Raw genomic sequence first — 72,089 nt, forward strand, 5'->3', positions numbered from 1 at the left:
CAGACTAGTTCCTCTGAACTATTGTCTGGGGCAAACTTGTTCCATTAACAAGTTTCTGGGGACAAACTAGATCCTCTAACAGCCATTTGCCGTCAAAGGGGGTGGTGACGTGGGGCCGTGAAAAAAACGTTCCGAGTTTACACACAACACTTAACGATAAGACTAATGAACAAACATTCAACAAACATGGTTCAGGCTCCATCAGAAAGGACACCGTGGGCTGGATTCTCCGAAATGGAGGCTGAGTGTTCGCGCCGTCGTGAACGCCGTCGAGGTTCACGACGGCGCGAAACGGCCCCTATCCCGACCGATTCAGGGCCCGATAATGGGCTAGGAGCGGCGCCGCGTCATTTACGCGCGCCAGGCCTTGGCGCCGCGTACGGGCGGCGCCGCATACATGACGCAGCCGGCGCCACATAACTGGCGTCACCCGCGTATGCGTGGTTGCCGTCCTCTCCGAGTCCGCCCCGCAAGAAGATGTCTGACGGATCTTGCGAGGCTGCGGAGGAAAGGAGGTCCTCCTTCAGAGAGGACGGCCCGACGATCGGTGGGCACCGATCGCGGGCCAGACCCCATTTGAGGCCCCCCCCCCCCGGTGCAGGATCCACCCCCCCCCCAGCGTTCCTGCGCTGTTCCCGCCGGCTGCGACCAGGTGTGGACGGCGCCGGGGGGAACCCGCCGTTTTGGGCCGGCCGCTCGGCCCATACGGGCCTGAGAATAGCAGGGGTGCCGGAGAATCGCCATTTTGGGTGTCTCGGGCGATTCTCCGGCCTGCGCCGCGCGGACCTCGACGAGGCCGTTCTCGCCACTTGGGTGAATCCCACGGGAAGGCGTCGGACCGGCGTCACGGGAAAATTTAGTGACCCAGGCAATTCTCCCAACCGGCGCGGGAGGGGAGAATCGCGCCCCGTATCTCTCCATCGGTTCCTTTTTTCTCCATCATCTGGACACCTCACTGCTCAATAGCGAACAGGATCACAAAGGGATTCATTTGGTGGGAGTCAGACTCTAAGGCATCATCTTCTCCCGGCTGCCAAACTCTTGTCTGTAGTAACCGTGCTAAAGCTGCTTGGGGCGAATTGGGGTCCATCTCATCATTCCGGATGAGCCTGAACGAATTGTCTCGGTGCGAGAATCGTGTGTCGAGGTTGGAGCTACTATGCTTCAATCCGTAATCGTCGGGTGGTGGGTCTGGGTCACGGGCTTTGATGTAAGTGATCTCGAATGGGTCAGTAGAATCATGCTCAGATTCACTGGGAGTGGGGCCTGGTGCAAGGGTGTAGTCGTATCGTGATGTGCTGTGGCTGTCGTCATTGTGATCGCTATCACTGTCGCTGCTGGTTGAGGGAATGGAGAGGCGGAGTCGTTCCTCTGGGGGCGGAGTTGAAGTCGTGTCTGAGGGCGGACTGGAGTGGTTGGGAGAGGGTAGGAATACGTCATCGGTGGGCGGGGCGTGATCGTCTGCTGCTGGGAGCAGGATGTGGTGTGCGCGGTTATTCTGTGAGCCATAAGCCTTGAGCTGGTTTATATGAAACCACGCAGACATACCATTGGGATAAGTTATTTTGTATACTGAGGGGCTGACTTTGTCCGAAATGGAGTACGGTCCGTAAAATTTTGGGGAGAGGAATGAACTGGGTGGTAAAGGGAAAGCATAACTTGTTGTCCTACTGTAAACTCAGTGGCATGTACTGTTTTGTCGAAACAGGCCTTGCTCTGTTTCTTCCTGGTTCCAAGTCTCACTGCTGCGGAGAGTTGGGCTGCCTTTATGTTCTGTACTAGTTGTGTGACCGCGTTTTCATGTGTGAGGCCTGTAACTGCGGGGCTGGCCAAATCCAGTCCTAGTAAATACTCAGTGCCTTTCATGGGGCGTCCGGTCATGAGGGTGTGGGGGGTGTAACCTGTGGATGTAGATACCGTGTTTCTTAAAAACATCAAAGCAAATGGGAGTATTGAATCCCAGGTGCTATTATTTTGCTAAACCATTTTCCTGAGGGTGGCTTTCAGTGTCCTATTCATTCATTCTACAATACCACTTGACTGGGGGTGGTATGCGATATGGAACTTTTGTGTAAATCCGAAAATCGTGAGGATGTTTTTCATTACATGTCCGGTGAAATGTCCGTGGGGCAGCACGGTAGCCTTGTGGATAGCACAATTGCTTCACAGCTCCAGGGTCCCAGGTTCGATTCCAGCTTGGGTCACTGTCTGTGCGGAGTCTGCACATCCTCCCCGTGTGTGCGTGGGTTTCCTCCGGGTGCTCCGGTTTCCTCCCACAGTCCAAAGATGTGCAGGTTAGGTGGATTGGCCATGATAAATTGCCCTTAGTGTCCAAAATTGCCCTTAGTGTTGGGTGGGGTTGCTGGGTTATGGGGATAGGGTGGCGGTGTTGACCTTGGGTAGGGTGCTCTTTCCAAGAGCCGGTGCAGACTCGATGGGCCGAATGGCCTCCTTCTGCACTGTAAATTCTATGAAATGGGAGCCTTGGTCAGACTCTATACTGCGTGGGAGGCCCCACCTTGTAAAGATGTGGTGTGTTAATATTTTAGCTGTCGTCTTGGCCGTATTAGTTTTGACGGAAATGCGTCCACCCATTTTGTGAAGGTGTCTATGACCACCAACACATACTTGTAACCATTTCTGCACGGGGGTAGGGGTCCTATATAATCTATCTGGAGATTTGTCCAGGGTCCATTAACGGGGCGGGTATGGCTAAGTTGGGCCCTTTTCGCATATCTGTCCGGATTGTTCTGGGCACAGATTAAACAATTCTCTACGTAGTGTGTGACATCGGTTTTTAAATCAGGCCACCAGCAAAGCGGTCTGAGGTGGGCTAGGGTGGGTTCAATTCCTTGGTGTCCATGATTGTCATGGAACTGACAAATGATCTGGTTTCTGTCCTGGCTGGGAACTATATAAATGCCATCCTTTAAAATCACACCGTCGTGTGTTGTGATTACATTTTTAAACTTGTCGTATGGGGCTGGGAAGGTTCCCTTTAAAACTTCCCTGAGTTTCTCGTCCTCTTTCTGGGCCTTCACTAAATCCTGAATTAGGTCTGTGAGGCCTGAACTGCGTGTACTGGGGTGCTTTCGGGGGGGTTCCAAAAATAACCATGTCTTCGCTAGGGTGTCTGCTTTAAAGTTTCCAAGGGGGGAAGAGAGGTGATGACTGCAAACCTTAATTATGCCGTATTTCCTATCCTCCGCTGTCTCTAAGATATGGCGGAGTAATGGGGCTGCGGGTAGGGGTTTACCGTCCGCGGAAACAAATCCTCTTGTTTCCCAGAGTGGTAGGAACTCTGTCAAACTATTGCAGACATGCAAGCTGTCTGAATAGATGTCTGCTGGGGTCGGGAACGAGTCTGGGTGGTCTACAATATATGCAATTGCTGCCAGCTCTGCTGCCTGCGAGCCTAAGTGGCAACTTCAAGGAAATTTCATCTAGGGTGCGTCCCTGTCCCTGCACGTTCTCTACATAATACCACAACCGGTAATTCTCTTTCCGTTTAAGACTGTGGATGAGCCATCCACATAAATCCTTAGGGGTGCGCACGTGTCTGTGGGCTGGGGTCTCTGGGGTGTACTACCTGTTTTCCTGGGGGGTGTTTTGGGAATAAATGAGCCTGTGTTGTGTTTAGTGGAGATGATCTCACATTCGTGAGGGGTGCCTGCATACTGCAGATTATCGGCAAGGAATGTGTGGGTTTTGGTTCTCTTTACCGTGATGTCACGTCCCTGCAAAAGAAGGATCCAACGGGCTGCATGGATTTGGCTGACTGTGCCATCTTTAAGTCAATAGCTGTGTCAGTGTGTGTTCTGTGAGGATGGTGATGGGATTGAGTCCTGTAATGTAGGCGAAGTATTGTACTGCCCAAAAACTGCGAGCAGATGCCTTTCACAGGCAGAAAATCCTTGCTCAACGGGGTCTAACATGCGTGAGGCAAATGCTAAGGGGCGTAACTGGCCGTGGCGTTCCTGGAGGAGCACGGCCGAAAGGGTTCGGTCGGTGCTTGCTACCTCTATAGCGTACGGGGAATGTGGATCTGGGACCTGTAGTGTGGGGACTGTGCTGAGTGCTCTTTTTAAAGCGTCCACGCCATCTGTATGCTGTGGAAGCCATTCCCAAGGTGCCTGCTTCTTGAGAAGTTCGGAAAGGAGCACTGCTTTAGTGGCAAAACCATCAATATGGTTTCGGCAGTAACCAACTAGTCCTAAAAATGACCGGAGGGCTGAGACATTGTGGGGAAGGGGCAATTTGACGATCGAGTCAATTCTCTTGTGTTCGATCTCGCGTTTACCATGAGTGATCACTGTTCCCAAGTAAATCACTTTTTCTTTCAGAATCTGGGCCTTCTTGGGGTTGACTTTACAACCAATTTCTTTTATGAGTGCTAGGAGCTTGGCGAGAAGCAAAACGTGCTCTCCCTTTGTGTCTGTCTGTAGTAACAAGTCGTCTACATACTGGACCAGACAATCGGGGCGGGAACATTTTGCTAATCCATTTGCCAGCTGTCGGTGGAAAATGGAGGGAGAGTTGTGGAAGTCTTGTGGAAGGCACGTCCACGTGTATTGTTGCCCTTGGAATGTAAAGGCGAATTTGTACTGGCACGCTTTAGCCAATGGAATGGACCAAAAGCCGTTACTAATGTCCAAAACCAAAAAAATTTTGACTGGAGTCCCTGTTTGAGCATGGTCTCGGGACTCGTGGCTATGGTGGGGGCTGCTACTGGGGTTACTTTGTTCAGTTCCTGGTAATCAATGGTCAGTCGCCATGATCCATCCGGTTTCCTGACGGGCCAAATCAGTGCGTTGTTTGTGGAGGCTACTGATCTGAGTACGCCTTGATCCAACAAACTCTCTATCACTTTGGAGATTTCTCCCTCTGCTTCCTGGGGAAATCCGTACTGCTTCTGGGGTTTAGGGTCGGGACCTGTAACGTTCACAAAGCCAGTCAGACTGCCACCATCGTGCTTGTGCTGTGCAAATGCTGCTTTGTGTTCCTGCAGGACTGCCCTAACCTGTTTGTCTGCACTAATGGCTCGAGGGTCGAACCAGAAGTCTCCTACTGAGCTAATCCTATTTACGTAGTCTCCTACTGAGAGCATGGCGGGGGCTCGTGCTGCCTTTGCCATTTTCCATACACACTTGTTCACTGGCTCGAAAGAAAGGTTATGGGAGCTCATGAAGTCGATCCCAAGGATATGTTCTGCTGTCTGGGGCAGATCAACTAAAACTACGGGGTGCTTGGTTGCGATGTTCCCTATCTGTATTGCTATCGGGGCTGTGATGTGTCCCTGTTGTAAATGGCCTGTAAAACCGCTGAGTGAAATGACGTCTGTTGTGGGCCACGTGTCTCGCTGGAACATTGTGGAGGAATTGTGTGTGGTGCGGGACCCTCCTGTGTCCCAAAGAAATTCCACGCGTTGTCCCCGAACTTTGCCTGCTACTACCGGTCTACCGGACTTGTCCCAAAGGGTGTCACAGACCCAAATTGGGGAGCCCGAACACCGTCAGTCGGTGCCGTTCATGTCTGTACTCTCTGAACGGGCGCTAACGCTATGGATCGGCTTTCCCTATTCTTGTTTAGGGTGCCTGTCTGTTGGTTTCTCTGCTGCTTCTGGGGCGCGTTGCACTCTCGTGCAAAGTGTCCTAGCTGTCCACAATTATAACATTCCTGAACTTTGGGCTGGGGTTGGCTGTTCCTGCCCTCATTTACCCAAGCGGGGTTCTGGTGTGCCTTAACTGGGTTCATTTCTACCTGCTCTTCATCGGGTGTTATAAATGCGGTTTTGCCTGCAATTGATTGCTCCCAAGCGCGGGACAATCTCTTCAAACCCCATTTTTCATTGTGGGCCTCATCCGAGGGGTCATAATTTGCGCAAGCTTTTCGTCCTGCTTCTGTGGCGTGGGAGACTAGAATTCGGGTCTATTTGGCCATATTATCTGGGGACAAATGGGCACGGGCTAACTGTCCAAAAACTGCGGTAAAGTGAATCCACAAACATCCAGCAAACGCTGTGGGGTGCTCTGTCTTCTTTTGCGTACACTTATTTAGGCCTTCTACGGTGTCTCCTCTGTTAAAGCCAATCGCATCAAGGATCGCTGTGTGCATCTCTTGGAGTGTGCCTCCTCCTACATTCTGTGGGTCGGGAAGGGCTGCTACGACTGAAGGGTCGAGGCTTAAAACTGTGAGCTTCACTTGCTCCTTTTCGTCCAGGCCGTACATGATTGCCTGTTGTCTGACTTTCGCGAAAAATTGGTGGGGGTCGGATGTGGGAAGGAACGGTGTAATTTTTCCACACGCGTCCCGTAATTGGGTCACAGTTAACGGGGTTGTGTAAAGGAAGTCTGCTTCTCCTTCTCCTGCGGCCCTGAGGTGTGTGGTCACAGGATTCATGGGGGGGGTGTTCTGCCTGTTCAGTTGGGGGTTGGGGCGCTTTCCTTTTCTGGAGTTTTTCCTGCGTACATGTCCCATGTACGTATCTATTGTTCAATTCCTGCCAATCGGGGCCATTTTCTTGATCTAATTGGGGTCCGAATGTAATCTGAAAGCCATTTTGCACGGACAGCAGAGATTGCAATTCTGCAATTTGCTTCCGGCACTTTGCATGGTCGACTGAGCTCTGCCTTTGTTCCGTTGTGGAAGTATGGAGTGCTGGTAGGGCTGCTTTTAAATCATTGCACTGCTTCTGCAATTTCTCAAGTTGCTTTTCTGTTTCTTGTCTTACCAAGACCGCACGTTGCGTGTCCTGGTAGGCCTTATCGTATTGCGTATGAAAGCTGTTCAAATGCGCAAGACAAGACTGATGTGCCCTCTTGGCATCATCCACCTCTCTGTCCCTTGCTGCTAACTGCTCTTTCAAATCTCGATTCTCTTTCTCTACCTCACTCACGTCTACCTCACTACATCTGTCTCTCTCCTCTATCTCTGCGGAGCGTCCTAACGATCTCCTCTGTGCCTCGCAATTGTGCCAAACAGGATACGATTGCCATCGGCTTGCGAGCTTTCCCTAATCTCTTCTTGTGGATCTCTGACAGGTTCTCCCACCAAGTATGTCCTATACTCCTGGGTCCTGTTTCCTCATTATCACAGAATTCACTCCAAAGGGGCCATCCTTTCCCTTTGAGATATTTCCTGATCTCTTCTTCCCAAACGGGACACTGTCCTACTCTACTGCTGGTCGCTGCGACCTCTAATTCCTGGGGGATCATAAGGCGTTCCATTGCCGTCATTGCCATTCTCTCTACTAGGACCTCTAACGAATTTGGAACAGGGGGTGATAAAGCGGTGATGTAAACACGGGTACGGCTTACGCTAATTTCCGGCCTACAAAACTCCCGACAGTTTTTCGCAACAAAATCTCTCAGGTTTACCTTATATCCCTGTTAGTACGCATGCATTAACACACTTCCGAATCTCAGAGGCTTGATCAGTACTGTTTTGACGCTTGTGGTTTTTCTTTCTGTTCCCAATTGGATTCTCAATTCAAATCTTGGGTTCTCTCGGAGTGGTTAGGCCACTTCTAAGTCGAGTCCCGTCAGATGTCGCCAGTAAATGTTGCTAACTTTTGGTTGGTTCTTAATTTGGCTCTATTTAATCACGTTTGCTCAAGAGTCGCCAGGTATCTTTCGACACCGCCACAAGGTTCAGAACCGAATACTGATCAATGACTTGATACACCAGTTAGTAAGTTCAAAAACAATGCTCATTTATTTACCCACAGCCAAATCTACTCATGCATAAACTCTACAAACTAAACTACCACTATTACTAAGGCCTATACTTAGCTTCGGGCGCCCACTCAGTCAGAGAAACAATGGCCATTGCTCGGTTCTGAGGCTGCTGGTTTGAGCTGTTTACAGGGTAGCAACTAGGAGCGTCTATCTCGTAGCGTGCGTTGACTTGGAACTTACTTGGTCTGCTGTAGTTGCTAGGCTGGTCTCTCTCTTGGCTGAGAGCCAAAGCCAAAGGAGGAAGATTCTCCCTTGGGTGATACCTTATACTGCAAAGGGCTTCACGCTCTTTTGGGCGGGTCTTGAACTTGGCCTCACCTAATTGGGTCTTTCCCAATCATCGGTATCGATTTTCCTCCAATAGAGGGGTGGTTCCCTGATCGCTGGGTGTGTCCTGGTGACTGTCAGTCAGCTTTGGCTTAGCTTTTACTGGCGCCGGGGAATCTGTCCCAACATTGTTATCTAAATGTTTCCCTTTTGTCCCCAGAGATGGCTCATTAGTATGTAAATCGTTTGGTAGTTTCTGTCCTGTCTGAGCGTTTAAGGTTCTAATCAACAGACAGAGCTTGCACCTGCTTGTTTCTTCGCATTGTCCAATTTTCCCTGCAGTCTTTGCAAGTGTCCATTTTGTAATCGGGACGAGGCCATCCCAGATGGCTACAAAGGTGGCCAGGGCACGGTTTTGGTATTTGGGTATTCAGGTGTCCCATGACTAGGCCACAATGCAAAAAGGAACCTAGCTAGTTTGGTGGAGACGGTCAAAGGGAATTTGAAGAGGAGGGATACCCTGCCTCTGTCTCTGGCAGAAAGGGTACAAACCGTGATAATAAATGTTTTGCCGAGGTTTTTGTTTACTTTTCAAAGTGCCTAAAGCGATCGATCCAGATCGCGCCGCTGGGGCCAGCGGGATTGGCACCAATTTTTGTGCCAAAAATTATTTTTTGCTATTTTCTTGGAAGATTCCGCCAAATGAGTCTACGAGTCCATTGATTTGGAATTTTGGGTAAGTCCACAAACATTAAGAAGTTAGAATTCCATAAAGGATTCGTCTTGGCATGAGCATTCAAGAGGGGTGTCTTGGTGGCACAGTGGTTAGCATTGCTGCCTCACAGGCCAGGATCCCACCTTCAATTCCAGTCTTGGGTGGCCGGCTGTGTGGTGTTTGCACATTCTCCCCGTGTCTGCATGAGTTTCTTCTGGATGCTCTTGTTTCCTCCCTCAGTCCAAGATGTGCAGGTTAAGTGGATTGGCCATGCTAAATTGCCCCCCAGTGTCCAAAGATGTGCAAGTTAGGTAGGGTTACGGGGATACGGCGACGGAATGGGCCTAGGTCGGGTGCTCTTCTAGAGGTTGAGTGCAGACTCGATGGGCCGAATGACCTCCTTTTATGCTGTAAGGATTCTATGGGCACCCGTCCATGGTCATTCAATTAGGAACTTAACTTTTCGGAGACTTGATCACAATCTGAAACAATGCAGAAATTACAAAATTCACCAGACCCTTGCCTGTACCCGTGGCATCATTTAATGTCCAGCTTTTTAAAAGAAAAGGCAGTTCTAGAAAATTCTACACTGAATACAGTCCATGTTTAGGTGTCCTTTACTGGGCATGACATATCATTTGCCTGCTAATTCATGTTTAATTTGCATAAGTGATCGGGGCCCACCGATCTGCGGGCAGGCATGTGCTGTGGGGGCACTTCTTCCTTCAGCGCTGGCCCATGTAGGGCTCTGCCATGGCCGGCGTGGAGAAGGCACCCCCCTGCGCATGCGCCAGAATACGCCATCTGGTCTCATATGCGCGGAAGCACACCGACGGTTCTGCGCATGCGCTAACTCGTGCAGTTCCTTCGGCGTCAGCTGGAGCGGCGCCAACCCCTCTGGTGCCGGCCTAGCCCCTGTAAGTGCGGAGAATTCCGCTACTTCCGGTCGGCCAGATGCCGGAGTGGTTCGCGCCGTTTTTGACACCGGCGTCGGGCCACTGCGCCGATTCGGGAGAATCCCGCCTTAGGTGGATTGGCCATGCTAAATTGCCCCTTAGTGTTCAAAGATGTGTAGGTTAGGTGGATTGACCGTGTTAAATTACTCCTTGTCCAAAGATGTGCAGGTATGGTGGATTGGCCATGCTAAATTGCTCCTTAGTGTGTCCAAAGGTTAGGTGGGTTTACAGGGATAGGGCGGGGGGCCTAGGTAGGGTGCTCTTTCCAAGGGTCAGTACAGACCTGATGAGGCGAATGGCCTCCTTCTGCACTGTAGGGATTCTATGATTCCATTTCTTGAAGTTAAAAAAGTTCAATTTTTATAGGAATTTCTTCTTTGGGGATCATTGAGTAAATTTGGTTATTTTAATCGACGGTTCCCCTGCAGGGATCGTAACAATACCGTGAAACTCTTTATCAAACAGAAGAGGAAGAATCATCCCCTTCCATCCCCTCTTTCTGCAAGATTCACAAAAATAATCCTGCAAGCTTTTGAAAGAGCTAGTCCACCCCTGTTCCTGTCATGTGACTTTCTCAGCCATCTAACCATCTCCTGGTTTTGTTCTTCACAGACTTCAAGTCATTTTACTGATACATCTCCTGTATCATTCCTCCCTCACCATTCCATTCTAATTCTATTTAAACGCTTATCTGGTTTTCTTTTCTCAGTCCTGATGAAGTGTTATAGCCAAACCTCTAAACTTGCTTGTCCTTTTCAGAGATACTGCCTGACTTGATGCATGTTTTCAGAATTTTCTATTGCTGTTTCATCTTTTTTAATTCAACAGCAAAGTTCTAGACATTTTACTATAACGTTAACCAGTGCTCTAAAAAAAACTTTTACAAAAATGCTCTTCTGAAATAATGACACCAGATTCACAGAACAAACACAATACATAAAGCAACTGTAAGAAATTTAAAACAATTAAATCTAGGTTACTATTTTACATTATATGTCGTTGTCAGAATCCTTTGAACCTTGTACAGTTTGTTGTGCAACAACCACAATATACTCTACACATGAATATATAGTAGCTTGATGTAATACTACACTGACACACCGTGCTACAGTGGAAGGGGTGCAGGTCCTCCCCAGTGATTCTTCATGCAACAAGTTCCTTGTTATTCTTGCGTGCCAACTAGTGGCTAATTTACCGCAGTACCAAAGAGACCAAGCAGCACAGTATTTCAGTCAGAAAGGAAACAGAAAGCAAAAAGAAAATAAATTGCACAAAGTCTGCAAATTAGGAAAGTTCTTAGAAAGTTGAATGAAAAAGTACAGAACCACAGATCAACTTTCTAGTTGTCAAAGCACTGCCTAAACTCAAGAGAATAACTCTATCATTGCCTCTTACTTCAAAAATGTTATCACTGCGGTACAAATTCCTCAATCATTATTTGTAGACATTGGTGATCACATGTGAAGATTTCCTCTGGCAGCTATTTATTGCAAAATCATAACCACATTCAAAAAGAATGAATTTCCAACATCAGTAATATCAAACAGAAGAAATCTCTGCAAAAACATTTAAAATACAATCAGAGGAATTTTTACTTCATTGTGTTCCAAGTATTCAAAGGTTTCTGAAGTACCTGTTTCAGGTCATGCATGACATTCTCCTGATTTTTATTCGCCATCATTAGCTTTTTGTTCAATCTTGTTGCTTCCTCTACTGTGAAAAATACACAAAATATCTTCTAAAAATTATTTTTGATAAAACGTGTCACAAGGCAATCTAAAAAAGAATCCCCACTTTTTAAATATAATTTTGTGCCAAACTTTCATCTGCAAATATATGTTCATTACATTTGTTCATTTTACATTTAAAGGCTTAATAAATTAATATTTTTTCACAACTATCAAAATTGCATCCAAATATAATGCTTTTTGATTATACTAACCCATTCTTCAACCTGATTTTAATATAAGTAACAGCATCCCGTAACAGCCTCCCCGAACAGGCGCCGGAATGTGGCGACTAGGGGCTTTTCACAGTAACTTCATTTGAAGTCTACTTGTGACAATAAGCGATTTTCATTTCATTTTCATTTCAACATCACCTGCACAAAATTCAGGAAGTGTTCTCAGGCACCTGTGTTCATAACTGCACAATCCCTTCTTCTTGAGTTCGCTGGTCCTTGATGATTATTTGCTGAAGTACAAGCAGCAGAGTTTTGGATGAACTCATGTTTGAAGCGTGGAAGATTGAAGGTTAGCCAGGATAGCAATAGGCAAGTATAGAGGAAACAAAAGCATGGATGAGAGTATCAGCAAAAGATGTGCTGAAGAAGGGGTATTAGTGAATTATGTCCTGACTGCCTCAGCATGAACTGCTGAGAGCATATCCTTAGAGGAATGAAGAAACTATTGGCAGAACTTGCGAGTAACAAGATGATCAAAATGATTATTGATGCTGTAGCTTTCTTCCTGTAATATTGAGTCAATTATGAATTTCTCACAATGGCCCAGAACTTCCAATTTCCACAGGGTAATTCCTGAAGTATCCAAGACCTCCCACAAGTCCTCACGCTACATGCAAGGACGGCACCAGAATTGTCCAGGAAGTTCAAACGTCTGATGGGCAAGTACCCATATATCTACATATGCACCAGGAACCATCTGATACTCTCGATTTAAATCGGAATTAAAACTACTTCTAACTCCTGGGTGACTACAGTACTGACACCACCTCCACCACCACCGACTCCCCCACTGGATCCCGCAACCACCCCCCCCCCCCCCCCCCCCACTCACCTTTACTATCTTTTCCCTCAGCTACCATCCAGACTAACCCTCACCCACATTCACTCCCCGACTGCTATTCCAACTCCCAACTACGCCGACTACTGCCCCATCCCTGGCTTACCACCCAACCCCTCCCCCGGCTGACCAGCCAACCCTTGACCCATCCATCCTACACCCTCAGCCAATGCAACTCATTCCCCCCACCCCAGCAATCTCAACCCCCGCATCCTACCAACTCATCTTACAGTCACCTTCCTGTTGGCTTCTCAAACTGGCTGGGACCTTTTAAGTTACCTGCTTTATGGCAGCTAGTGCGATAAAAAGGGGGCACTGCTGCCCTACACTGAAGGCCTCGAGAACCCATTGCGCTGCACATTTTTCACTGGGCTCAAGTCTGAAGGTCATGCGCAAAATGTGCAGCTCTCGACAGCGGAAAGTAAAAAGGAGGCGTAGCAATCCGATGTTATGTATCAGAGAATACATCCCTGCTGGTGAAATGTCACGTGATGTGTAATGACGTTAGTAAAGTGTTTGTTCAGGCTTTACAGTTCGCCATCTTAGATTGTATGAACAATACATTTTTAAAAACCTCTCATCGTGTTTGAACGAATCCAGAATGAGGGCACCTCCATATCTTTTCTCTTTGCGGTGTAGCCATCTGGGATGGCCACTTACGACAAGAAACATGGACGTTCGCAAAGCCTAAAGGGAAATGTGGACAATGTAAGATTTAGGCAGGCACAGAGCCTGCATGTATATTCGTGAGCAGAGAATCCAGACAGCATCGAAACCCCCAACCGATTAGCATTTTAATGGGCCATCTCCGTAAGACAAAGGATTGACACTCAGGTAACTGATCCAAGTCCAGTCACTTCGGCGCCACTCCCTGTACTCAGGAAGCATAAACAGCAAGGTCAATGACCGCTTAGGACGCGCCCAGCCATCAAGGCACCCGCCCCTTTATTGGCTCACATCGAAGGCAGTGGTCGAGAACTGCCCAATTAATTGGGTCCAAACTTAAGGACCGCCCAAGAGAGCGCGAAACTCCCCAAGGATAAAGAGGGACACTGCCATGTGTTCGATCTCTATTGGACCTGGCGCTCCGGCAACGTCCATCTCCAACTGCAGCACCACGACCAGAAGCAAGTCCAAGCCCACTACCAGATGGATGAGCCCAGCTGAACAGCAGTTACTGCTCCAGACCCGGCGGATCCAGATTCGAACAAAGGCCACTGTTCCTCTGACCTAAGCCGGGTGCCTGAAGTTAAGTACAGGTTGTCATAGCTGTTAGGTGTAGTTTAGCTCACAATGTTTATGTTGCATGTATAAATTAATCTTGTGTGTTAATAAAGTATTATTGAACTTGAACTAACTAACTGGTTGTTGGATCTTTGATCGATATCCGGTTGAATATCCTGTACAATCCTAGTTCATTCCTCTCCCCCAAATTTGCAGGACCCTACTCAATTTCTGATAAAGTAAGCCCCTCAGTTTATAAGATTACATATCCAAATGGAAAGTCAGGATGGTTTCATATAAACCAACTTCAGGTTTATGGAACTCAGTGCAGCCACTCACACCACATCTCACTGGCAATAGCAGACAACTACGACCCGCCCACTGGCAACCTAATCCAACCCTCCCCCAGCCAGGACAGCACATCCACGGACACGACTTTGACTCTGCCCCCAGAGATGAGTTTCAACCTCACAATTGATTCGGCCGCTAGCGATAGCGATAGCGAAAGCACGACGGATGTACTTGAAATCCCCGACCAATGGCAAAACAGACCAAGCCCCAGTCACTACAACCCCAGTGATACCGACCACGATATGTTTGGCCCCTCAGAGACCATTTATTTGCCATTACCAGAACCTGACCCACCGCCCGACGATAGCGATCCCCCGCTTGCCGCTACCGCCCTACAGGATAAGAAACAATGGCATCGCGACAATTCTTATCAACTGATGAGAAACAACGCATTTTGAAAGGTCTAATGCAGGTAGGGAATATAGAGTGAATGGTAGAACCCTCAAGAGTATTGAAAGTCAGAGAAATCTAGGTATACAGGTCCACAGGTCACTGAAAGGGGCAACACAGATGGAGAAGGTAGTCAAGAAAGCATACGGCATTCTTGCCTTCATTGGCTGGGGCATTGAGTATAAGAATTGGCAAGTCATGTTGCAGCTGTATAGGACCATAGTTAGGCCACACTTGGAGTATAGTGTCCAGTTCTGGTCGCCACACTACCAGAAGGATGTGGAGGCTTTAGAGAGGGTGCAGAAGAGATTTACCAGGATGTTGCCTGGTATGGAGGGCATTAGCTATGAGGAGCAGTTGAATTAACTCGGTTTGTTTTCACTGGAACGACGGAGGTTGAGGGGTGACCTGATAGAGGTCTACAAAATTATGAGGGGCATAGACAGAGTGGATAGTCAGAGGCTTTTTCCCAGGGTAGAGGGGTCAATTACTATGGGGCATAGGTTTAAGATGCAAGGGGCAAGATTTAGAGGAGATGAACGAGGCAGGTTTTTTACACAGAGGGTAGTGGGTGCCTGGAATTCGCTGCCGGAGGAGGTGGTGGAAGCAGGGACGATAGGGACATTTAAGGGGCATCTTGACTAATACATGAATATGATGGGAATAGAGGGATACGGACCCAGGAAGTGTAGAAGATTTTAGTTTAGACGGGCAGCATGGTCGGCGCAAGCTTGGAGGGCCGAAGGGCCTGTTCCTGTGCTGTACTTTTCTTTGTTCTTTGTTCTTCGATTAAATGGATCCCCCATCGGCCCACGCCGCCATGGCACAGACACTCCAGTCACGAGTTTGGCAACCGGGAGATGGTGATGGCTCAGAGTCTGACTGCCACCATGCTAACCCCTTTACGACCCTTTTCGGAATGGAACCCTGAGGTGTCCAGATGAAGAGAGAAAGGAACCAATTGAGATTCACGGTGTCCTATTCCCTGATGGAGCCTGCCCGCTTTCTTTCTTTAGTTTGTTTTTTTAATGTTGAATATTTGTGTCTTGTACCACTTATTGTGTCGATCTCACCAAATTTCTTGATGCAGTCATAACTACTCTCTTGACGCCACAATGGTAGTTAAAGGTACAAGTTTGTCGGAAGTCCATAGATATTCTATTTCTTTCCATTCTTGTAAGGTCACCAGGCAGTGGACTAACGGCACTGATCCCTGCCCTGCCTGAGGACCCCCAATGCATTTGGTCAGCCAAGCGCGGGTAGTGGAGAAACGGTGAGGTTCACGACGGCGCGAAACGGCCCCTATCCCGACTGATTCAGGGCCCGATAATGGGCTAGGAGCGGGGAGGTGTCATTTACACGCGCCAGGCCTTGTCGCCGCGTAAAGGCGGCACCGCATAAATGACGCGGCCGGCGCCGCATAACTGGAATCACACGCGCATGCGCGGGTTGGTCGGCGCCAACCCGCGCATGCGTGGTTGCCGTCCTCTCCGAGTCCGCCCCGCAAGAAGATACAGACGGATCTTGCGGGGCTGCGGAAGAAAGGAGGTCCTCCTTCAGAGAGGACGGCCCGACGATCGGTGGGCACCGATCGCGGGCCAGACCCCATTTGAGGTACCCCCCCGGTGCAGGATACCCCCCCCCACCCCCAGCGTTCCCGTGCTGTTCCCGACGGCAGCGACCAGGTGTGGACGGCACCGGGGGGGAACCCGCCGTTTTGGCCTGGTTGCTCGGCCCATCCGGGCCCGAGAATAGCAGGGGTGCCGGAGAATCACCATTTTGAGTGTCTCGGGCGATTCTCCGGCCTGCGCCGCGTGGAACTCGACGGGGCCGTTCCCGCCGCTTGGGAGAATCACGGGAGGGCGTCGGACCGGCGTCGCGGGAAAATTTGGCGGCCCAGGCAATTCTCCCAACCGGCGCGGGAGTGGAGAATCGCGCCCAATGTCTCCCAAATGGTTGGTTTAAAAAAAAATGAGGGAGTCACATATGGTGACGATTCTAAATGGGAAATTGATGTTAAGGAAAAACAGTGAGACAAACGAGATATTAAACAACAAGATAATAACAGATATTATGGTTGTACCCCCAGGAATATACGAATATACCAGGAGACAGAGGAAGACAAAGACAAAATTAAGACGGACCTAATGACCTGCATCATGATCGTCATTGGATCACTACAATTGCGCACGTTATCAGCCCCTATATCCTTCACCACACAGGCCCTAAACATGACCACCCAACACGATACCCCTAACCCAGACACTACATCACACATAGAAACAGCCACTGATACCCCGACATGGTGCGAAAACATCATAAAATGGTATTTCCTTTCTTACACGGTAGAAGCCCTATTGATTACAGCAATACTCTGCAGTGTCGTCTAGACACTCAGACTTCGGAAATGGCGAAGGAGGGTCACCCGCCCCCCCCCAGTACACACTCAGAGCCCCTTTTCTCGGACTTTAACAGACCCCACACTCTTTTTGAACCCTTTTTCTCCCTAATAAATTCCGCGGTTTTAATAAAATTACTTTCTCTGTAAATGGCTTAAGTTTTAAGTAGAAATGTGATGCTGCTATTGTTTATTTTGTACTGTAATATAAGTTCCTTTGGTTATTAGCTAGCAGCGTAAGTGTAGTTTAGGTAAGGACAGATAGAGGTTCCCCTTTTGTGTAAAGAAATGTCTGATTGAATGTTATAGTGCCCCCTTAGAATTTTATAGATGTGTGTTGTATAAAAAAAAACTTAGGTAAATGTTCCAATCCATAGGACAGAGTAGGATGGAACCTGTCCTTGATTAAGGGTATCCGGCACACCAGAGAACAGAAGAAGATTCAGTAGTGTGATCCATCATGCTTCGCGTTTAGGATCAAGGAGGACGGACTATAGCTATCGGAAATGGCCACTTACGACAAGAAACATGGACGGTCGCAAAGCCTAGAGGGAAATGTGGACAATGTAAGATTCAGGCAGGCACAGAGCCTGCATGTATATTCGTGAGCAGAGAATCCAGACAGCATCAAAACCGCCAACCGATTAGCATTTTAATGGCCCATCTCTGTAAGACAAAGGATTGATACTCAGGTAACCGATACAAGTCCCGACATTTCGGCGCCACTCCCTGTACTCAGGAAGCATAAACAGCAAGGTCAATGACCGCTTAGGACCAGCCCCTTTATTGGCTCACATCGAAGGCAGTATTCAAGAACTGCTCAATTAATTGGGTCCAAACCTAAGGACCGCCCAAAAGCACGCGAAACCCCCAAGGATAAAGAGAAACGCTGCCATGTGTTCGATTCTCTTTTGGACCTGGCGCTCTGGCAACGTCCATCTCCAACTGCAGCACCACGACCAGAAGCAAGTCCAAGCCCACTACCAGATGGATGAGCCCAGCTGAACAGCAGTTACTGCTCCAGACCCTGCGGATCCAGATTTGAACAAAGGCCACTGTTCCTCTGACCTAAGCCGGGTGCCTGAAGCTAAGTACAGGTTGTCATAGTTGTTAGGTGTAGTTTAGCTTGTAGTGTTTATGTTGCATGTATCAGTTAATCTTGTGTGTAAATAAAGTATTATTGAACTTGGACTAACTAACTGGTTGTTGAGTCTTTGATCAATATCCGGTTGAACCTTGTGGTTGTATCATTTGATACCTGGCGACTCTGAAAGCAATATAATATCGATATCTAGAAAAAGAAGATGGGCAACCTTATTGACTGGCATATTTATAGCGAGTAAAAAAAGACAACAGCGGCTAACAAAGAGATTTAACAAAAGAGAAAACTGGAGACAAGAACTGAGGAAGGAAAACAAATTTCTGAAGAAGAAATTAGTCAACAAAAATAGTGGTGACGTCGTCAAGAGCGCAAGATGATTCTTAGGACCGGACTCACACACACAGACACACAAACAGAGTGGGCGAAGCCAGCCGCTGATGCCAAGAGTTTTTTTTTTTTAAACGGTTTTCGACTACATCTGTGAGTAAAGAACGACAGCTCAGGAAACTTGCTTGTCGTTGAAGGACTACTGGGACCACGCGTGTGGCGAAGCTGAAAGGGTATAGGCCACTACTCAGGGAAAAGTCAAACCACAGTCAGGCAAAAGGGAAAAAAGATCTGACTTGCTTGGTGGATAAGGGGATCGTTTGTGCCATACCTTCCAAAAGAATATAAAGGGAGGAAGTTGGTTGAAGTACAGACCCTAGGAGCCGGGATCCGGAATGGTGGGAAAAATGGGCGGCATGGATGCATTTGATGAAGACCGTAAGACTTGGAACTCATGAGGAAAGATTCCAATTATATCTGGTAGCGAATCAAACACCTATAAGTTGGAACATTTCTCAGTTTGGGAGGGTGTAAATCCTTTATGCTTCCCAGATCAGCATACCCCTCACACCCTTCTGACAGAGCGTGGAGGCGGGTTGTAACATTGTGCACAGGTGTTTAATTCAAAAACATACATGCAGGTTTGTGCCCCAGCCCCTGCACGCATGCCAACTTAACTGGTGTCTATCTTTCTATCCTTACAGGCACTAATGCCATGCCTAGATGGATCTCCAGGCGATAAATAAGGAGGAGGCGGCCTGCTGTGATTCCCGCCTCGTGACCTGGGTCCCCTTTGGCGGCCGTAATCTGGGGTAGCCAGGCCTGGATGTGCCCAGCTGTCCCAGGTGGCATGGTGCCACCCTGTTCTGCCCACTGAGCCAGGGACGGGACGGGGACGGGGGGCTGTCCGAGGTGCTCCGGCATTCTCCCATCCCGTGGGTGTCATCATCACGGGCCCCATCACCCCCTCCTCCCTTAGAGTGCCCAGTATCTTCTAGGCTACTCCATGGGATGGAGGTATGAGCAAACTAACCAAAGGCTCCCCGCCACCTGATGCTGCCAGTCCTGGAGGCCCGCTACCATCTCGACTAGGGTCTGCATGCATGTGACCATGGAGTATAGGATGTGGACCACCTCTGTCTGGGGCTGCGCCACATCACGTTGTGACTGTTCCATCATCTTTTGGGTCTGTGCCACATCAGCCAGTGACTGCGCCATCTCTTTCTGGGATTGGGTCACCTCCCGCTGTGACTGGGCCACTCACAGGAGCGTCGCTGTCATGTCCAGCTGGCTTTGGCAGATAGCTGCCTGTGAGAGAGTAGCCCTGTCTTGGGACTCAGCTACCGCCTGCACAGATTGCCCCAGGCCTTGGACATATTGATCCACGGCCGAAACGCTCACCCCAAAGGCCTCCACCGCGAACGCTGCCTGTGCGGTGTTGGCCTGGGTGCCATGCATGGTCGGCACCACCTCATGCTCCTGCACGCGGTTGGACTCCTCCAACTTCACCTACAGGTGCTGGATGTTCGCCAACAACCTCTCATGTAGTCCCTGGCTCTGTGACTGCATCTCTACAATCGATTGGAGAGTCAGTTCCAGAAGCCCGAAATCCATCTGGACGGCAGTTAGTCCCTAGGGTCGGCCTGCTCTCCAATCGTTCATTCCTTCACCTGTTGTACAAGAGCATGTGGCTGGTGAGTACCAGATAGGGCCCCAGGAGCCTCTTCACTAAGATGCTGAACCGAGGTGAGTGTCTCTGGGATGGTGGAGGGTGTTGGATTCAGCTGTGACGGGAAATCAGTGTCATCCCCGGACTCGATGGCTCCCATACGTGTCGGTGTCATCCTTGTCGCTGGTCGACACCATGGGTTCTGGCCGTGGCTGGTGGACCAGAAAGGCCAACCCCATCACCAGCAGATCCTGCAAGACACAAGACAAGACGCTTGATTGCATCGCGGACCGGGGTGGGGGTGGGGGTGAGACAAGTGCAATGGGAAACTGTAAATCAGCGGGGTCTCACATTCTCGCCCGATGCCGACCTCGACCCCAGCGACTGCACTTTCTTTTTTAAAAAATATATTTATTAAAGTTTTTTAACACAATTTTTCTCCCTTACAAACAATAAACCCCCCCCCCCCCACAACAAAAAAAAAGAGAAATCACGCAGAGCAAGATATATGCATGGCAAAATGATATATTTACACAGCTTTGTACACTGGCCCTCACCCGTACGTGCCAGTTTCCCCAACCCTTCATGTTATCTCTTGCTCATCCACCCTCCCAGGCAGTCCCCCCTCTCCCACCCGCCCCCCCCCCCACTCCCAGGACGCCACCCGCCCCCTACCCCCCCAAGGTTGCTGCTGCTGACCGACCTTCCTCTAACGCTCCGCGAGATAGTCTAAGAACGGTTGCCACCGCCTGTAAAACCCCTGCGCAGACCCTCTCAAGGCGAACTTAATCCTCTCCAACTTTATGAACACAGCCATATCATTTATCCAGGCCTCCAGGCTGAGGGGCTTCGCCTCCTTCCACATTAGCAAGATCCTTCGCCGGGCTACTGGGGGCGCAAAGGCCAGAATGCCGGCCTCTTTCGCCTCCTGCACTCCCGGTTCGTCCACTACTCCAAATATTGCTAGCCCCAGCTTGGCTTGACCCGGACTTTCAAACCTGAGATATTGCTCCTGCCACTCCTCTCCAGAACCCCTCCAGTGCCAGGCATGACCAAAACATATGGACATGGTTTGCCGGGCTCCCTGAGCACCTTCCTCATCTGTCCTCTACCCCAAAGAACCTACTCAACCTCGCCCCCGTCAAGTGCGCTCTGTGGACCACCTTAAATTGTATCAGGCTGAGCCTGGCACACGAGGAGGAGGAATTAACCCTACCGAGGGCATCAGCCCACAGACCTTCCTCGATCTCCTCCCCCAGCTCCTCCTCCCATTTACCCTTCAACTCTTCTACCAGCGCTTCCCCCTCTTCTTTCAACTCCTGGTGTATTTCCGACACCTTGCCCTCCCCGACCCATGCACCCGAGATCACCCTATCTTGAACTTCTTGTGCCGGGAGCAACGGGAATTCCCTCGCCTATCGCCTCACAAAAGCCCTCACCTGCACATATCTAAAGGCATTTCCCGGGGGTAACCCGAACTTCTCCTCCAGTGCCCCTAGGCTCGCAAACGTCCCGTCGATGAACAGGTCCCCCATTCTTCCAATCCCCGCCCGATGCCAGCTCTGGAACCCCCCCGTCTATCTTCCCCGGGACAAACCGGTGGTTACCCCTGATCGGGGACCACACCGATGCTCCCATTGCACCCCGGTGCCGTCTCCACTGGCCCCAGATCCTTAGCGTGCAGCCACCACCGGGCCCGTGGTATACTTTGTCGGCGAGAGCGGCAGCGGTGCCGTCACCAACGCCCCCAGGCTCGTTCCTTTACAGGACGCCATCTCCATCCTCTTCCATGCCGCCCCCTCTCCCTCCATAACCCACTTGCGGATCATCGCCACATTTGCTGCCCAGTAGTAGCTCCCCAGGTTTGGCAGCGCCAACCCTCCTCGGTCCCTACTGCGTTCCAGGAACCCTCTCCTTACTCTCGGGGTCTTATTCGCCCACACAAACCCCATAATACTCCTGCCTACTCTCTTAAAAAAGGCCTTGGTGATCACAATGGGAAGGCACTGAAACACAAACAGAAACCTCGGAAGGACCACCATTTTGACCGACTGCACTCTACCCGCCAGCGAGAGCGGTAACATGTCCCATCTTTTGAAATCCTCCTCCATTTCCTCCACCAACCTCGTCAGATTCAGTTTATGTAGGGTCCCCCAACTCCTGGCTATCTGGATCCCCAGATACCGAAAGCTCCCCTCCGCCCTCCTCAGCGGTAGGTCCCCTATCCCTCTTTCTTGGTCCCCCGCCTGTAATACAAAGAGCTCACTCTTCCCTACATTGAGCTTATAGCCCGAAAACTCCCCAAACTCCCTTAGAGTCTGCATGACCTCCACCATCCCCTCCATTGCATCCGCCACGTACAGCAACAGGTCATCCGCATATAGTGACACCCGATGCTCTTCTCCCCCTCGGACCACGCCCTTCCATTTATTAGACTCCCTCAATGACATGGCCAATGGTTCGATCGCCAATGCAAACAACAGGGGGGGACAGGGGGTACCCCTGCCTCGTCCCTCGGTACAGTCGAAAGTACTCCGACCTCCGCCGGTTCGTCACTACACTTGCCATCGGGGCTCTGTAAAGGAGCTTAACCCAATTGATAAACCCTACCCCGAACCCAAACCTGCGCAGCACCTCCCAGAGGTACTCCCACTCTACTTGGTCAAAGGCCTTCTCCGCGTCCATAGCTGCCACTATCTCCGCCTCTCCCTCCTCCGATGGCATCATTATCACGTTTAAGAGCCGCCGCACATTGGTGTTTAGTTGCCTGCCCTTTACAAATCCCGTCTGGTCCTCGTGGATTACCCCCGGGACACAGTCCTCGATCCTCGTGGCCAGCACTTTTGCCAGCAACTTTGCATCCACATTGAGGAGCGAGATCGGCCTGTACGATCCACATTGCAGTGGGTCCTTGTCCCGCTTTAGGATCAAAGAAATTGTCGCTTCCGACATTGTCGGGGGCAGGGTCCCTCCCTCTCTTGCCTCATTAAAGGTCCTCACCAGTAGCGAGGCCAACAGGTCTGCGTACTTCCTGTAGAACTCCACCGGGAATCCGTCTGGTCCCGGGGCCTTCCCCGCCTGCATGCTCCCCAAACCCTTGCTCAGCTCCTCCAACCCAATTGGTGCCCCCAAACCAGCCACCTCTTGCTCCTCCACCCTCGGGAATCTCAGCTGATCTAGGAATCGTCTCATCCCCTCTTCCCCCGCTGGGGGCTGGGATCTGTACAGCTCTTCATAAAAGGCCTTAAATACCTTGTTTATTTTTGTCGCACTCTGAACCGTGGCTCCCCTTCCATCTTTGACTCCCCCTATTTCCCTCGCTGCCATCCTCTTACGGAGCTGGTGTGCCAGCATCCGACTGGCCTTTTCCCCATACTCGTAGGTCGCCCCCTGCGCTTTCCTCCACTGTGCCTCCGCCTTCCCTGTGGTCAACGGGTCAAACTCCGTCTGGAGCCATCGTCTTTCCCCAAGTAATCTTTCCTCCGGGGCCTCTGCGTATCTCCTGTCCACTCTCAAAATCTCCCCCACTAACCTCTCCCTTTCCATACCCTCTGTCATCTCCCTATGAGCCCTAATGGAAATTAGCTCTCCCCTGATCACCGCCTTCAACGCCTCCCATACCACCCCCACCCGCACCTCCCCGTTGTCGTTGGCCTCCAAGTACCTTTCGATACACCCCCTCACCTTCCCACACACCACCTCGTCCGCCAGCAGTCCCACATCCAGCCGCCACAACGGGCGTTGGTCCCTCTCCTCTCCCAGCTCCAGTTCCACCCAGTGTGGGGCATGGTCCGAAATGGCTATAGCCGAATACTCCGTCCCCTCCACCCTCGGGATGAGCGCCCTACCCAGAACAAAGAAATCTATCCAGGAGTAGGCTTTGTGTGCATGGGAGAAGAAAGAAAATTCCCTGGCCTGCAGCCTTGCAAACCGCCATGGGTCCACTCCCCCCATCTGATCCATAAACCCCCTAAGTACCTTGGCCGCCGCCGGCCTCTTTCCAGTCCTTGATTTGGAGCGGTCTAGTGCTGGATCCAACATTGTATTGAAGTCCCCTCCCATTATCAGGCCTCCTAACACCAGGTCCGGAATGCGCCCCAACATGCGCTTCATGAATCCTGCATCATCCCAGTTCGGGGCGTATACGTTTACCAACACCACCCACATCCCTTGCAGCCTACCGCTCACCATTACATATCGCCCTCCATTGTCCGCTACAATAGTCTTGGCCTCAAATGACACCCGCTTTCCCACCAATATTGCCACCCATCTATTCTTCGCGTCCAGTCCCGAGTGGAATACCTGTCCTACCCATCCCTTTCTTAGCCTGACCTGGTCCGCCACCTTCAGGTGTGTCTCTTGGAGCATGGCCATGTCCGCCTTCAGTCCCTTTAAGTGCGCAAACACTCGAGCCCTCTTCACCGGCCCATTCAGGCCCCTCACATTCCACGTTATCAGCCGGATTGGAGGGGCTCTCACCCCCCCCCCCCCCCCCCCCCCCCCCCCAACGCCCCGCCGACTAGCCATCTCCTTTTCTGGGCCAGTCCCGTGTCCACGCCTCCCTCACCCTCCAGTCCCACAGAGGGGGGATCCCCGTCCCGACCACCTCTTCTGTGTCCCATTCCCTTTCGGCCAGTGCAGCAGCAACCCTTTTTCCTCCCCCTTCCTCCCCTCCCCTCTCCCCCGCTAGACCCCTGTCTAGCTTTTTTGCTCCCCCCATGTCACTCTCGTAAGTCAGCTGACGCCTGCTGACCCCGGCTTCCCCCTCTGTCCCATTGACCTCCCCGCGTGGGAGTCTCCCAATCCATATGCATTCCTTCATTCCCCTTCCCGCCTTTCTTCCCGCGCGCGGGAAAACACCCCGCTCTTTCCAAAGCCCGCTCCGCCCCCTCTGGCGCAGCTCCTGTCGCGGCCTTGTCTCTCTCCCCAGCCCATGTAACATTTCCTGTGCGTGATTGACCCCCTATATACAACAACCATCACACATCAAACCTCAAACATCCCCCCTACCCTCACAAACCCTCAGTTAGAGTCCAACTTTTCGGCTTGTACAAAGGTCCACGCCTCTTCAGGCGTTTCGAAGTAATAGTGTTGGCCCTTGTATGTGACCCACAATCGCGCTGGCTGCAGCATTCCGAATTTCACTTCTTTCCGGTACAACGCCGCTTTGGCCCGGTTGAAACCCGCTCTCCGCTTTGCAACCTCCGTGCTCCATTCCGGGTATATTCGGATCTCTGCATTGTCCCACTTACTGCTCCGCTCCTTCTTGGCCCATCTCAGGACCCACTCTCTCTCCGTGAACCGGTGGAACCTCACCACCATCGCCCTTGGCGGCTCATTTGCCTGGGGCTTCTTCGCCAGCACCCGATGTGCCCCGTCCAACTCCAGCGGCCTCGAAGGGGCCTTCGTGCCCATCATCGCCTCGAGCATCGTGCTCGCGTATGCCCCGGCATCAGCCCCCTCCACTCCCTCAGGGAGACCCAGGATTCGCAGATTCTTTCTCCTCGACTTGTTCTCCAGGTCTTCGAGTCTTCCCGCCCACCTCTTGTGTAGCGCCTCGTTCTGCTCCACTCTCACTGCCAGGCCCACGAGCTCGTCCTCGTTCTGACTGACACTTTTCTGTACCTTAGCTTCGTGGACCTTCTGGGTGATCCCGAGTCCTTCAATTGCCGAAAGCATAGGCGCCAACATCTCCTTGCGCATCTCCTCGCGCTGCTCCTCGAAGCAGCGCTTGATGAACTCCTGCAGCTCCCCTTTGTCCTTGGCTGCCGCCATTTTGTTTTCTTTCCCTCGCTTCTCCCGTTGCTCCAGTGCCGCTCCTTTGGCCGTTACACTTCTGGTCCGTTTAAAAAGTCTATGGAAACTCCTGAAAAAGGTCTGAGAGTCAGTTCCAGACGGGAGCTGCCGAATGCGCGACCTACCCCTCCATGGCCGCCACCGGAAGCCTCGTCCCTGCTTCTTCAAAGGCCCTGGTAGATCCTTTCACGTTTGTTCCCTCTGCTGCTAGAATTCACCTTTGATAAGAGTCAAGTCAGATTGCAGCTTTAAGCTTGCCCTTCCCCCGCCTGCATGCTGGAAGAGGCCCTTGTCTAAACTCCAGCCAAAGCCAAATCCTTTACTGTTTCTGCCGGATCTGGCAGCCAAAAGACATAACATTCCTGAGGGACACTGTCAGGGGAATGCTGCAGTCTTCTTGCCACACCGGGAAATGTCAAACAAATGCCGTGGGGGGCCCTGTAAAAGAGCCCAAAAGTCCGTTCCAAGCGGGAGCTCCCGAATATGCGACCTAGCTCTGCATCGCCGCACCCGAAAGTCTCCTCCGACTGCACTTTCTTTGCGCCTGCCGACCACGTCCAGTGCCTCTGCTCTGCTGTGGTGAGGGGCCGCAGCTCCAGCAGTCCACCTCCAGTCTTCTCCCGCTCCCAGCCTTCTTCTGGGGCTGGCATTGGTTCCAGGGGCACAGTGCTGCCTACTCAGCCCTGTGGAGGTTGTGCAGTTTTTTGCGGCACTACTGGCTGGCCTGGCCAGTGTTACACACGACACTGACCACTTCTGCCACCTGCGCCCAGGTCCAGCAAACGGCGGTGGCTAGCAGCTGCCTTCCCACCCCGGGGTACAGGGTCACCTGCCTCTCCTCGATGATGTCAAGCAGGGTCTCCAGTTCCACATCGGTGAATCTCAGGTCCGCGCGTCTTGCTGCCATCTTGTTGGCTGGGATGAGTGTGCATAGAATGTGAAGTGTGTATTTGCACTGCAGCGTGTCAGCCTCTGAGTGCCAATCCCGCACCTGGTGAATCCCGCCCTGTTTGTCATTGGAATCTATTGTATGCTGAGTCGCGCCATGCTAGCCCTTTAACGGTCATTGAATCGATCCAGGTGCCATGCCAGCTTTGCTGTAGAACTCCACGAATCCTGCCAAGCGACAACACTTTCTCTCAGGAACAGAGAATCCAGCTTTTATGTTTTGCAGAAGGAGTTAAATATAGCTCTCGGGGCTAATGGGATCAAAAGATATGGGCGGAAAAAAGGAACAGTTACGGAGTTGAATGATCAGTGGAAATTTCACCCTCGCGTGCTCAGGATGGATTGAATTTCCTTTACTCATTCCTAACTTTTACATTCTAACTGATCTCAAAATGTATCACAATATTTGTACTGTATTAATTGAGCTACATAAAAAAATACTCCATGTAAGTTCACAGGTTTTACTCACCATTCTGTCCTAATTTCTCATGCGCCTGTTTGACTAAGCCACACTGGCGACTAATAGCTGCAAAGCGTTTCTCTACTTCGCTCAGTTGACTGAGCTGGTTATCCTTAGCTACAGTCTGCAACTGAACCTTTTGCTCCTGCAAAACAAAGGTGATAAAAATATAAAGACCTTTTTTAAATCACTATTAAAAATAACACCAAAATTCCATCAAGCAAAGTGTCATTCGGCTGGGATTGGGTGAGGTTTTGGATATTTTTGCATGAAATTACATGTCTTTGTGACAGGCTGCATATGGGGTTGGAGATGAGTTCATGGATTAGAGTTCCAGGAGCAATAAGGTAATGATGTGGCAATGTTTTGACAGAAACGCACGAGTGGTTACTGCACTGGAGTCCACTTGTTCCTTCAAGTTCTTGCCAGCTATCTGCAGCAGGCAAGCTCGTAGTCTTATAGTTGAAGTAGATGCTTTATTGTGTGAGTTTGTTCTCTCTCCAGCGCTTATACTATGTTACATCTGAGCTGCCTGTCTGTGTCCTGCTCACCAGCTGCCGTTCCTGTGGAGAGTGCCTCTGACTTCCCGTCTGTCTGTATTTATACATCTCCCGTGCTCCCTCTAGTGATTACTTAGTTCTAGTGCATTTACATTGACCCCTTGTATATATACACAGATATGCAGATCACTACAGGTAGCACAGTTGTTAGCACTGTTGCTTCACAGCGCCAGGGACCCGGTTTCGATTCCTGGCTTGGATCACTGTCTGTGAGGAGTCTGCATGTTCTCCCCGTGTCTGCATGGGTTCACTCCGGGTGCTCTGGTTTCCTCCCACAAGTCCATAAGACCAGAAGACATAGGAGCGGAAGGCCATTCGGCCCATCGAGTCCACTCCACCATTCAATCATGGCTGATTTCAACTCCATTTACCCGCTCTCTCTCCATAGCCCTTAATTCCTCAAGAAATCAAGAATTTATCAACTTCTGTCTTAAAGACACTCAACGTGCCGGCCTCCACCACCCTCTGTGGCAATGAATTCCACAGACCCACCACTCTCTGGCTGAAGAAATTTCTCCTCATCTCTGTTCTAAAGTGACTCCCTTTTATTCTAAGGCTGTGCCCCCGGGTCCTAGTCTCCCCTGCTAATGGAAACAACTTCCCTACATCCACCCTATCTAAGCCATTCATTATCTTGTAAGTTTCTATTAGATCTCCCCTCCTAAACTCCAATGAATATAATCCCAGGATCCTCAGACGTTCATCGTATGTTAGGCCTACCATTCCTGGGATCATCCGTGTGAATCTCCGCTGGACCCGCTCCAGTGCCAGTATGTCCTTCCTGAGGTGTGGGGCCCAAAATTGCTCACAGTATTCTAAATGGGGCCTAACTAATGCTTTATAAAGCTTCAGAAGTACATCCCTGCTTTTATATTCCAAGCCTCTTGAGATGAATGACAACATTGCATTTGCTTTCTTAATTACGGACTCAACCTGCAAGTTTACCTTTAGAGATTCCTGGACTAGGTCTCCCAAGTCCCTTTGCACTTCAGCATTATGAATTTTGTCACCGTTTAGAAAATAGTCCACGCCTCTAATTCTTTTTTCCAACGTGCAAGACCTCGCACTTGCCCACGTTGAATTTCATCAGCCATTTCTTGGACCACTCTCCTAAACTGTTTAAATCTTTCTGCAGCCTCCCCACCTACTCCATACTACCTGCCCCTCCACCTATCTTTGTATCATCGGCAAACTTAGCCAGAATGCCCCCAGTCCCATCATCTAGATCGTTAATATATAAAGAGAACAGCTGTGGCCCCAACACTGAACCCCGCGGGACACCACTCGTCACCGGTTGCCATTCCGAAAAAGAACCTTTTATCCCAACTCTCTGCCTTCTGCCTGACAGCCAATCGTCAATCCATGCTAGTACCTTGCCTCGAATACCATGGGCCCTTATTTTACTCAGCAGTCTCCCGTGAGGCACCTTATCAAAGGCCTTTTGGAAGTCAAGATAGATAACATCCATTGGTTCTCCTTGGTCTAACCTATTTGTTATCTCTTCAAAGAACTCTAACAGGTTTGTCAGGCACGACCTCCTCTTACGAAATCCATGCTGACTTGTCCTAATCTGACCCTGCACTTCCAAGAATTTAGAAATCTCATCCTTAACAATGGATTCTAGAATCTTGCCAACAACCGAGGTTAGGCTAATTGGCCTATAATTTTCCATCTTTTTCCTTGTTCCCTTCTTGAACAGGGGGGTTACAACAGCGATTTTCCAATCCTCTGGGACTTTCCCTGAAAGGACTGTCCTGAAAGATGCATTGTTAGGTGATTTGGACATTCTCAATTCTCCCTTAGTGTACCCAAACAGGCGCTGTAGTGTGGCGACCAGGGGATTTTCATAGCAACTTCATTGCAGTGTTAACGTAAGCCTACTGGTGACACTAATAATAAAGATTATTATTATTAACAGTTGATAATTATGAGGTGAGGTGCAAAGGCAGCTAAAAAGAATGGTTTCAGTTTTGTCTACATCAAGCAAGAGGAAATGTTGGTTCTTTCAAAAGTTAATGTTGGACAAGCGCTTGTAGGACGAGATAAAAACCTGGGAATCAAGGGGAAGTGGAATATGAGGAGGAGGTGGCGTAGCGGTATTGGCACTGGACTATAAACTCAGAGAACCTTGCTCTTTGTTTTCATCCCTCAGATGAGCCGTCCACAAGAGCCAGCCAAGAGGCCTACGACCATCCCTTGACAGCCAAGTCATCAAGGGGTGCATGGGCGGCACAATATATCTTAGCACCGAGCACCAGTACAATTACTGGCATGTCGGTGACCCTGACCATGTTAGATAGGTTGACAGGGCACATCAGTGAGGGCACATCACCCTCGCTGGGGCAGATGGTGAAGGCAGGGAGTGCCCAGTGCGTTAGCAATCGAACGACTGCTGGAAACAAGGGTCATGCGGAGTCCGAGGAACATGATAACTCTCTGGAGTCATCTATAAGGCGACAAATGCTGGCTGCCCAGCAGAATGCATGAGAAGATCTGGCGGAGATCCCTGGGGGTTTGCATAGTATGGTCTCTGTCATGAAGGAGCCCTGGCAGAGCATGAGCTCTGGGTGCACAGCCTCATTCATTGAAAAATTGGAGACTCATGGAGAGGCTGAAGGAGGAACATGGGTGGACGTTCTGTCTCTGTTAAATTTTGTCACATGTTTTTGTTTGCCGATTGGGATGCGGTGTTATGGGGGTGGTTGAAGCCCCCTCTTTTTTGTATTTTTGTATTGAAGTTAAATTGCTGCTTTTTTCAGAGGGGGGGCCGTTCAGTGCGGGGGTACAATGTTTAATTGTCTTGCACTCAGTTTGTTATGCTCTGTACAGTGCATGAGGGTTTGTAGTGTGTCGAGGTGGGATGGCGGGGCAGTTCGAGAATGTTTTGTATGGGGGCCAATTTGGGGTGATGTTTCTTGCATTGGGTTGGGTGTGGGGTACTGGGGAAGGGCTGGAGAGAGGGGGGATGGGTAGAGGGGGTGATGAAGGTGGGTCTTTGGGTTAGGGCCTTCAGGTGGGAGTCGACACACTAGCAAGAAATGCTAGTGAACGGAAGTGAAGTTGGGGGTGGCTGCGATGATTAGTCTATGGGGGGAGCGGGGGGGGCTGATATATAGGATGAGTTTGGGCTTGGATGGGGGGGGGGGCAACTTGATTGGCCCGAGGGGGAGGGCAGAACCCAAAGGTGATGATGGTGGACTCCAGGGGGCAGGGGAGGCAGAAGCCTCCGATGAGTAGCATTGTGGATAGCACAATTGCTTCACAGCTCCAGGGTCCCAGGTTCGATTCTGGCTTGGGTCACTGTCTGTGCGGAGTCTGCACATCCTCCCCGTGTGTGCGTGGGTTTCCTCCGGGTGCTCTGGTTTCCTCCCACAGTCCAAAGATGTGCAGGTTAGGTGAACTGGCCATGATAAATTGCCCTTAGTGTCCAAAATTGCCCTTAGTGTTGGGTGGGGTTACTGGGTTATGGGGATAGGGTGGAGGTGTTAACCTTGGGTAGGGTGCTCTTTCCAAGAGCCGGTGCAGACTCGATGGGTCGAATGGCCTCCTCCTGCACTGTAAATTCTATGATAATCTATGAGTCATGATGGGATGTACAGGCAATGGTGGGAGAAAGGGCTAGTGTGGATCAGGGACATGCTTGTGATGGGCATGTTTGCTGGGCTTGGGGAGTTGCTGGAGAAGCTCGAACTACCACAAGGGAGAGAGTTCAGACACTGGCAGGTGCGGGAGTTTGCGCGCAAGGAGCTGCCCTCATTCTCTCAGGTACAGGAATGTACCCTTTTTGAGAAAATATTGCTCCCGGATGAAGGGGGGATAATAGGATTGGGACGTATATGCGTGATTGGGAGAGAGGGGCACGACCATAGTGAAAAGGATCAAGGGGAAATGGGAAGAAGAGTTGGGAAGGGAGCTAGGATGGAGAATTTGGTGCTAAGTAACACACTGAGTGAACGCAACCTCCTCCTATGCAAAGATGAGTCTTCGGAGGTAATGGACAGATGCAAGAGGTGTGGGAGTGAACCCATGTTCAAATGTTCCAGGGGTGTGTGGAATTGGAGAACTTTTGGGAGGTAGTGTTTAGGAACCTATAGAGGATTTGTAGGGTTTGAGATGAAGCCAGACCATTATGGTGGCTGTCATGTCAAGGTAATTTGATCGCGGCCTGAACACCCTGGCAGCAGAGAACTGGCGTCTTCTGCAGGAATGGTTTGCTTGCTCTCTCTGCTGGGCCCTGCTCATCCTGTGCCTGCAACTCTGTCCGAAGAGGATGCCTACGACCACCAGGCCTCCTCACTCTTTGTTTCCTCTCCTCCTCAGAGGCGGTAGTGCTGCCTGCCGAGTAGACAATAGCCATCTGCAGGGTTGGCTAACAGGGTTCGCCTGTGCATAAGAGTTAACAGAGGGATCAAATTCCCATTGCCAGAGGACAGGAATGTCCTGAGCTCCATACTCTGATGTACCCACAGAAAACCCTCTGTCAACACTCGAGAACACCACCTGATCTCACCCCGAAAAACACCTTGGGCGGGATTCTCTGACCCCCCGCGGGCCGGTGAATCGCCGGGGGGGGTGGCGTGAATCCTGCCCCGCCGCTGGTTGCCGAATTCCCCGGCGCCGGTTTTTTGGCAGGGGCTGGAATCGCATCGCGCCGGTCGGGGGCCGTTGGCTGCGGCCCCCCCGGCGATTCTCCAATCCTCGATGGGCCGAGCAGCCGCCCGTTTTCGGCCTGTCCCACCAGCGTAAATTACACAAGGTTTGTACCAGCGGGACGTGGCGCTGCGGGCGGCCTGCGGAATCCTCGGGGGGATCTGACCACAGGGGGGCCCCCACGGTGGCCTGGCCCGCGATCGGGACCCACCGATTTGGGGGCGGGCCTGTGTCATGAGGGCACTCTTTCCCTCTGCCCCGCCGCTGTAAAGCTCCGCCATGGCCGGCGTGGAGAAGAAACCACCTGCGCATGCGCAGGAATCACGGCAGCGGTTCTGGGAACACGCTGGCGCTCCTGCGCATGCGGCAACTCGCGCCGGCCGGCGGAGGCCCTTCGGTGCCGGTTGGCGTGGCGCCAATCACTCCAGCGCCAGCCTAGCCCCCGAAGGTGCGGAGGATTCCGCACCTTCCGGGCGGCCCGACGCCGGACTGGTTCACGCCCGCCCGCCGGATACCGGAGAATCCCACCCCTAATTCCTCAACTATGGTCTTTTATCCCACCCTTGCATGCAAAAAGAACAAATTTGGTTAGTCTGCCTGCCCGTGTTGCCTGTGCGACAAGCTTACATTTGCACAGGCAATTCTGGAACTGCTTTCCGAACAGCACTATGGGTGTTCCTACACCACATAAACTACAGCGGTTCAAGAAAGCAGCTCATCACTACTCTTCAAGGGCAATTAGGGACGGGCAATAAATGCTGGGCTCACCACTGACACCCACATCCCGTAAAGTAATTTTTAAAAAAATAATAAATAACACTGGGCATCATCATACATGTGGAAGCTGTCTCATACATTCATTCATCACGAATTTCAGTACAGTGTCTGCTTTTGCACCTGTCTTTCCAATATGACAAATAGGCCACCTTTTTTCAATTCTTTCATGAGGTGTAAGAATTTTCTCCTTATCCTTAACTGCCCTCTAGAAGGTGCCTTCGCACCACTGCAATCCAACTGTTGTAGGTACATCTACAAGTCCAACGTGTTCAAATAATGCTTTGAACATGATGGAATATCTCTAGGCATTTCATAGGACAATTATAATATAAAATATGATACTGAATCACGGATTAGACAATAGCCACCTGCAGGTTGGCTAACTGATACTGGATGATGACCAAAAGCTTGCTCAAAAAGGTAGGTTTTTAGCAGCATTTTAAAGGTGGAAAAAGAGGCAGAGAATTTAAGAAGGGAACTCCAAACTCAGGGCCCTAGGCAACTGAAAGCACACCACCAACGGTGCAGTAATAAATGGAGATTCTCAAAAGGCCGGAATTGGAGAACAGCCGAGGGTTTCAGAACTGAAGGAGTTCACAGAGATATGGAGGGGGGAAAGATCATGCAGAGATTTGAAACAAGAATAAGCATTTGAAAATCAGGGGGCAGGATTCTCCGTCGGCAGGATCCTCCATTTCGCCGGCTGCGAACTCACGCCCGCGGATTTCCTGACGGTGTGGTGGTGCCCACAGTGGGAAGCCCCATTGGTCAGCTGCCGGGACGGAAAATCCCGCTGCCGGCGGGGGCGCGCCGCAGCAGAAAATGGGTGCGGTGGAATGGAGAATCCCGGCTAGGGTGTTGTTTAACCAGGAGCTAGTGTAGGTCAGCAAAGACAGGATTAACGGGTGACCAGGGCTTGGTAAGAGTTAGGACACTGGCAGCAAAGTTTGCCACCAAGTTTCATGAAGGGTACATTGGAGAATACAAATAAGCATACAATATTGTGTTTATGCTGGTACTCACAAATGTTCTTTACATTTTAGACTTCCGTCTGTTCAACATACTAAAGGTATTCTTTACAAGGAAAAAAAGCATTTAGATTATTTATATGTGTAGAACATTAAATGATCTGTTGTTTTATAAGTGAAGATCTTTCATGTGAGAAAAAGAGGTGACTCTTTAAAGAATATAAAGAAATATGCAGGACACAAGTAAACAATTTAGAGAGAATCTTCTCAACAAAGAAAGGGGCATAACTTAGAAACAGTTAAAAATTGCTTTGGCAATTCCAGGCTGTTGATGAGGGAAATGAGAATGCGTGCAACACCCAGTAAGGGTTTAACTATTATTCCACCTCTGTTAATCTAAGATAATATAAATGAAATATTATAATGGTGTGGGTTAATTCTCAACAGTTGTAGCATAAAGATTGGTAAGAGCTTTATCAGAAACTACTGCCTAAAATAAATCAAATATCGGATATTGAAACAAAGATCTCCGGCAATGTTTGAGGTTCCAGTTTTACTACTGCTGGCCCATCTCTTTATGTTTTCTGAATTCAACTCAGCAACCTACCCATTTGGCCTGACAATGGACTGAATAACAATGTGGGTTCTTACCAGTTCATTTAGTTTCTTTTCTAGACTGTACTTGGAAACCTATGGAAAGGGGATATATATACATTGTAAGTAACTTCTGAGATAAAAACAGGAGTCTGAAACATAAAAGAATGATTGTTTGAGTCCTCCCCCACAAAATCATTTCAAAAACTCACGGAATAAGAGCATTATAATTTTCTTCTTACTTTTCGCAATATCATTTAAGAAAGCTGTAAATAGCATGGCCAACAAATTACGGTCAAAATAGCAATTCATAAACAACATTCACCTTCCAGGGTTGCCCATCTCCTATCTGATGAGAGTTATTTAATATGTCTGCTATAGCATTTAACACATTCCTTCTCAATATACTGCGATAACTAGCTTGAATAAAGGGCTACAACTAAAAGGGTCATTTGGATTTATTGCACTCCCTATGTTCCTAATTTTATTTTTTATAAAGCATCATTGTAAATAGATATTCTAGATATTAGTATTTATAATTTTTAGCTTTCTACTATCTGACACAAAGTGGTTTTAATGGAATCTTCAGCGGATTTGCAATTGTGTTACACAGAATATTTCAGTATAAAATGCCTCATAAAGCTTGTCCTTAACCGGCTTATTTTCTAAATTGAATTGCAATGTTTAGCTCACTGCAACATATCATAAAATACAGTTTATATTTACAGCTGCAGTATTGCATTTTTATTTTCCACAATCTGATCTAATTAAAATTCTTGTATAAAAAGAGTAGTTTGTTACTTGTGTCACCTTCTGCTTGTTTTAATCATCTAGTTAATCTAGGGTGAGCTTTCAAAACCAACAAAATACTTTCTCATGCCTGACCTTTTATGCTCTAACTATAAGGATTTGTTTGGCTTGTTCAATCTGTGGCATAGCATAGATGATGTATAGGATTTGCCATGCTCTACTGCACATGACACATACGTACTGTAGAGCAATCAAAAGAACTCTTGGCCTTCTCTAAGTGAGATAATGGAATTTTTTACATTAAATGATATTGAGACCTATATAGATAACACACTATGATATTTGCCTGCACTTACGAGGTCAGCAGTACCCAGTCCAAGAGCTATTGTAGATGTTCCAGTCATTGACTTCATTTTGGATGCTGCTCTTTTGAAAATCAGCTGTCGAATTACCCCGGTAAATTTACAGAAGCCCTTTTCCTACACTTAATGTACTTGAAATAACTAGTATTTTATTCAGGATGAATCTATTCGTATGAAAAATACTGTAAATAAATATGTCTAGGACTCTTATGATATGTTATCATTAATATATGATTAATTTCCTTATTAATATGAATCCCATTAATGTAGTAGTAATGGCCATTATATTCTGTTTGTGTCAGTCAGAATTAACAAGATTTTTTATTCCATTTTTTAATACATGTATGAAATAAAATGGCATAATTATGAACCTGTTTATATACATATATGCCCAAGGATTTAAAAACTAGCTTCTATGATATGTTGTAGTTAATCCTTAATCTTTCCAAACTGAACTCAATCTGTTTATATGGTTAAAAAGTCATAGTTGCTTTTGCAGCAATGTGGGACAGTTAAAAGTTTACAATGTATTATACACTCTTTTACTGCCAATCTGTTACATAATTGTGCACCTTAATCCCACACGTTGGATATGCACAACTTTATCACATTTTCATAATGACTAAGTACTATAATCCTATGGTTTCCTATGGAGCTTTCTTAATTGTAAATTAGAGTTCTGGAGTGGCAAATCACCAGTAGTTGATCAAATATGCAAAAATAGCTTAATGGATTAAAAATTAGCAGCAATTTCAGTTTATGCCATATAAAGTTTAACAGGATTTCCTTCAAATATTACAAAGCTTTTGAAATTTCTTGAAAAAAATTCCAAACAATAATCTTTGCAACCACTCCTATTTCATTTCACAAACTATACTAATTAATTTCACAATCATTGTTACAGAGTTAATTTAACTATTGAAATTATGAATGTGTACATCCTTATTTAACATTTTACTCACCACATTACTACTTTGTTTTTAAGATTTTAATCATGGATCTATTTTGATCCATTACCTGTAGTATTTTCAATTCTTCCTTAAGTCCATTAATTTCTCTTTCTTTTGACTCTGCAGTGAGTTGGAACTTTCCCTACAAAGAACAGCGTACATTATCACAACCACCCAGCCAATGTTCAGACTTCTAAATACAGAGATCAGGATATTAAGTGTTTACAAAATAAAAGGAACTATTTCTTGTTCAGGATTTTAAAATAAACCTATTTTAAAACTGAATGATTGTTGCTCTAAAGTACAGTACACTTCTATAAATACTATATTCAGGAATGTAATTGAAAGCCAATTACAGAAGAAGGTGCTTTACATGCGTTTTTCATTACTAATGCACCATCAATTATGTGGAAGACGTTAGTATACCGGTATTATAAAGAGAATCTAATCTTCTTGCTGTAAGATGGTAAATCAGGATGCTCTATTTCCATTAAAGTTTGTTTTGATAGTTTTGGTAAAATTACTGACAGCAGCAACTTCACCCAAGTTCCCCTATGAGATCAATGTAAGGATAATTAATTGCCTGAAACCAGTTACATTTAGAGAAATCACAGAACTGAAATGATTACAACAGTAATGGAAACAACAAGACATAATAACCATTTAAAATACAAGTTTTACAGTAATGTGCCAAATGTTCTTCCATATAGAATTTACTATGTGGTTTAACATTCCTAATGTTAAGCAATACCTTCTCCTCTTCCACTGCATTAACTCTTGTCTGAAACTATAAGGAAACAAATCCAGTTAATATCAATGCTCATTAAAATGAATATGAAACAAGCCCACATCATAACCCTTTTCCACATGACGGCGTTTTACTCTTGCAGTTCTTGGGTCACATGTGACAGAATAGCTTTGACTCCTCAAATTTAAAATAAGGAGTTTTATTTATTATGTTTATTATAAGGAGTTTTTTTTTTAAATTGGTACAAATCTGTACAATAGCTTAGGAAATAGACACTTGATAGGTATGGTCTGTTGTGTGATCAATTATATTTTTATAGTGTGCGGTGAAGGATCTACACAAGAAAGAAGATGCAGTTCTATCAAAATTTTAATAAATTATCCAGAAGCTTAATTGAAAAAATATTGCATTTAAGTAAAATCTCACAACACACAAAACCCTATGCTGTTCTAGCACAAAATAAATGGTGTAGTGATGGCTAGGTACTTTACATGTGAATATGAATTGAATACATTTACGTACAGTATATACATATCATTATTGGACATTTTAAGTATTTTTAATCTTGATACGTAGGAAATGGATTTGAATCTGAAATAATGTATTTACGTTTAATGGATTTACAATAAATTATCTGTGAAAGTGCTTTATACATGCGAGTAACAAAGAATTGTTCCATCTTACACAAACAATGGAGGAATTGCTGATGTTCTACAGTATCAGTCGATGGCAAAAAGGATACAATAAATACAAATAATTAAAATCCGATATTCCAGATGCTTGATCATTACCAGCAACATAAAGTAAGTTAAACCTTGCAGTCTTGCATCTTTAGATTTTAGTGACCATCTGTTTGTAAAGTCTCATTGTCAAACAAAATATTTTTCTTAAATCGATCATAAAATATAGGTACCTGCTTTTTTAGGACAGCCATAGCTTCCTCATGCTGACTGGATAGCGCATTGCACTGATGCTGCAATGACTCCTGCTTTGCAAATAAACATCAGTGAACCACACTACATACTGTGAATTACAGGTTAAGCAATGAAGCAAACAGCCACTTCAGTTATACACATGTTAAGCATAGATCACAATATTTGGACACAACTGTCAGACATATTTATGAAGATTTATCAATTAAATTATTATTTTTATTCTTTCACAGGATGTGGGCATCACTGGCTAGGTTAGCATTTGTTGCCTATCCCTAATTGCCCTTGAGAAAGTGGTGCTGAGCTATATTTCAACAATATGTTTACATTTTAAAATGTAACCTGTAAAATAGGATTATATCAAAGAGATCCAAACTTAATGAATACTAAAAGCCAATCACCAGTTGTCTCAAACTGCTTTACAGCCAATGAAGGACTTCTGAAATGTAGTTAATGTTGTAATGTAGGAGACAAGGCAGCCAACTTAGCTCAGCAAGCTCCCACAAGAAGCAATGTGACAACAACCAGATAATGTGTTTTTGTTGATTGAGATATAAATATTGGCCCGACGCAATGGATAACCCCCGTATTCATTTTGGTTTAATGTTTCACCCAAAAGATAGCACCTCTGACAGTGCAACACTCCCTCAGTACTGCACTGAGTGTCGGCCTTGATTTCTGAGCTCAAATCCTAGAGTGTGACTTGAACCCAGAACCTTTTGATTCAGACGTGAGCATATACTACCAACTAACCATGGCTGACACCACAAAACACAATTAAAATATAACTCATAAAGCAGAGCTTTTATTATGCCCTCAAGTACACAAGAATTTGAATGCAAATTGTGAAGACAATTAATATTTTTTAAGGAAGTGGTAGTCTGGTAGCAGAGCAGGCCACTGAAAACCACACTTTGCAGTGGTCAAAGATGGATTTGTACTTGTAATTACCCACATGATGAGTGAGCTGCCAATCATGGTCTAGCCGTAGGAGTAAAGGCAGTCAAGAGCAGCTAGCATGAGAATAGAAAATCCAAAAGTAAGATGGCTAAAATGGTTAAATTAAATGGATAAGTATACATCCTTTTTGAAAAACAAACTTGCAAGTACAAGGTTGATAAGATTACATGCCGCTTGCCACATATTGGAGCTGCCTCTCATGGCCAAATGGTTTTTATTAAGTACAATGTCCCTCTTGCCCACCACAACTTTCCAGAGTAGATGGAAATCAAATGAATCAAGAAATGTTCAGAACACTTTATATATATATATAAGGGGCATCTTGACAAGTACATGAATAGGATGGGAATAGAGGGATATGAACCCAGGAAGTGTAGAAGATTGTAGTTTAGTCGGGCAGCATGGTCGGCACGGGCTTGGAGGGCCGAAGGGCCTGTTCTTGTGCTGTACTTTTCTTTGTTTGTTCTTTGTATGTAAAATAGGTCAGTGCCATTTTGTGCAGTTTGTTTTATTCATTTCAAAAATTTATGTACATAATTCTCTAACATCAAGCCACTCACCATTCTGACTTGGAAATATGTCACTGTTCCTTCACTGTCGCTGGACCAAAACCGTGGGACTCTCTCCCTGAAGGCACTGTGGGTATGTCTACACCAGGACTGCACCTGTTCAAAAAGGAAGCTCACCACCTTCTCAAGGGCACTTGGGAATGAGTAATAAATGCTGGCCTAGCCAGTGAAACCAAAATCCCATGAATTAATAAAAGTATCAACTAACTCTTTGAAATTTGCTAATAGGTCTAAAGATAATTCTTAGTTGATAATTTCTTGCTGATGTTATAATTATCATCCACTTTAAACCATCATCCGATGGTTGAGCGTATTCGTCTGTTCAGTACTTATTTTGAATATTTTCAATTTGGTTATTTACCAATCAGTTTACGGAAATCCTTTCCATTCCAATTTTGCAACCAATCGCATTCCAGAAAAAACTAATTTCAGCACACAGTTACCATAATAGTTGCTTACCCAGCCCACAAATAGAGCTTCTAGCTCGGTTTTAGCATCTCCCACTACCCCTCCCAGACATCATAAGGTCCTTAAGATCCTTAAGGTCTTGAAACATACTAAACTCCAGGTACAACCTCTATCTCATGCCCCAAGAACCCCAAACAGCCAACAAAGACTCATTTTTAAAAGCTCTAAGATTAATGTGCATATGCAGGAAGGAGGGTGTAAGAGAATGAGAGAGGGGAAGTTACCCTATTAACTAAAGAGAAAGGAAGAAAACCTCAATAACGGCGGGTGGAAGCCATGGAGGAGAAAGGGTTGGGGGGGGGGGGGGGGGGGAGATCCAGGGGCAGAGGGAGGTTGTGAGAATTCAATCAACATATCTGATTGATCTGAAATATATTATTAAACAACATATTCTAGGACTCTTTAGTGACAAGACAAGAGATTCACTAATTCTGCGTAAAAATGAAATTGTAAGATTATTTAATTCTGTACCCAGTGATCTAGCTAAAGACAAGTGTAGCTCACTCCATAAGTATCAAGTGTATTAAGATAAGACAATTCGTGCTTAACCTGCAATCATCGGTTTGGGAAACCGAGCCAATATTGTAATGTAACTCAATTGCTCTCAATGTCAATTAAGTAAAACTGTATACAGAATAGATGGTTGAATTTTAAGGAAGATTAAAGAGTAATAGTTTAATACGGTACTGTACTACTGTTTTAATCCAACTTATAGGATGTTTAAAAACTGTACACCGGACAGCCTAGCATTCACAATGGTAGACCTGGGCCCCCTGGAGTCTAAAGCCCTCCAGTTAAGATTTCCTTTGAGACAAATTTATCAATGACTGAGTATAGGCAGCAAATATCCAGAAAATGATTCTACTTTGCTTTGCATTCGTGTGACATAGCTCCAAGCAAACTAGCTAAACAACATTAATATAAATCATGATTTCTGAACAAACAGTAGCATAAATACATGGGTTCAGTTAGCAAAACAAAAAAGGAAGATAAGCAGAAAATAAGCAATTGTTATATTGTAAATTTCCTTTATCAGGGACTCTTATGTTATCAACATTGCTATGTCATATATTATTTATCGCATCACTAATAATGCCCAAATAAGAAGTTCCCCTCCCTTTAGGGAAGGTATGTTTTTGTATGGGTCCTAATACAAAGTCATATTTTCTGAATATAAATACAATACCTTTTGCCACTCAAGTTCTTGCTTTTCCACTACAAAATTACTGATCTGTTCTTCATACCGACTTTCCACAACCTAAAGCATAGAGCATGGTATTTTTCAGTAAATCTATATAAGGAAGTATTTTAATCAAGCTCAAACTTCAATTACGCCAACAGTGGTTTGTTTGATCTGCTGTTTGAACTAACAAAATAATTCTATAATCTGAACCAACTGCAATAATGTCTTCTGTGCTATGCAGCTTTTTATGGTGCTAATAAAATATAAAGTTTGTATCACTGGTACTATAAAGAAAACAATTTTTACTGAAAGCTACATCACACAAAACTGTAATTATTCCTCCTCCGCTTCCCCAAGGTGGAAAAATAAAGCAAATTACCTCATGCACCTTCTGATTTTTTATTTAGAGGTAGGAGTACAATCTTGTGCAGTGTTATTTATACAATGTCATTAGAGAGTGCTGCTACCATAACAGTGGAAATTACACACAAGATAAAGCACTTAAGTATTTCAATGTGCAGAATAAAAAAAATTATGCACCAAAGAAAGGTCACGTCTCCTTGTTGAAGTTTTATAGAGATAACTCAACAGCAACCTTTCACTTCTTCTTTCTGCAGCTCCATATGGCACAACAGAAGAACAAATAAAAATTCATCATTCTACGTGACAGATGATCTGTTGCCTACATACTTTGTGAAAAATGTGAATTCACACTGCTTACTGAACAATTTTTCTCCAAATTCAGTGAATAAAAAACACTTCATTCTTAATCTGACTGATCTTGTTTATGCAGAAAAATAGACTTCTACACACCAGATCAGCACCAGTACAATACTGTGGGAGATCTGCACAGTTGCAGGTGCCACTCCTTGAATGAAGTTACGTCCACTGGCTTGAGTTAATGTTGAAACACCCCATGGAATCATTTGAAGAACAAGAGCAAGTTCTTCTCTTATGTGGGAAATATTCTTCTTCAATCAAGACCACAGAAACAGATTAACTGGATATTCATCTCATTGCTTTTTTTGGAACTTGCTATATTTACCCACACTTTTGGACTTCCTGAGATACATGATGCAAGTTGCTTCCTCTATTCACACAAAAGAAAATGGGGTCCCTTTTGTAACTTCTAGATTTGTCCATAAAGTGATAGTACTGAATTGATATTGCCACTACAGAAAAGCAACCTAACCGCAAGTGTGTCCAACAAATATTTTTGTTAATTGGTTGTGGCGCACAAAGACTCCGTGAGACGAATAGAGTGAAGTCGATGAGGCTTTATTAAGCGTGTCTGTTCCCCAGCAGCCCGATAGTAAACTGGCCTGCGGGGGAAGGCACCGGCTTCTTATACTTCGCCTTCAGGGCGGAGTATGAGGTCAACGGCCAACCAGGACCCGGGATCTGTCAGCCAATGACATTAGGGCTTCCAGTCCCACATGACCCCCAATACATACTACCACATTCACCCCTTGTCAAAAATGAACCCGGCGGGGTGATGCTTCGTATGGTGGTAAGGGTTTACAGGGCTGGTCCTGGGAGGATAGAACAGTTACATGGTAGTACAGTATTGGACAGTATCATCCTGTTACAACTATTTACAGAGGATATAGGAAAAACAAAATGTTCATTGGACAGTCCATCTTTGTTTTACATCGACGCCACGAGTCGGTCGGGCGGTCTGGTCGTCCGTGTCGATCGCCTCGGCCCCGGTGGTGGTGGTGGTGCTTGTACCAGCGTTGTCGCCTCCGGGAGCCGCACGGTTTCAGCTGTCGGTGCAAAGGGGAGGGGGACTGATCCTCCTGGGAAGGGGGCGGTCGCGGGGTGCGGCGGTGGCAGGAAGGGGGGCGGTTGGGTTGATGGTGTCGGGGGGGTGTGCGTGGTGCCAGCGGGCGCCAGATCCCGCAGGGAGACCGTGTCCTGTCGGCCGTCGGGGTACTCCACGTAGGCGTACTGGGGGTTTGCGTGGAGGAGGTGAACCCTTTCGACCAACGGGTCCGCCTTATGTGCCCGCACGTGCTTTCGGAGCAGGATGGGTCCTGGGGCCACCAGCCAGGTCGGCAGCGACGTTCCAGAGGAGGACCTTCTAGGGAAGACAAGGAGACGCTCGTGAGGCGTTTGATTAGTGCTCGTACATAATAACGACCGGATGGAATGGAGAGCGTCCGGGAGGACCTCCTGCCACCGTGAAACTGGGAGATCCCTGGACCGTAGGGCCAGTGGGACGGCCTTCCAGACCGTGCCGTTCTCCCTTTCTACTTGCCCGTTCCCCCGGGGGTTGTAGCTGGTCGTCCTGCTTGAAGCTATTCCCTTGCTGAGCAGGAACTGGTGCAGCTCGTCACTCATGAAAGAGGACCCCCTGTCGCTGTGGACGTATGCGGGGTAACCGAACAGCGTGAAGATGCTGTTCAGGGCTTTAATGACTGTGGCCACGGTCATGTCGGAGCAGGGAATGGCAAAAGGGAAGCGGGAGTATTCGTCCACTACATTAAGGAAATACGCGTTGCGGTCGGTGGAGGGGAGGGGCCCTTTGAAATCGAGACTGAGGCGTTCAAAGGGGCGGGAAGCCTTAATCAGTTGCGCTCCATCTGGCCTGAAAAAATGCGGTTTGCTTTCTGCGCAGATGTGGCAGTCTCTTGTGACTGTACGGACCTCCTCTAAGGAGTATGGGAGATTGCGGGACTTGATGAAGTGGTAAAACCGAGTGACCCCCGGGTGGCAGAGGTCCTCGTGGAGGGCTTGGAGGCGGTCAATTTGTGCGTTGGCACATGTCCCGCAGGATAGGACATCGGACGGCTCGTTCAGCTTTCCGGGCCAGTACAAGATCTCATAGTTGAAGGTGGAGAGTTCGATCCTCCACCGCAAGATCTTGTCGTTCTTGATCTTGCCCCGCTGTGCATTATCGAACATGAAGGCTACCGACCGTTGGTCAGTGAGGAGAGTGAATCTCCTGCCGGCTAGGTAATGCCTCCAATGTCGCACAGCTTCCACTATGGCTTGGGCTTCCTTTTCCACTGAGGAGTGGCGGATTTCTGAGGCGTGGAGGGTTCGGGAGAAGGCGGCCACGGGTCTGCCCGCTTGGTTAAGGGTAGCCGCTAGAGCTACGTCAGAGGCGTCACTCTCGACCTGGAAGGGGAGGGACTCGTCGATGGCGCGCATCGTGACCTTTGCGATGTCAGCTTTGATGCGGCTGAAAGCCTGGCAAGCCTCTGTCGACAGCGGGAAAGTCGTGGTCTGTATTAGGGGGCGGGCCTTGTCTGCGTACTGGGGGACCCACTGGGCGTAGTATGAAAAGAACCCCAGGCAGCGTTTCAGGGCTTTTGGGCAGTGCGGGAGGGGAAATTCCATGAGTGCGCGCATACGTTCGGGGTCGGGGCCTATTATCCCATTGCGCACTATGTAGCCCAGAATGGCTAGCCGATCGGTGCTAAAAACGCACTTGTCCTCGTTGTACGTGAGGTTCAAGGCTTTGGCAGTCTGGAGGAATTTTTGGAGGTTGGCGTCGTGGTCCTGCTGATCGTGGCCGCAGATGGTTACATTGTCGAGGTACGGGAACGTGGCCCGTAACCCATGTTGATCAACCATTCAGTCCATTTCCCGTTGGAAGACCGAGACGCCGTTTGTGACGCCAAAAGGGACCCGTAGGAAATGGTATAACCGCCCGTCTGCCTCGAAGGCTGTGTACTTGCGGTCACTTGGGCGGATGGGGAGCTGATGGTAGGCGGACTTGAGGTCCACGGTGGAGAAGACTTTATACTGGGCAATCCGATTGACCATGTCGGATATGCGGGGGAGAGGGTACGCGTCTAGTTGTGTGTACCTGTTGATGGTCTGGCTATAGTCAATGACCATCCTTTGTTTCTCCCCTGTCTTCACTACTACCACCTGCGCTCTCCAGGGACTATTGCTGGCCTGGATTATGCCCTCCTTTAGTAGCCGCTGGACTTCGGAGCGAATGAAGGTCCGGTCCTGGGCGCTGTACCGTCTGCTCCTAGTGGCGACGGGTTTGCAATCCGGGGTGAGGTTCGCAAACAAGGACGGGGGTTGCACCTTGAGGGTGGCGAGGCCGCAGATAGTGAGTGGGGGTATGGGGCCGCCGAATTTAAACGTAAGGCTCTGTAGGTTACATTGAAAATCTAAGCCCAGCAAGGTGGGGGCACAGAGTTGGGGAAGGACGTTAAGTTTGTAGTTTTTGAATTCCCTCCCCTGTACCGTTAGGGTAACTATGCAGAATCCCTGGATCTGTACGGAGTGGGATCCTGCAGCTTGGCAAATCTTTTGTGCGCTGGGGAAGGTAGTTAAGGAACAGCGTCTTACCGTGTCGGGATGTATAAAACTTTCCGTGCTCCCGGAGTCGACTAGGCATGGCGTCTCGTGGCCGTTAATTAGGACCGTGTCGTCGTCGTCTGGAGAGTCCGGGGCCGAGCCTGATCGAGTGTAACCGAAGCGAGCCGTGGTTGTAGTAGTGGGGTGGGGTCCGTTGTTGCCGTCCAAGATGGCGTCGGGGATGGACAAAATGGCCACCCCCATACATCGCCCGTGGCTGAGGGGTCACAAGATGGCGTCGGGGGTGGACAAAATGGCCGCCCCCATGCATCGTACAGGTCGGGGGCGGTCCAAGATGGCGGCGCCCCTCCTCCCCTCGTGGTGGTCGGGACCCAAAATGGCGGCGTCTGCGGGTCGCACATGGTGTGCTGGGGGGTCTGGGGGGCGCTAGGAACGCGCGGAGTTCCTGCATTGCGAGCGCCCGGGCCGCGGGCGCTAGTACCGCGCGGAGTTCCTTGACTGCGAGCGCTAGGACCGCGCGGAGCTCCCTCGCCGGGGACAGCGGTGGTCGGGGCCCAGGCCGGCGGGTCAGTACCGCGAGCGCTGGGACCGCGCGAAGCTCCCTCGCCGGGGACAGCGGTGATCGGGGTCCAGGTAAGTTGCGCCGGCGGGTCAGGCGTGGGGCGCGGGACGGGGGTGAGGGCCCAGGTCGGCGGCGCCGGCGGGTCAGTCGTGGGGCCGCGAGCGCTGGGACCGCGCGGAGCTCCCTCGGCGGGGACAGCGGTGGTCGGGGCCCAGGCCGGCAGGTCAGGCGTGGGGCGCGGGACAGGGGTGAGGGCCCAGGTCGGCGGCGCCGGCGGGTCAGTCGTGGGGCCGCAAGCGCTGGGACCGCGCGGACCTCCCTCGCCGGGGACAGCGGTGGTCGGGGTCAAGGTAGGTGGCGCCGGCGGGTCAGGCGTGGGGCGCGGGACGGGGGTGAGGGTGGCGTTCGGGATGCGAAAAACCCCCTCCTCTCCGTGGAGAGTGTTGGCCGGCACCCAAATCGGGAGCGCCGGCGGCGGGTCGTACATGGACTGCGGGGAGGGGGGTTGGGGAGCGTAGGCGGCGTGCATGGCTCCCAGTTCTCCCGGGACCTCGGTGGTCGGGACCCAAAATGGCGGCGCCTGCGGGTCGCACATGGCGTGCTGGGGGGGTTGGGACGCATAGGCTGCCTGTAGGGCTCCCTGTTCTCCCGGGACGGCGGCGACCACGCGGGATCGGCACACCACCGCATAGTGGCCCTTTTTCCCGCAGCTTTTGCAGATGGCTGCGCGGACCGGACAGCGTTGTCGGGGGTGCTTCGCCTGGCCGCAGAAATAACAGCGGGCGCCCCCGGTGCGACTCGGCGTTTGGACTGCGCAAGCCTGTGGGGTGTCCGGGGGGGGGGGGGGGGGGGTAGGGGGTTTGCCGCGGCGGGTACGTACGGGGCCCAATGGCCTCCCGCGCGGTCGGGGCCGTAGGCGCGGGTATTACGCGCGGCTACGTCCAGCGAGGCTGCCAGGGCCCGTGCCTCTGAGAGTCCTAGCGACTCTTTTTCTAGAAGTCTTTGGCGGATTTGGGAGGATTGCATACCTGCCACAAAAGCATCGCGCATTAACATGTCCGTATGTTCGTTTGCATTCACCGACGGGCAGCTGCAGGCTCTTCCCAAAATCAGCAGCGCGGCGTAGAACTCGTCCATCGATTCTCCGGGAGTTTGCCGTCTTGTCGCGAGCTGGTAGCGAGCGTAGATTTGGTTAACTGGGCGAACGTAGAGACTTCTCAGTGCTGTGAACGCCGTCTGGAAATCGTGGGTCTCTTCAATGAGGGTGAAAATCTCCGTGCTCACCCTCGAGTGCAGGACCTGCAGTTTTTGTTCGTCTGAGACTCGGCCTGTGGTCGATGTGATGTAGGCCTCAAAGCAAGTCTGCCAGTGTTTGAAGGCTGCTGCCGCATTCACTGCGTGGGGGCTCATCCTCAGGCATTCTGGAATGATCCTGAGCTCCATAGTCCTTTTTAGGCACGCTTAATAAATTGTGGCGCACAAAGACTCCGTGAGACGAATAGAGTGAAGTCGATGAGGCTTTATTAAGCGTGTCTGTTCCCCAGCAGCCCGATAGTAAACTGGCCTGCGGGGGAAGGCACCGGCTTCTTATACTTCGCCTTCAGGGCGGAGTATGAGGTCAACGGCCAACCAGGACCCGGGATCTGTCAGCCAATGACATTAGGGCTTCCAGTCCCACATGACCCCCAATACATACTACCACATTGGTGTCCTGTCACTAGACCTTATAAGTACTTAGGAGATGATCTTTCAAAGATTCTGTAATATCATAGAGATGTACATGACCTGCAAGAGGATCTCTGACTGCTGTTGCAATGTATTTCTGGTTGAATCAATCGTGTAGTAGAGCCGAGAGGGGCTTGTGTTATAGAGCTGGGGGGCCAGTTTAGCTCAGTTGGCTAGACAGCTGGTTTATGATGCAGAGCGAGGTCAGCAGCCTCGGGTTCAATTCTTGTACCGGCTGAAATTATTCATGAATGTCCCGCCATCTCAACCTTACCCTTCGTCTGAGGTGTGGTGATCCTCAGGTTAAATCACGACCAGTCAGCACCCCCCCCCTCAAAGGGGAAAGCAGCCTATGGTCATCTGGGACTATGGCGACTTTACCTTTTTACCAAAAGCCAAATGCATGAAACACTAATGGGTGGAATCTTGTGCCTTCCCCCATGACACTTTTAGTGGAGAAGGGATATTTAATCAGGTTGGAGGATGGCAGGTGGGGACGCTGCCCCGTTCCAGCCACCACTACAATTAAGTCCGTCGTAGCAAGGCCCAGGGCCAAAATTCCATCTGTGCCACCAACAATGTCCTTAAGTGGGCAATTAATCCTTACTTAAGGGCTCTTCCCACTGCTGCAGGATTTAACCCAGCAGCGAGCTGGGGGCTCACCATGCAGGAAACACTACAAGCAAACCTCATCAACTCCACACAATTCCGTCCATTGTCTTTAGGATTGAAACTAACCTCCCCATCCTTTATTTTCAACCATCTAATGCCACTGAAAAGAACAGCCCACTTTAGCATATAACTTTGACACATTGGATATTCAAATATTTGAGACTCATTTGCAAATTGAAACTTGGTCCTTAAAAGTATATAATTATATAGCCGTCAGATTAGCAGCTTCCATCCATCTTCAGCAATGGACAAGACAGACCACAAAATCGCTCCTAACTTAATTTTTTAGCCAAGTCAGTGCTAAAGCAGCAAAAGGACCAACAGAGAGGAAAGGAAACGTCAGTAAAGGAACAACTGCATACTGCCCTTTCACGGTACTGAGTAGCTGGTTATGTTGCTGCAGTTGCATAGAGTCTTGATGACACCGCACCTGAAGTTGTGTGCGCAGGTTTGGTCTCCTTACCTAAGGAAGGTCTTGTCATAGAGGGAGTTCAATGAATGTTGACCAGACTGATTCCTGGAATGGTGGGCTTACTCTCTGAGGAGATTGGGCCTGTATTCTCTCGAGTTTAAGAATGAGAGGTGACCTCACAGACATACAAAATTCTTACAGGGTTCAATAGAATAGATGGAGGAAGGATGCTTTTCCTCGGGGCTCTGGAACCTGGGCACATAGTCTTAGAATAAGTGATAGGCTACTTAGCACCGAGATGAAGAGGAAGTTCTTCATTCATTTGGGCAGCACGATAGCACAAGTGGATAGCACTGTGGCTTCACAGCGCCAGGGTACCAGGTTCGATTCCCCGCTGGGTCACTGTCTGTGCGGAGTCTGCACATTCTCCCCTTGTCTGCATGGGTTTCCTCCGGGTGCTCGGTCCAAAGACGTGCAGGTTAGGTGGATTGGCCATGATAAATTGCCCTTAGTGACCAAAAAGGTTAGATGGGGTTATTGGGATAGGGTGGAAGTGAGGGCTTAAGTGGGTCGGTGCACTCGATGGGCCGAATGGCCTCCTTCTGCACTGTGTGTTCTATGTTCAGGAGGTGGTGAATCTTTGGAATTTCCTGCCCCAGAGGGCTGTGGAGGCTCAATCATTGAGCATGTTCAAGAAAAAATGGATAGATTATTAGTTATTAAAGATAACAAAGGATGTAGGAATTGTGCAGGAAAATGGCATTTGAGATTGAATATCAGCTATGATCTAGTTGAATGGCAGAGTAGGCTCAAGGGGCCGACTGGCCTACTCCTGCTCCTAGTTCCTTGCATAGATCGGCCAAGCCCCTAATCATTTTCTTTTTTAGGCTTTAGTTCAGCTACAGTCCTAAACTAAATCATGTCATTAAATCTTCAAGCACTTTAACTCCATTTAAGGCTGGCTCCTCCCATCTGGCATTGCATTAGGTGTCCTGCTACATTGCCCCAAACTGCAGCAGTTGAATCAGGAGAATTGTCAGGTCATTGCTTCCATGACCACCAATGCCTTGATTTTAAAATTCTCATCCTTGTGTCCTCTGTATCCTTGCCCCACATTATCTCTGCGAATTCTTCCATCCCTACAACTACCTGGGAACTCTGTGTTCCTCCAACTCTTGTGCATCCCCCACTTCTTCAACCTAATTCATGGCCATATTTTCAGTCACCTTATGCCCTAAGCTCAGAATTCCTTCCCAACACTTTCTCCATCTTTAAGATGCCACTTAAAATCTATCCCATTGTCCAAGGGTTTGATCACTTGACATAATGGGCCCGATTAATTTGTGGCGGGTTTTTCAGGGAGTTTCCCGCCGGCTATATCGGCAAGTTCCCCACCATTATTCAATGACACTTGGAATTTTGAATGGTGCCCCAATCTCTAAGTGAGCTTGTGGGTCTTCCACACCTTCCACCCGTGGACAATGTCACCCCCCACACATATGGACACTACCTCACACCCGCCAAGTGAGGACACCCCACTATAGGGTCCCTGAGGGTCACCCCTCTTCAGGCCCCCACAACCCTTCGTGCAGCACCACCTTCCTTCTGGGAACCCCACCATCACCTTCCCAACCTTTCACAGCCCCCTACTTACCTGCCCTGCACTCCACCACCCTTCAAGCTCCCCTCCATGCTCATTTCATGGGCATGGCCCCCCTTGTCCCATGACCCTTTACAGTGCACCCCTGGCACTTAGGCAGGGTGGTTGCTGGATCCCACGCAGGTAGGTCGTAAGTAGGTTTACGACCTACTTCCACGAGCATCATTCGGTCCCGCCCATTTGGGGCAGGGTTCCGACTCTGACGTCTCGCGGGACTTCGGAGAATCCCGGGAGGCAGAGAGCCTGTCAGGAGGCTCGCTTGAGGTTTCTCCCGGTATTTTCCGGCCACATTGAGCTCAAACGAGAGCCCAACATGGCCAGAGATTCACACCTATTGTTCCTTCTTTGACTTGGTGTCAGCTTTTGGTGGATTATATGCTCTTTAAAAGGTCTAGACAAATGCAAATTGTTCTTGGTGATAGAAATTCCAGGGAAATTTTGTCACAAAGAAAAGTCCAGTGTGAGAGATCAGTGAAACATCCTTGGGGCCTACAAGGAAAACAAGTGTACAAGATTACAAGCAGAATATCATGAAACTTACCCCGGCATTGTGAATACTGTACCAGAATACAAGTAAACCTATATGTAAAGTAAATCAGGGTTGAGTTTATCCTCCTCACTCTGCAGAATGATTAAATGAGACCCATGGAGCACAAATACCTATAAGCATCAGTCTGTGAATGCCTCTGACTACATGAAAGTATGAAGGCGCTTCATGCTAACAGCAGACCATACAACAATGGATAGTTTACTATGCTGTTCTAACTCCTTCGAACAGTCAGCACATTTTTATTTGTTGCAAGAAGATATTTTCGAAGCAGAATATTTTGATTGGAGAGATTTCGGGACAGACTGTAGCTGGCTTAGGTCAAGAAAGTGTTTTCTTAAAACACTGCTGTTAGGTGTTTTACTATTTTCCTCAAGTTTATAATCTACCTCCTTAAAAATAGCAATCTTCCCTTTCTCATGACTCTAAGCCAAATAGTTTTCATACTTCACAGCCTTCTCTGCTTTGATACGTTGATTGGGATATCACAGAATGCCCCAGCAAAAAAGGTGAAACAAAGGGTAAGCTTAAGAAGATTTCTTGGCAACACAACATCAGTTGTAAAAACATGATCGTTTTACAAAAAATATATAAATCATATTGATAACAGCATCTTTTAAGATGCTTTTTCTATATTTTATGGGGAAGAAAGTTGACAAAATCCTATAAAACCGCTTTAATTTATGCTGGTCTCTTTTGTGTATGATATTATAACTGATCTTTAACTCACGATGAACAATTTTTTCTCTGTATTTTATAAGGTCAACCATTCAAGTCCAAGTAAAACTTTCTTGATGTTGTTCAGCAAAAATAAAGCTTCACAGAACATTCTGATAATAGTGCTCAAGATGCCAGTTGGAGGCCAGGTAATAGGAAAAGTCTGTACTTCATTAAGTTTGGCATTTAAAGAACTCTTCATACAACATGAAATCATTTATAGGAGTAGAATTGACTTATGTGGAATTGGCCAGGCTTTTGCAGTACCTCTTGTGTTTTATCACGAGACAGAAATTAAATAATTTGCTGACATTTTGAGCATTAAGCCCATTCCTCACTGAGAATTTACCTCTTCTCAAAGCATGTGCTAGACACTGAGATTAATTACTAAATGCAACCTATTTGTTGAAACTAGCTCCGCATCAGAAACAGGAATGGATAGGACTGGTGGTCTATGCTAAATAAACCACAGGCTGATACCACATATGCATTGGTATGATTGAGGCTGGAAAGTAAATCAATTTATCTCTCAAAAAGCCATATAAGGAAGAAAACATTTTATGAGCAGAAAACTGTGATTCAAGGGACGGTAAGTCCAAGAGGAGTTTGAATAGCAGACTATTCAAGACAGAATCTTACCAAGAAATGGCAACGGGCGCGATTCTCTGGCCTCGTTGTGCTCTCGGTCTCTCAAAACGAGGCTGGTGAATAGCGGGACAGGCCAAAACCGAGAACCACATCAGGCGGCAGTTTGCGATGCAACCGGCTCGCTCCTGTAGATGAAATCGGGATCCCGCGCTAGCATGGCGAGAAACCAATTATCACCACTTAAGCCCTATTTCCATACAATTAACAGGAGCCACCCCTTATCCAACGGCCTCCCGAGAATCATCGGCCACCCACCAAGTGGTCACACTGGTGCCGATTAGTACTCCTTTTGAAAAACATGAACCTGCGGAAGGGCTTCTGTGGGGAGCCGACCAGGTGAGTAGCCATCTTTCCTCACAGGCAAAGAGCCCAAGGGCGCTGGGCTTGCTACCCCAGTACTCAACGGCGGGTGAGGTCCCTCGACTGGGGGGGGGCAACCACACGCGGCACCACCATGCCAACTCCTGGATCATGTGTATCTGTTCCAGGGGCAATCCTTGTCCCTGCCCGTTTGCCCCATCGCTCACCCATAACCCACACCTACTGTCGAGGCCTCTGGCTGTGCGGCTGAAGGCTATTTCTAATAGGGAATTGGCAATCATGCTTAAGTGAGCATTTCACACAACCCAAGTGGATTCACGTGGGTGGGCGAGCCATGTAGCATGTGGGAGTCATTGCCAAGCATCCCATTCAAATTGTGATGGAAACTTGGATACAGGAATAGACGGTTCTAGAGCCAATTTTGCAGATGACACAAAAATAGGTGGGACAGTAAGTTGCAATGAGTTACAGTAAGTTGCAATGAAGAAAAAAGAACCTCACAAATGGATATAGATAGGTTAGGAGAGTGGGCCAGAAAGTGGCAGATGGAGTATAACGTGGATAAGTGTGAGGTCATGCAATTTGGTCGAGAAAATGGAACGGTAACTTATTATCTAAATGGGGATAGACTTTGGCGTGCTCCGATATAGAAGGTTCTGGGTGTCCTCTAGCATGAGTCACAGAAAACGACATGCAGGTGCAGCAGATAATAAGCAAAGCAAATGGGATGCTGGCATTTATAGCAAAAGGAATTGAGTATAAAGGAAAGGGAGTGTTGTTGCAACAATACAAGGCTTTGGTAAGACCGCACCTGGAGTATTGTGCAAAGTTGTGGTCCCCTTATTTGAGGAAAGATGTAGTGACATTGGAGGCAGTTCAGAGGGGGTTCACTCGATTAATTCCAGAGATGAGGGGTTTGTCGTATGAGGAGAGATTGAACAGTTTAGAAGAATGAGGGGCGATCTCATTAAGGTATACAGGATGCTAAAAGGTATGGATAAAGTAGACGAGGAGCTGATGCTTCCTCTTGTAGGGCATTCTAAAATGAGAGGTCATAATTTTAGAATAAGAGGTAGCAAATTCAAAACAGATTTGAGGAAAAACTACTTCTCCCAAAGAGTTGTGAATCTGTGGAACTTGCTACCCCAGAAGGCGGTGGTTGCAAGGACAGTGAGTAAATTTAAGGAAGAGTTCAAGCACCGGCTGCCCCTGCATCATCTGCTCTGTCAGACCTGGCAGCTCCCCAATGTCTGCACCATCGTGTCGACGCCCTTAGCGATGCTCCTCAGTGAATGGACCAGGCTCGGCAACTTCAGCAGCCTGAAATCTTTGTTGGTCCGCGACCAAATTGTCTTTGGTGTAGCTAATGATAAGCTCTGGGAAAGGTTATTGCAGGAAGAAGATTTGGTGCTGAAACAGTCTGTAAAGATTTGGGAGGCAAGCGAGATAGCTACACAGAGAACGGGCACACTCTGCTCGAAAAATGTTGGCACAAACTTGGAAGAAGAAACCAGCGGCATCAGTGGCGCACATCATGAAGGAATGAGGTCTCAGTGTGGGCAGCCATTTTAAGCAGCCAACAGGAGCCGCCATCTTGCCCCACGGCAATGTCCGGTCTTTGGAAAAGTCTGCTCCAGGTGCGGCCATGTTGGACATTTTGTAAAACAATGTTTTGCGCGTTCTACAATGGATCATGCAAGATCAGTGCATGCAGTTGATGAGATAAATACCGAAAAACAGTTCTTAATCGATCTCATCGCGGCGAAGGACCAGAAGGGTCCGAACAAGAATGGTGAAAACAAAATCTTAATGAAGACTTCCGGGTGCGGCTATGCAGAGCTAGGTCGCATATTCGGCAGCTCCTGCTTGGAACGGACTTTTGGGCTCTTTTACAGGGGCCCAACGGCATTTGTTTGACATTTCCCGGTGTGGGAAGAAGGCTGCAATATTCCCCCGACAGTGTCCCCCAGGAAGGGTATGTCTCTTGGTTGCCAGACACACGCAGAAACAGTAAAAGATTTGGCTGCAACTGCAGGATAAACAGGGCCTCTTCCAGCATGCAGGCGGGGGAAGGGCAAGCTTAAGCTGCAAGCTGACCTGAGGGCCTGTATCAAAAGTGAATTCTAGCAGCAGAGGGAACAACTGTGAAAAGACCTCATCAAGGCCACTGAAGGGACTTCCGGTTGCGGTGATGCCTAGCTAGCCGCACGCTTCGGCGGCTCCAGCTCCGACGGACCTTCGGGCTCTTTTAAGAGCCCCAACGGGGAATTTTTCGACGACGCAACCCGGTGTGGGGCGTGTGAGAAGGGAGTCCCCCCCAAACGAAGGAGGAAAAAACCGGCGGCGGCGGCTGCAGCGCGAGGAATCGTCGACCAAAGGGTCAGAAAGAGAGAAGTACAAGATGGCGGCGGAGAAAGCGCAGGCGACATGGGGGCCTGAGCATGAAATTGTGAGACGGTGCGTGGAGCTGCTGAAGAGGGAGGTGCTGACCCCGTTGCTACAGGCAATTGAGGGGCTCAAGGAGACATTAAAGACCCAGGAGACAGAGCTCCGCGTGGTGGAGCAGAAGGTGACAGATATTGAGGACGAGATCTGGGCCTGGCGGTTAAGACACAGACGCACGAGGCACTTCATAAAAAGTGTACTGAAAGGATCGAAGCCCTAGAAAATGGAGCGCGAAGGAAGAACCTTCGGATACTGGGTCTCCCTGAGGGTGTGGAAGGAATGGACTGTGGAGCGTACGCAAGTACGATGCTGAGCTCACTGATGGGTGCTGAGGCCCCTACGGGCCCCTTGGAGGTGGAGTGGGCAAATCGGATTCCGGCGAGAAGACCAAAAGCGGGAGAACCACCCAGGGCGATAATCGTGCGATTTTACCGCCTTAAGGATAGAGAAGAGGTCCTGAGATGGGCTAAAAAGGTGCGGAGTAGCAGATGGGAGAATGCAGTGGTACGGGTATACCAGGATTGGAGTGCGGAGGTGGCGAGAAGGAGGGCGAGCTTCAACCGAGCCAAAGAGGTGTTGCATAAAAGGAAGGTGAAGTTCGGGATGCTGCAGCCGGCAAGACTATGGGTCACGTATCAGGAGAGACACCATTATTTCGAGACGGCGGAGGAAGCATGGACCTTCATCAAAGAAAAGAAATTGGATCGGAACTGAGGGACTGATGCTGCAGGAAATGTTATTGTTAATGTTACGGTGGAAGTTAATTGAGAAGTAAACAGGGAAGGGGGGAGACATTGGGGAAATGTGGGCGCCGGTGAGGGGGGAAAGACGGGACATAGTTGGAGAATGGGGAAGGGGAGGGGGAGGGGAAAGGGAGCTGCGCCATAAGAGGCGGGTCAGGTAAAGGGATGTTCCCGCACCAGAAAGAATAAGGCGGGAAGACAGGCGCAAGGCGGATGGGAGTTCCCCACATGGGGGGGGTCGAGGAGTGAGCAGGAGTAGCCGGGGTCAGTTGAAGTCAGCTGACTTACGGAAGTAATATGGGGGAGCAATCATGCTAGAAAGAGATCTAGCGGGGAGGGGGGGGAGGGAGGGGGAGGGGGGGGGACAACTGGGTTGCTGCTGCGGAAATCCAAAAGGAAATGGCTAAAGAGTGGGTGGGCGGGGATGGTGTGCGACGCTGGGGGAGCGAGCGGGAGCGCGGAGGCGGGATATGGGACTGGCCTAGAGAAGGTAATGGCTAGTCGACACGGGAGGGGGGCAGGTAGCCCCCTAGTGAGGCTGATCACGTGGAACGTGAGAGGCCTGAACGGACCGATAAAAAGGGCCAGAGTGCTCGCGCATTTGAAAGGACTAAGGGCAGACGTGGTTATGCTCCAAGAGACGCACCTAAAGGTGGCGGACCAAGTAAGGCTAAGGAAAGGATGGGTGGGACAGGTGTTCCACTCAGGACTGGACGCAAAGAATAGAGGGGTGGCCATTTTGGTGGGGAAACAGGTCGCATTTGAAGCAAAGAACATCGTAGCAGATAGCGGAGGTAGATATGTAATGGTGAGTGGCAGGCTGGAGGGAATGGAGGTCGTGTTGGTTAACGTGTATGCCCCAAACTGGGACGATGCGGGATTTATGAGACGGATGCTGGGGCGTATACCGGACCTGGAGGTAGGAAACTTGATTTTAGGAGGGGACTTTAATACGGTGCTGGACCCGGGGCTAGATAGATCCAGCTCAAGGACCGGAAGAAGGCCGGCAGCGCCCAAGGTACTTAAGGGGTTTATGGACCAAATGGGGGGAGTGGATCCATGGCGATTTCTTAGACCTAGGGCTAGGGAGTTTTCCTTCTTCTCCCATGTCCATAAAGTGTACTCCCGGATAGATTTTTTTGTTTTGGGAAGGTCGTTGATCTCTAGGGTGGAAGAAGCTGAGTACTCAGCCATAGCGGTTTCGGATCATGCCCCACATTGGGTGGACCTGGAATTAGGAGAGGAAAGGGAGCAGAGAACACTCTGGCGATTAGATGTGGGACTGATGGCGGATGAGGGAGTGTGTGCAAGAGTGCGGGGGTGTATTGAGAGATATCTGGAGGTCAATGACGACGGCGAGGTCCCTGTGGGAGTGGTATGGGAAGCACTAAAAGCGGTGGTCAGAGGAGAGCTGATCTCCATTGGGGCCCACAAAAGGAAAACAGAGGCCAAGGAAAGGGAAAGATTACTGGGGGAGATTTTAAAGGTGGATAGGGAATTTGCAGAGACCCCGGAGGAGGAATTGTACAGGGAGAGGAGACGACTCCAGACGGAATTTGACCTTCTGACCACCAGAAAGGCGGAGGTACTGTGGAGGAAGGCACAGGGGAGGAGGTATGGATATGGGGAAAAGGCGAGTCGCCTGTTGGCTCATCAATTGCGAAAGAGGGCAGCAGCGAGGGAGATAGGAGGAATTAGAGACGAAAGGGGAGACACGGTGCGAAGGGCAGGAAAGATAAATGAGGTGTTCAAGACCTTCTATGAGGAACTGTATAGGTCTCAACCCCCAGAGGGAGAGGAGGGGATGCGGCAGTTCCTGGACCAATTGAGGTTCCCGAAAGTGGAGGAGCGGGGGGTGGTAGGCCTGGGGGCACCGATTGGGGTGGACGAGGTTATTAAGGGACTGGGAAGCATGCAAGCAGGGAAGGCCCCAGGACCAGACGGGTTCCCGGTGGAGTATTACAGATAATATGTGGACTTGTTGGCCCCGTTGATGGTGAGGACGTTCAATGAGGCCAGGAAAGGGGGGACTCTACCCCCGACGATGTCGGAGGCGACGATATCGTTAATTTTGAAGAGGGATAAAGATCCGTTGCAGTGCGGGTCCTATAGACCCATTTCATTATTGAACGTGGACGCCAAATTGTTGGCAAAGGTACTGGCATCGAGGATAGAGGACTGTGTCCCGGGGGTGGTGCACGAAGACCAGACAGGGTTCGTAAAAGGGAGACAACTGAATGTTAACGTGCGACGACTATTAGGGGTGATAATGATGCCCCCAGTGGAGGGGGAGGCAGAGATAGTGGCGGCAATGGACGCAGAGAAGGCATTTGATAGGGTGGAGTGGGAGTATTTATGGGAAGTGTTAAGGAGGTTTGGGTTTGGGAACGGGTTTATTAGCTGGGTTAGACTTCTTTATGGGGCTCCAACGGCAAGCGTAGTTACAGGTCGACATAGATCGGAGTATTTCCGACTATATAGGGGAACAAGACAGGGATGCCCGCTGTCTCCATTGTTGTTCGCGTTGGCAATTGAACCTCTGGCCATGGCGTTGAGAGACTCCAGGAAATGGAGAGGGGTGATTAGAGGGGGAGAAGAACACCGAGTCTCGTTATATGCGGATGACCTATTGTTATACGTGTCGGACCCAGCGGGTGGAATGATAGAGGTTATGCGAATTTTGAGGGGGTTCGGGGATTTCTCGGGGTATAGGCTAAACATGGGGAAGAGTGAATTATTTGTGATACATCCAGGGGACCAGAGTAGAGAGATAGAAGGCTTGCCTCTAAGGAAAGTGGAAAGAAACTTCCGATACCTGGGGATTCAGATCGCTAGGAGCTGGGGAACCTTGCACAGACTTAATCTGACACGGTTGGTAGAACAAATGGAGGAGGACTTCAAGAGGTGGGACATGCAGCCTCTATCGCTGGCGGGCAGGGTGCAAGCAATTAAGATGATGGTCCTCCCGAGGTTCTTATTTGTATTTCAATGTCTCCCTATACTAATCACTAAGACCTTTTTTAATAAAATAGACAGGAGCATCACGAGCTTCGTGTGGGCAGGGAAAGTTCCGAGAGTAAGGAGGGGGTTCCTTCAGCGTAGTAGGGACAGAGGAGGATTGGCACTACCGAACTTGGGCGATTACTATTGGGCCGCCAATGTGGCAATGATACGTAAATGGATGATGGAGGGTGAGGGAGCGGCGTGGGAAAGACTGGAGAGAAAGTCCTGTCAAGGGACGAGTTTAGAGGCGCTGGTGACGGCGCCGCTACCGATCTCACCTAAAAAGTTTACCACGAACCCGGTGGTGGCGGCAACATTGAATATCTGGGGACAGTGGAGGCGACAGAGAGGGGTGCGGGGAGCCCTGGTGGGGTCCCCAATCAGGAACAACCATAGGTTCGCCCCAGGAAGAATGGATGGAGGATTTCAGAGCTGGTTCCAGTTGGGAATTAGGAGGGTGGGAGATTTATTTATAGATGGGACTTTTGCGAGCTGGGGAGCATTGGAGGAAAAGTATAAGTTGCCCCGGGGAAATTTCTTGAGATATATGCAGGTGAGGGCATTTAATAGACAACAGGTGAGGGAATTTCCGTTGCTCCCGACACAGGGGATACAGGACAGGGTGCTTTCAGGGGTGTGGGTCGGAGAGGGCAAGGTGTCAGAGATTTACCGAGAGATGAGGGAAGAGGGGGAGGAGTCGGTGGGCGAACTAAAAGGAAAGTGGGAAGAAGAACTAGGGGAGGAGATAGAGGAGGGTATGTGGGCTGATGCCCTAAGCAGGGTAAATTCCTCTTCCTCATGCGCCAGGCTTAGCCTGATTCAATTTAAGGTGCTACATAGAGCACACATAACGGGAGCAAGATTGAGAAGGTTCTTTGGAGTGGAGGACAAATGTGGGAGGTGTGGTGGGAGCCCGGCAAACCACGCACATATGTTTTGGGCATGCCCGGCACTGGAAGGGTATTGGAAGGGAGTGACGGGAGTGATTTCGCGGGTGGTGAAGGCCCGGGTCAAACCAGACTGGGGGTTAGCTCTATTTGGAGTTGCGGAAGAGCCGGGAGTGCAGGAGGCGAAAGAGGCCGACGTTGTGGCCTTTGCGTCCCTAGTAGCCCGGCGCAGGATCCTACTCATGTGGAAGGAGGCGAAACCCCCCGGACTGGAGGCCTGGGTAAATGATATGGCGGGGTTCATTAAACTGGAGCAGATAAAGTTTGCCCTGAGAGGATCGGCTCAAGGGTTCACCAGGCGGTGGCAGCCATTTCTCGACTACCTAGGGGAACGTTAGAGGGAAGACAGATGACCAGCAGCAGCAACCCAGGGGGGGGGGGGGGGGGGGGGGGGGGGGGGGAGGGGGGGTTTAGTTTAGGTCAAAGATAAAGGGGTTTTGTTACTTGTGTATTGTTTAAAATTTCTGTATTGTTATTGTTGCGTTTGCTTTGTAAGAGGGGAAAAATTGTTGTTTGGGAAAAAATGTTCAATAAAACATTTATAAAAAAAAAAAAATCTTAATGAAGACTGAAGCTAGTAAGAACCCTCCGGAAACCTTAAAATCTAGATTGAAATCGATGGTGGTACTGAACGATTCTCTATTACGCTGTGACATTGACCCTAACACAACAGCCAACCTTTTGAGTCGGTCTGCTATGCAAAAGCTGAACATGCAGTGGAAAGTCGCTGATTGGCCAGGGCTGCTAGTGGACTTCGGAACAAGAACAATGGAGATCTTCGGCGTCTGAGAACTGGTGCGATCCGTGGCAGATATGATGTACATGCTACTGTTTCATATTGTAGACATGAACATTGACTCCATCCTAGGAGCAGATTCATCTGAATCCCTGAACTTAGTAAAGTGAATATGGGCGGGATTCTCCCGCAACTGGCCGGATGGCCCAACGCCAAGAGTGGCGCAAACCACTCCGGCGTCGGGCCGCCTGGAAGTTGCGGAATCCTCCGCACTTCCGGGGGCTAAGCCGGTGCCGGAGGAGTTGGCGCATGCGCAAAACCGCTGCCGTGTTCTGGCGCATGCGCAGAACCGCCGGCATGTTTCCTGCGCATGCGCAGGGAGTTTCATCTCCGCACCGGCCATGGCGGAGCCCTATAGAGGCCGGCGCGGAGGGAAAGAGTGCCCCCATGGCACAGGCCCACAAGCAGATCGGTGGGCCCCGATCGCGGGCCAAGCCACCGTGCCCCCCCCCCCCCCGCAGCCGGTTCCTCCCGCACCTCCCAAAGACTCCGGTAGACGGCCTATCAGCCAGGTCACGCCGTGATGGACCTTGTCCATTTCACGCCGGCGGGACTGGCCAAAAATGCGCGGACGCCCAGCCCATCGGGACCCGGAGAATTGCCGGGGGGGGCGCTGCCAACGGCCCCCGAGTGGCGCAGGGTGAACTCCGCCCCCGCCCGAAAACCGGCGCTGGAGAATTCGGCAGCCGGCGTCGGTGCGGGATTCACGCTGCCCCCCGGGGATTCCCGACCCGGAGGGGGGGTCGATGAATCCCGCCCTATGTGTCCCAGAAGGCTGGTCACCTGAATACTACAGATCCCTACAAGATATGTGCACGGTTTATGAGGATTCGGAAGAAATCCAGGTGGAGGCCGACAATCAGATATGGGGACAAGCCTGTATTAAAGCATCTGCAAGATGTGATTGTTAAATGGACAGAGCATGGGAAGCCATGGAGTTTCACTCGGAGTTTGGATTCTAGCCTAATGAGTATTTCACAAATGAGGTGATCACGAAAGTATATCAGTTGGACTCACGGCTGCTTAAATCATTCTTTGCTGGACCACAAATCATCGGTTGCACAGGCTGCAAAATCGACTGGAGGCAGGGCAAATATGTAACGATGAGAACAATTGAAACAAAACCAAACGATAAAGGTCGAAGCACTCCCAGAACAGCAACAAAAACTGTACCAAATGAATCGTTCTTTAACTTCATCAGTCCCACTTAAGTTCCACAGCGTGGAATTTTAAGTCAACCAGACTCAAGGCTGACTTTGAACCTTGCGCCTTATTTCGTGAACACATAATTCCGTATGCAATGTTATATTTTACAAGAGAGATCATTGCAGACGATGCTGAATCCGATGACGACTACTACGAATATCTGCTCAAAGATTTCAACGACGATGCAGAGAATGATGGCATAGATCTCTTTTCCAGCAACAAAGACGGGCTTAATGACAAGGCTCGAAAGGCACTACTCCAGTGGTCTGGAAGGAATGATGAGGTAGTCACAGGGGATGCCCAGACTGCACTGGACACTGAGAAGAGCAGAAGCTCGGGGATGACGCTCTTGAAAATTGAAACTGCTGATACCACGGAGGATCAGCAACTGGCCAAGCCAGAAACGGAAGAAATCATCCCAATATTGGAGAATCTGGCCTCAGAAGTGCGTGGTGGCTTGTTCCAGGTCTTCGAAACAGTTCCTGTAATTCATTCACAAACCATCGACAACACCGATGATGAATGGGAAGATATCGATGACGACTGCGATGACAGCAACTTGATGCTGCAGGAGTAGGCAACTCCGAGACTGACCCAGAGGAAGAGCTGATGGCAGTCTCAGTATGCAGCTCCACAGATCACTCACGCATTTTTGAATTTGACCAAGATGATCCAATACCTGGATCATCACAACCAGAGAGCATCGTAACCTCGAGTGACAAAGAGCAAGTGAGTGATGCTCCAGCGAGCCAAGACAGGGATGCACCTGTAGCCCCAGTTCCGGCCTTCACTCAGGCACCAGAAACTGAGGCGCTCCAACATGTTGGTGAGGCTGTAGAAGTGGGCGTGGCCATATCACCCAAAGATGACGCGGCGGCCCCTCAGACTACACCCAAAACTCTGCCGGCCTCTTGAGCACACAGTAAAAACCAGCACCACACCAGAGGCTGCTAAGCCAAAACAAAAAAGCAAGAAACTACATCATCATGTTCTCAAAATAAAAGGGAGATAGTGGAGAAGACTGGGAGAGTTAGCTCATCCCACTAACAAACCAGCAACAGAAACAACGAGAAGCAGCAGAGTCATGCCAGGAAACGCAAAAGAAAGAAATTGGTGACACAAGTGTGGCAGTCATGTTCACAGGCCTTCCAAAGGCACAGAGCAAATAGGAAAAGAAACAAGAGGCCGGCACGTGAACCAGTCTTTGAAGATCAACAGCTCGAATGATCACAAAGATGATTCCGTGAGAGAGGTACAATGATCTGTGCAAAGGAGACCGACACTGGCCAGGCAAATCATGTTTATGGCCCCCCAGTAAAACTCATTGTTGGACTAATATCATGATTGTATAAAGTTAAAACATCAATGTTGCTTGTAAAGAAATCTTAATATTTTGTGTGAAAGGCAGATGTGGCGATATGCCTGTAAACAATATCATAGATGGATGCTGTGCTACCTCCAACCAGTAGTTACGTTTATGTAGGAATTTAAGACCATGGTCATGTGACCAGGGATTCCCATGTAAGTGGAGACACATCCGGCCATCACCAGATGGTTGTAGGAAATAGTAGTAAGATATACAGTCGTGCTAGGTGTAGTTCCAGAGGAGTACAAAGAAACTCCATGATAACTTGCTTTGTAACAGATCACACTATCTTACCACGCGTGATTCAATAAAGATCCTGGGCGGGTTGCTCCGGAAACCGGCGCGATGGCCGGGACCTGGCGCCAAAAACGGCGCAGATCGCTCCGGCGTTGGGCCCCCCCAAAGGCGCAAAGTCTCCAGGCCCGAATGGGCTAGCAGCGGCGTGACTCCATTCGCGACGGCATCACCCGCCGTGGACGCGTCACAGCACAAAAGACGCCCCCCCCCCCCCCCGGAGGACCCACTAAGATGGCCGCCAGCCGCGCAGCCCCGAGGTTCCAGGAGCGCGACATCGAAGCGCTCCTGGACGCAGTAGAGGAGAGAAGGGAGGCCCAGTACCCCGGACATGGCCGCAGGGTCGCCCCAAGCCTCAGCCGCCGCCTGTGGAGGGAGGTGGCAGAGCCCATCAGTGCTGTGGTTGTGACACCAAGGACAGGCACCCAGTGCCACAAGAAGGTGAACGACCTCGTCAGGGCAGCCAGGGTGAGAACCCCCCCCCGATGTGCGGCACACTCCCAGGTGCAACAAACCCTAATGCTAACCCAACCCTAACCCTAAGGGGCTGTTTAGCACAGGGCTAAATCGCTGGCTTTGAAAGCAGACCAAGGCAGGTCAGCAGCACGGTTCAATTCCCGTACCAGCCTGCCCGAACAGGCGCCGGAATGTGGCGACTAGGGGCTTTTCACAGTAACTTCATTTGAAGCCTACTTATGACAATAAGCGATTTTCATGATTCATGTTTTTCATGTTTCATGTGCTGCGCACCTCTGCCAATATACATGAAACTGCTGCCGTGCATTCATATACCTAACACTGTTGCCCTTTACCCCTGCCACCCACCCGCCCGCCCCCCCACAGGAGAAGCGCAAACACAACAACAGGGAGCGTGAGAGGACTGGAGGGGGCCCAGCTGATGAGAGACCACTCACCGTTAATGAGGAAAAGGCCCAGGAACTGGCAGGCGGACCTGAGGACCGGGAGGTTGCCGATGCAGAGGTCGAGGGCCCACCAGCTAGTGAGCCACCCACGGCCCGTCCCCATTCCCACATATCCCCCTCCCCTATATCCCCCCTCCCCCATATCCCCCTCCCCCATATCCCCCCTCCCCATATCCCCCTCCCCAATCCCCCCTCCCCTATCCCACTCCCCCATATCCCCCCCTCCCCCATATCCCCCGTATCCCCCGATCACCGCCTGTGTGTCTAACCATGCATGCTGTACTGTGTATTGTAGGACCAAACGTCGAGGCACCCGTCCCCACGGATGCCGACCGCCTGCAGGACGCGGCCACGAGAGAGGGAGAGACCCGGAGCAACAGGGAGACGACGCCCCCGTCTCGTGCGGGTGTGGCGACCATGCGTGTGACACCCAGCGACGAGGGAAGCAGCCACAGGCCCCCGTCGCAGCCGAGCCAAGACACCACTACCCAGGACAGCCCTACCCAGGACAGCCCTACCCAGGACAGCCCTACCCAGGACAGCCCTACCCAGGACAGCCCTACCCAGGACAGCCCTACCCAGGACAGCCCTGCCCAGGACAGCCCTGCCCAGGACAGCCCTTCCCAGGACAGCCCTACCTTGGACACCGACACACATGACACCGAAATACAGGACACTGACACAGAGTGGATGGGTGGAGATGAACCGCCACCCCAGAGTACCGTGGACTCTGAGTCGGACGATGCTCACGACACAACGCCACTGCTGTCTCCAACACCCTCCACCATCGCAGAGACACTCACCTCGGTTGGCCACTTTAGTGATGAGACGTCTGGTATACTCACTGGCGCGCACAACACAGCCGTACCGGTACAGCAGGTGGAGGTAGGAGCAGCAGAAGGGCCAGGAGGTCGGAGGGCATCCTGGCGCAAGCGAACATCTGCCGCCCAGACGGGTCCCGGGTTCCTGGAGTTACCGCACCCACCCATAGACCCGATGCAGCCACCAAACCTGGGACGAAGGAAGAGGATGATGGCTGGCTTGCGGAAGCTACAGACGCAGGTGGAGGAGTGCGCCCGCGTCCAGGAGCTGGGAGTGGTGCCGGTCATGCGTGCCACCAGGCCGAAACCGCACAGGTGGCGTCCGCGGTGGAGGCATTGGGTGCAACGGTGTGAGACATGGGGAGCAGGATGCAAGGCCTGGGGCGTTCCGTGAACGCGGCATGTGTGGCCCAGGACATGGTTTCCCTCTCACAGGAAGCCATGAGCCAGACTCAGCGGCAGATGGCAGAGGCGCTCAACGCCGTGGCACAGTCTCAGCAGGCCATTGCGCAGTCCCAGCAGGCAATGGCGCAGTCCCAGCAGGCAATGGCCCAGCCTCTGTAGGCCATCGCTGAGGGCATCGGCGCCATTGCCCATGTGCTAGCCGGCGTCGCACAGTCACAGACAGGGATGGGCAACTCCCTGAGCTCCATGGCTGCAAACCCACAGACTCTTGTTGATACCAGCACGGGCCTCCAGGACTGGCAGCGCCAGATGTCGGGGGGCATCGGATGGCTGGTCCGTTCGCACCCCCGACCCATGTAGAGGCCCAGGGGCCATCGGGCACCCCGAGGGAGGAGGAGGTGCTGGGGCCCGTCCCGGGTCCCTCTGTAGGGGAGGTCCTGGAACACTGCAGCACCTCAGACGCCCCCCCCCCCTTCCGTCCCAGGTGCATCTGGTGGGCAATGGGCAGGACAGGCTGGCAGCTCGCCATCCCAGTCGCCGAGCTGCAGCCTGGCCCATCTAGGCCGGGCCGCCCCAGGAAACGCCCGCCAAAGGTATCCCGAGTCAGAGGGCAGGAATCACAGGAGTCCACCTCCAGTTCTGCTGTACCGTCTGGGGAACCACCTAGGCGTAGTCAAAGGGCCCGTAAGGCCAAACAATTAGACACTGAGTAAGTTGGCACGGGTGCAGGGCACAGACGAGTTTTAGGGGCTAGGGCATGTGTATGGACTGTTTGTTATTAAAATCACTTTCACACCTACAGAATCTGCCTTTGTGTTCTGTCCGAAGTGTACGAGGGGTGTCACGTACGTTGAGCGCCAGTGTGTGTGAGGGGTGGTCTTACGTCGGCCCCAGGTGAGTGTGCCCCCCATCCCCCTGGGCCGCCCTCGCCATCCCCCCGGGCAGAGGACGGGACCGTGTGCTGCAGTGTCACGGCCGCATGCAGGGATAGTCCGGGTGGATGGTGGTACTGTGGCCATGGGTCAGACATTGCCCAGCGATGTGGAGCCAGGAGCTCATCGCAGAGCGGGTCGTCATCATCCTCCATGGCCTGCAATAGACACGCTTCCACCGGCGACCGTGTGAGCCCGGCCTGTCATGCCGCAGGTGGATCCGCAATGGAGGGGTGGTGTGCATGCGGGTGGAGTGGGTGTGGGTGGGTGAGGGGGTTGAGGGTGTTGGCGCTGGGTGGGTGAGGGGGGGTGAGGGTTGTTGGTGCTGGGTGGGTGAGGGGGGTGAGGGTATTGGTGCTGGGTGGGTGAGGATGGTCGGATGTTGCCATGGTGTGCGGTGTGTGGCCATACTCGCCGATTCCCACGCCCCTTAGTCAGTGAACCGGGCGGCAATCAGCCTGTCCCATGCCCGCTGGCCCAGCCGGTAACGGTGGGCAGTCACCCGCCCATGTCCAGCCCATCCGCCCTGACCATAGCCCCCATCCCCCTCGTCTGGGGAGGACTGCGCTTCTTCCTGCTGTTCCTCCACTCCCCTCTCCTCTGCCTGTGGCACATCGCCCCTCTGCTGGGCTATGTTGTGCAGGACGCAGAACACCACAATGATGCAGCCGACCCTATCTGGCGAGTACTGGAGGGCCCCCCCAGAGAGGTCCAGGCACCTTAAACGCATTTTGAGCACGCCAAAGCACCTCTCTATCACACCCCTTGTCGCTGCATGGGCATTATTGTAGCTGTTCTCCGTGTCACTCTGTGGCCTCCGTATAGGCGTCATCAGCCACGACCGCAACGGGTAACCCGTCCCCCAGCAACCAGCCCCTCAGCCGGGGGTGGTGTCCCTCAAACATGCCGGGGATGTAAGACCGCTACAACACGTATGAGTCATGAACACTTCCCGGGTACCGGGCACAGACGTGCAGGATAATCATGCGGTGATCGCAGACCACCTGGATGTTCATGGAAAAGGTCCCCTTCCTATTGGTGAACACGGCCCTATTATCTGCAGGTGGCCGCACGGCGACGTGCATCCCATCGATTGCGCCGTGGACCATGGGAAAATCGGCCACGGCAGAGAAGCCCACGGCCCGGGCATCCTGGCTGGCCCGGTCCACAGCGAACCAGATGTAGCGGTCAGCAATGGCATAAAGGGCGTCTGTCACTGCCCGGATGCACCAGTGCACCGATGCCGGACAGGGTCACCGTAACCTTGATGGACACGGGGAGAGGGTGTCCTGCCCCACCCGGCTCACCCGGAGTCTCCTCCTGCATTCCCGGTCTGTGAGGTCCTGGTACGACGAACGGGGCCGGTACACACGGGGCCTCCTCCGGCCTCTCCGTCGCCGTGGCGCCACGACGTCCTCCTCCTCGTGCTCCTCCTCCTCTTCGTGCTCCCCCTGCTCCTCGTCCTGTCGGGCGGGTGGCCCTCCAGCCTGGGGGGCTTCGCCTGCCCCTCTGCGGCATGCTCCTCTGCGGCAGCCTGCACCGTTGCGGCAGCCTGCGCCGCCTCTCTGGCACACTTTCCTCCTCCAGGGCAACATGTAGAATAGCGGCTGCCGCCACGGCGGCCAACATCGCTGGCTGATCAGAAAACATGACGGCCTGCCGGGGGGTGGGGAGAGAGATGAGAACATGTCATCATTGCCTGTACACCCCCCCTCCCCCCTGCAGCCAGGTGCCATGGGCTGCATGGGCGCAACTGTTGGAGGATGGCACCTGGCCAGGCGGACGACCTCCCTTGCCCCCCTCCCCGGCACTCCGCCACTCCCCCCTCCCCGGCACTCGCACTCCCCCCTCCTGGCAACTCACCCCACCTCCCCGGCACTCGCTCTCACCCCCCCCCCCCCCCCCGGCGATCTCCCCCCCCTCCCCGGCACTCGCACTCACCCCCCCCTCCTCGGCACTCGCTCTCTCACCCCCCCCCCCCCCCCCCCCCCCGGCACTCTCCCCCCTCCCCGGCACTCGCACTCACCCCCCCTCCCGCACTCTCCCCCCTCCCCCGGCACTCGCTCTCACCGCCCCCCTCCCCGGCACTCGCTCTCACCACCCCCCCTCCCCGGCACTCACCCCCCCTCCCCGGTACTCGCACTCTCCCCCCCCTCCCGGCACTCAAACCCCCCTTCCCGGCACTCGCACTCACCCCCCCCCTCCCCGGCACTCTCCCCCCCTCCCCGGCACTCTCCCCCCCCCCCCCCCCCCCCTCCCCGGCACTCGCACTCACACCCCCTCCCCGGCACACGCACCCCCCCCCCCCCCCCCCCCCCGGCACTCACCCCCAGCCCCCCCTCCCCCACACACACAGACTGCGGCCGCGCCATCACTTTCTCCTGCGGCCACCCCCCCACGCCGTGACCTACCTCCACGCTGTACGGCGTCATCCATCAGCACTGGTTGACGCCGTTATATGTGTTTTGATTTACGTCACGTCGGCGGGACTTCAGCCCATCCGGCCGGGAGAATACGGACGGCCCCAGGTCCATAGCGTCGCGCCGACTTTTCCTCTCCGAGGCGGGCGGGTCGATTGACACCTCGCTGACTTTTCAGCGTTCGGAGACTTCGGGAGATGGCGGGGGCGCGATTCACGCCGCCCCCCGGCGATTCTCCAACCCGGCGGGGGGTCGGAGAATCCCAACCCTGGTTTGGACAAGTCAAGGTGTTGGTGAATTTCTTTGCAAGACATAAAAGACCAAACACAACAGAGGGCAGTGGGAATCTGAGAGTTCTGAATGCCTCAGAGGTAGCTGAAGCAGAAAATATCACAATCTTTAAAATGTACTTGAATGAGCATTTGAAATGTCATTACATTCAAGGCAATGGGCAAAATGCTGGGAAGTGGTAAGTTTTTTAAAAATATGTTTATTAAAATTTTACATAATATCAAACAATCAAAGGAAATAGAAGAGTCAAGTACCACAAGCAAAGAAACCTTTTTTTTGAATCTTTAACACTATACCTAAAACCCGTAACTGCCAACTGTGACTAAATCTTAAAAAAAGGAAATTAATGCTTGCCAGCTCAGGTATAATCTCTCCCAGCACCCCTGAAGGTGAATTTAATTTTCTATAAATCCTCCATCTAGCCAGAGGCACTGGGGCGGAGGAATGGGAGATCTTCAACAGAGTAATATCCGCTTCCATGCTACCACTGAGGCAAAGGTGACAACGTCCACCTCCACCCCAGAGTGAACAGCCGGTGAATCCGAAACCCCAAATATGCCTATCAGTGGACATGGGGGTAATTTCAAATGGAGTATCTCCGATATGGTGCTAAAAAATGAAACCCAGAAGATGGTGAGTCTGGGGCAGGACAAAAACATGTGCGTATGGTCAGTTGGGGCAAGCAAACAGCGATCACATCTATTCTCGACATTTGGAAATAAACAATCATCCTAACCTTGGTCAAGTACAACATATGTAGCATCTTGAACTGAATTAGGCTCACTTGGGCACATGAGGACATGGAGTTGACCATGTAAAGGGCCACTCTCCAAGCTTCGCGAGTAGGCATAGGGCCCAGATCATTCTGAGTTCGCCCTCAACCCGTCAAGTGGGGAGCGATCAGACGAGAGAATCTGGCCAAATAAGTCTGAGATCGACCACTGCCAGGCTGAGCCGCGGATAGAATCCTCTTCAGCAAGGAGGAAGATGGAGCCAGAGGAAAGGAAGGGAAGCCGCACAAGAGAAATCCAGAACTTGAAAGTAATGAAAACAACTAGAGTTAGGTAACTGAAATTTGTCCACTAACTCTAAAGCTGGCAAACCTCCCCTCCATGAACAGGTCACCGAAGTTCTCAAGTCCCTGAGATTTTCAGGTGTTAAATGTTGAGTCCAGCCCAGAAGGTAAATGTAGTAATATCCTGCACGAGACCTACGAGGTGGCAACGCTGGTTTTCACCATGCTCCTTGCGGAGTACAAGCTCCCCCGCTAGGGGCGTGTATCTCGATTAACCAATGAATATAAGGTCAGGTAGTAAGTTTTCCCTGTGAACAAAAGGTCAAACTGCGTCTGAAGTTCCTTTCTACTCGCCAAATGTTCCGGAGTGGGATTTTCCACATACTTCCCATCAACTTCCAATATTTCATCTACCAGCTTTTGCTGCTCCTCTCTTGCCTTCATATCCACCTGCACCTTATGCAAGATGATCTCTCCCCTTACCACTGCCATCAGCACCTCCCATACAACCAATGTAGAGACCTCCTCATTTTTATTAAACCCCACATAACCATCAATCACGTTTGCCATCCTCACACAAAAATACAGATCCGCAAGCAGCCCCATATCCATCCTCCATGCCGGCCTCTGTGCAGGCCCATTTCTCCGAGACCACATCCACCAGGTGCGGAGCGTGATCTGAAATAACAATCGCAGAGTATTCTGCTTTCTTCATCCCTGACAACAACGACCTCCCCAGAATAAAAAAATTAATCCTTGAATATACATTGTGCACTGGCTAAAAAAAATACTGTCTACTCCGTGGATGTAAGAACCGCCATGGGTTCTCTCCTGCCCCATCTCCTTCATCAACGCTGCCAACGTATTTGCTCCCCCACCGAATGGGGTCAATGAGTGAGGCTTAGATCATCAATCTTCGGATGCAACACTATTTAAATCCCTACCTAAAATTAACCGAAGCGTGTCCAAGTCAGTGTGGCTGCCAAATTCCTCTTCATAAACCCTACATCATCCCAATTCAGGGCATACACACTAACCAACACCACCAACCTCCCCTCCAAAGCGCCCGTTACTATAACGTATCTGCCCTCCTGATCTGCCAATGCCTTCTGCATCTGAAATTGAACTAGCCCGAGTGGAACACCTGCTCACCCAACCTTTCCGAAGCCTTACCTGGTCCTTCACTCTCAGATGGGTCTCCTGCAGCAGCACCACATTGGCTCTCAAGTTCTTCAAATGCAAAAAGACTCTCGACTGCTTCACCGGTCCACCCAACCTCCGCACATTCCACATTATCATTCGGACTGGGGAGTCTCTCACCCC

The 72,089-nt window shown here is 50.1% G+C and overlaps 1 protein-coding gene across 1 annotated transcript; it reads right to left on the bottom strand.

The window, feature by feature from the left end:
- Positions 1 to 11,265: 11,265 nt before the first annotated feature.
- ccdc73 (coiled-coil domain containing 73) lies at positions 11,266 to 38,473 on the bottom strand. Its single transcript, XM_072517702.1, has 6 exons — positions 38,413 to 38,473; positions 37,503 to 37,538; positions 36,819 to 36,893; positions 34,747 to 34,785; positions 27,150 to 27,285; positions 11,266 to 11,387 (listed from the first exon to the last, which is right to left on the bottom strand). The coding sequence occupies exons 1-6, from the start codon at positions 38,431 to 38,433 to the stop codon at positions 11,266 to 11,268; spliced, it is 429 nt and encodes a 142-aa protein (XP_072373803.1). The 5' UTR covers positions 38,434 to 38,473.
- Between the last annotated feature and the right edge of the window lie 33,616 nt (positions 38,474 to 72,089).

This window comes from Scyliorhinus torazame, chromosome 10, assembly GCF_047496885.1.
Source record: "Scyliorhinus torazame isolate Kashiwa2021f chromosome 10, sScyTor2.1, whole genome shotgun sequence".
NCBI lineage: Eukaryota > Metazoa > Chordata > Chondrichthyes > Carcharhiniformes > Scyliorhinidae > Scyliorhinus > Scyliorhinus torazame.

Excerpts from the sequence above, each read along its gene's own strand:
- ccdc73 (XM_072517702.1), bottom strand. The coding sequence starts at position 38,433 with ATGGCTGTCCTAAAAAAGCAG. Across the intron at positions 34,786-36,818 it reads AAGAATTGAAAATACTACAG|GTTTCCAAGTACAGTCTAGA; the intron begins GTAATGGATCAA and ends CCCTTTCCATAG. Across the intron at positions 11,388-27,149 it reads TGAGAAATTAGGACAGAATG|TAGAGGAAGCAACAAGATTG; the intron begins GTGAGTAAAACC and ends TATTTTTCACAG.